This window comes from Teleopsis dalmanni, chromosome 2 (assembly GCF_002237135.1).
Source record: "Teleopsis dalmanni isolate 2A chromosome 2, ASM223713v2, whole genome shotgun sequence".
In the NCBI taxonomy this organism is placed as follows: domain Eukaryota; kingdom Metazoa; phylum Arthropoda; class Insecta; order Diptera; family Diopsidae; genus Teleopsis; species Teleopsis dalmanni.
Window position 1 is genome coordinate 164,480,617 of NC_051847.1, and position 72,089 is coordinate 164,552,705.

Genomic DNA, 72,089 nt, shown 5'->3' on the forward strand with positions numbered 1-72,089 from the left:
CTCTGATGCGGTCTAACGCGCTGTCATTGTGTTCGCATGGAAATGGACAAATTGTGGCCATGTTTCCAATGCTTTTGTTGTGTTAATTCCGTGAAAACCAAAATTAAATAGAAACTTTACATGCCAACACTAAAACAGAGCACACAAAAGATTTGCATATTCTAAAAGTCGCCACAAAATGCGAATGAGAGCTTGGCAAGCATAAGCCCAGCTTCTTTTTCACAACCCAGTTAACGCGGAAAAAAAACACTTAAACAATTAAAAAAAAAAAAAAACCTTTTCCATGTACATTTTCCACAATCAATGACCAACATTATTGTACAGTGGAGCCTTTCATCAATTCTGTGGTTATAAAAACTTTCATTGCTGCCGCGGTTGGTCAATTGAGCTCACTTAAGCCATTATCGAAAAGGCTTTCATTCTGTATGGAAATGCCATGCGAGCAGAGTATACTTCGGGTATATGAGCAGACAATCAATGACACTGTTGGAACTGACTATGGGGTTGGAGCTGGTAGTGAGGTTGGAACTGGCAGTGGGGTTGAAACTGGCAGTGGTGTTGGTTTGCTAATGCTTGCTTACAGTGTTCAGTGCAGTGTTCAGTGCTGGGTGCTGGGATGGATATAGTTATAGCTGTGCATTGCATGACACCGCAACACCAGCTGGTGTCAAACTTAAATGTGGTTTATTTAAACGGAATATTAGCCAAAATATAAACATGTACACATCTGCCATTTCTGTGTATGACCAGACTTTACATTTAAAATACGACTACGACATTTATATATTTACCTTGGTTTTGCTGAGTAATCCATGACAGGATAATGCAAGTTTTTACATAAACCACTTTACCGCTTTTGTACATATTTTCACATAACATAAATTTTTATATATTTTTTCTTAAATATAATATAAATTTAAGTTTAATATGCGCACATAATAATAATTGACGCTAAAAAATTTGAAGGGCACTCTGTTAAAAATTGGTTAAATATTTAAATAAATAATTAATATATTACATATTACATATAACATATGGCACATTAATTGAAAAATATATAATTAAATTAATTTATAAAAATTTAAATACTTTATATTCAATTATTGTGAATCACATTATTTCTACTTTAAACAATCATCAAATCAAATATTTTAAAAAAACATATAAATAAACAAATTAACAAAAAATAAATTAATAAACAACTAAAGAAATAAATACACACATATATAATTTAATAAATAAATTAATGAATAAATAATTAAATAAATTAATAAATTTACATATAAATAAATAAATTAAGAATTATTTAAATAAAAAATTAAATAAATAAAGAAAAATAAATAATTAGAAAAAAAAATTAAATCAATTAATAAATAATAAAATATTTAAATATACCATATAAATAATTAAATAAATGAATAAAGAAAAATAAATAATAAGTGAACAAATAAATAAATAAATAAATTAATAAATTTAAATATAACTAAATGAATTAAGAATTATTTAAATAAAAAATTAAATAAATAAAGAAAAATAAATAATTAGAAAAAAAAAATAAATCAATTAATAAATAATAAAATACTTAAATATATAAATAACTAAATAAATAAATAAAGAAAAATAAAAAATAAGAGAACAAATAAATAAATAAATAAATAAATAAATAAATAAATAAATAAATAAATAAATAAATAAATAAATAAATAAATAAATAAATAAATAAATAAATTAATAAATAATTAAATATTTCAGTATTTAAGTTTCCAAATAACTAAATAAATAAATAAATAAAAAATAAGACAAATAAATGAATTAATAAATAATTAAATAAACAAATTTATAAGCACATAAATAAATATATATTTATATAAATAAATAAATTAATAAATGATTGTATAAATAAATGAATAAACAAATAAATTAAAAAGTAATTAAATTACGAATAAATAAATAAATAAAATAAATTATTAAGTAAGTAAATAAATAAATAAATAATTTAATATGCGACTAAGCAAATAGATAAGTAATAAAAATAAATAAATAACATATAAATAAAAAATGAATTAATAATTAAAAATAAATAAACAAAATTTTATTAATTTTAATTATATTCAACATACTTAAAGGAATAAATAAATAAAATAAATTTTATTTATCCTTAATTATATTCAAAATTGTTAAAAGAAAAAGAAATTGTTAATAAAAAAATGATTTAATAAAAAAAAAAAATAAATACACAAAAAAACAAAAAGTGAGCGAATTAATAAATAATTAAATAAATAAGTATATAAATAAATAAATAAATGAATAAATAAATAACTAAAATAAATAAATGAAATAAAAGAATAATATAAATATAAATAAATGAAATAAAAAAGTAAAATGAATAAATAAAATAAATAAACAAAATAAATAAATAAAATAAATGAGTTAAATAAATAAATAAGATAAATAAAACTAATATAAAATAAATAAGTAAATAAGTACGGCTTTGGGTAATGAACGCTGACTCTGAGTTTCAAATTTGCCAGAGCACGATTACTTGAAGTCTCAAAAAATTATTTACAATTAATTATATATAACAAATAATTCCAACACCACTGATGATGGCTATTTGGCAGCACTTGAATAAAAGAAATTAAATACCGGAAGTCTTATCTTACTTCAGTACAGTACTCTTTCTTGAATGGTAGTTAAATTTAAGCTATGTTTTCTACTTCTTCTCTACTTGATTAAACGCGAGTTAGTATCTAAAGTACTGGTACTCCATAGTTTCTGTGTTCATTTAGAAAATCCACTGTAATAAGATCTCAGTTAAATGCTGATAATAACATAAGCTGTGTAATTACTTTTATCATGAAGTGTCAGTTTCAGTACTTAATAAAAATTAATTAATCTGTCATCAGTCGAATCAATAGTAACAAAACGAAAAACGGGATTGCCAACTAAAACTAAAAAATCTAAAGTCATTGTTTATTTAATACAAGCGAGTAGCACAATGCTCAATACTTTTTGCCAAACCCTCTAGTAATATATAAACACTTTTATATTATTTGGATTTGATGTTATTTATTTGAAGTTCAGATGAAATTGAAATAAAAATTTAGTTAAAAAAATTATTAAAATAATTTTCTTTTATAATAAAAACATGATTTATAATTTTACCTTGGCTTTTCGACTTGGAATGAATTCAAATTATTTGTTTGCATTTATACAAATTGTGAATATCTGAGGAAATTCCCAATTAGATTTCAATCGATTAACACAATAAGCAAATGGCAGTAGATCCTTTTTGTTTGACAATGGAATTTTTGAGCACATGTGCCATGGAAGGATTCATAAATTTTTGTCGAATAAAAGCTAGGAAATGTTTGCAATTAAAATGCCAAAAATGTATTTGATATGTAATAAAAGGTTTAAAATATTAGTTTCATTCAAATCAAATATTAAAACAACAAAGGACGAATATTTTTGTTAAAATATTTTAAATTTATTGGCTATCTGTTTTGTTTGGAGAATTCGAATTCATTGGAGTTAATTCCTTAGCTTCTGCAACATGTTTCTGCATATGAACGCAACATTAGAAAGAAATTTATTATCCTGACTGCATGCAATAATTTGAAATGTCCAAGGATAACAATTATTGTTCTATTAACAAGATAAGAATATTATAAAGAAATGGTAATCACTTTTGTTATTAATTTTTATTATGCTGAATTTATACTAAAGAAAATACAAGTAAATTTGCTAACATTAAGCGGATATTTCGATATTTGATCAGTGGAATTGACAGAGAACTTTCATGATTCGGTAGATAAATTATTTCTGAAGTTGAAAAAATATAATGAAGTCATAGAATGTTTTAAAGATATTAAAAATTAATATTTTTTAATATTAATTTAACCGCTAAAGTAGAATAGTTCACATCTTGCTTTAATGAATATAGGATCTATTAATCAAAATCTATTAAGCAATCAAAATATTCAAAACTGCTCAAAAAACAATTAGATCTGCTTTAACAAGTGAGGAATCTTAACTTATTACCTTAAAATTTCTATAGATGCAGAGGGATAAAGGTGGACTTGAAATTTCAATCACATATCTTTCTTTTCACAGAAACTTCTTACAGAAGCTAAACTGTTTAGACATTGAACTTAATCTCACTATACGACTGGAAAGAATTGAGAGGTAAAGATATATTAGTGCGACAGTCCATCTAGTTCACCAATTTATTAAAACCCTGCGGATCCATTGTGACAATGTTCAGGGTTTTTAAAGTGATTACCCTGAACCAATATGTACTTCTAACTGACGTATAGGTATACTGCGCCAATAATCATCCCATGGGAGCTCCAAAGAATTCTACCGATACTTGTTAAGACTACATTTATATATAGTTTTGTTCTTGGGAAGAAGAGAGGCTTATATAATACCTCTGATGTTCAAAGGGTCACTCACGTGATTGAAAATAAAATTCTGCACCGAATCAAAGTAAATGAATGAATTCTACCTACGTAAATTTGGATTTCAACCACATTCATCACGATACTCTCATTAAGGGGCCAACCTCAGGAGGGTTGAGGATGTGGGCCCAGATTGTTGTGGTACCAAATTTTTACCACCATTTAGGTGCCGCAAATGAGACTCACTCACTACCATTTATACTTCAGACAGTATTGGGTGGTGCCTGCAGGTTCTGTCACCTCGAATAATATTAATACCATACTTTAGAAATATTCTAACCCTCATTTCGAAGGACGAATCCATTGGAACAATGTTGCTTAACTTAGGATCTTAACTATACTTACTTGCGGAACAATTTCGGATTTTAATAAAGCAACTATTAACTTTTAAACTAATACTATATTCTTTTGTAGAAGAGTTAAAAACATTATTGTTTAAGAAGTTCACTTTCCTATTATTTACAGCTAAGCAAATTGATATCTTGATGACGCATAAAGTATAACTCTCAAAATATAATTACATGTTAATATATTTGATAACATATATCAATACAAAATATATATATATATATATAAATATTATATCTCACTTAACCCTAAATTAGAATAATTTACTGGCACCTCTTTTAAATGGACTTCTTAGTCACAAGCAGTAAATGTTGCCTACCAATATATTTAGATCTATAAGACGGTAATCTAGCATAAGTAGTTCGAAGCTTGAAATATTGAAAATAAATATATTTACTAAGTATATAATAATATAGTTATCACCAAATAATAATATATGGTCAATAAGAAAAAACCATTCTAAGTCTTTAGAAGAAGGTTTCATTCTAGTATAACCAAGGAAACCAAAATGTTAGTAGTAATGTAATCAGCTTGGTTGTTGCATTTGAAAATATTACACAATGTTTAGACAAAAATCCTATAAGTATTGTAAAAGCTTAATAAATCGGAAAAAGAATATTGATTAAGATCTGAATACTTCAAAACCAATTGCACTGTAAAGCTAAAAGCATACGGTTGTTTTTTAGCTGACGAATAACTTTTGTGATTAGAGTATCCAGCTTAAAATGGTCTGACTGATTAGCTAATAGTAAATTAGCAGACATTATAAAATCTATTATATTCCATATTATGGATTTCGTCTCGTCGTACAGTAAAGTGAGGTCTGTGCCTAAATCTATGTAACTAAAAAAATTATCTGATGAAGTTCGGAAAGTGCACTAAGAATCACTCTCCTTGTCAAACTGCTAATTTAAAGTACTCTGGTAATTTACGCTTCGTTTGCGATACGCGCTAATTGCTTACTTCTTATTACAAGGCAATGTAGAGCGATGCTCTATAGGCAAGCAAACCAATACGCTTAACTAACTCTTCGGGTTACAACACCAGCGCTATTAAACTAATCATTTGACTGCAGGATAGTTAAAATGAGAACTATCGCGGTAAGTGTTTTTGTTAGTATCACTTAAAAAATAAAAAAGTGTTAAAATTTTGAAACCTGAGCATTAAAAGTTAGTGCAAACTTAGTTAATTATAGGAAAACACGATTAGTCATCGCTTCTAGTTTGACAGGCACGAGTTCTAAGCCCATGAACGCAACGCACTATAAGCTAATTAAAAAGAAATTCGAATATTTCCCAAGACAACTGATGATGAATAGGTAATACTCGCAACAGCGTTGTATGTTCAACTAAAATTCAAAAAAAATTACAAAAAATTTTTGTTACTGTCTTCTCATTTCTTTTCGAATCCTTCTAACTTTTAAATAGTTTCTTTTCGTCATGCGACGCATCATTTTCGATAAAAAATAATTCACATTGAGAATTATTAAATTTATACTTGAGTAGATAATGTGGGAATACAATGGCCTGTTCGAATATCAGTACTGTAAAATTCAATCGAATAGTTATGATCCATAAAATTCTAAATTATTTTTCAAATCTTTAAATTTTGAATTGAAGAGAGGTGAAATATTTTAAACTAATTTTTTTGAATATGATTAGAAAATTTATTACGGCATTTCATCTGTATTACAAGCCACAAAGAAATAATTTATAATGAAGAAGTTATTTTATTGTTTCTTGAAGATGTTAACATTCCTAGAAATAATATGAAAAAATTATTCCCCAACCTCTGCTTCAAATTAGTTCAAATGAGCCGCATTTAAAACAATTTTCCAATATTTTTATTATTTTCACAAACCCACATTAATTGCACAATTTAGTCAGTCGTGATGCTGGTAAGGATTCTCCAATGTTAACATTGTAAAAAGTTGAAAAAGTTGGAAAAGTAAAGAAAAGTGGGAAAAACTTCCCAAAATGAAATGATTTCAGTAAAATTATGACAATTTTCAATTTTCGTTTTCCACGACGGTTAAGAAGCAACAGAGCGTGATCAGAGCAGAATAAACTTCTTCCTGGCAGAGGAATTTTCCTTAACAGCGCACGATAAGGAAGAAAAACAATAAAAGCAGCGCATAAAATAATATTGATAACAATAACAACAACTTTTATTTTCTATTCATGTCCGTGTTAGCATTCAAATACTTCGATGTGAACCAATTCACCAAATGCGTTACAATTCAATTGAAGAACACTTGAACTTGCCATGGCACCAGGCACCAGGCACCCGGCACACGGCACCAACCACTCGTGCTTCAGCACCGCCAAGAATGCGGTATGGCATGGTAAACTACGGCTACGAGCTCCCGGCGCAACACATAGAACGGGAAGAAAAGATAAATACCTTGGGGCAGTAAGGGTTGCCAAGCGAAAAAGTCAATTGCAAACGGTTGAACTGAAATTCTGTTTTTTTTTGTTATTTGTTTTTTGTTATTGTTTTTGCTTCTTCTTACTTCTTGGCAAACTTCTTTATATTTTCAGCTGGTGTTAACTGCTGTTATTGCTCCTGTTATTAGTATTGGAAAGGTGTGTGGACTGATGAGTGAGGACGCTGACGCTGTCTGCGTTTCGCAAAAGTTCTACAAAAATTTATAATTTTTTTTTCGTTTCGTTATTTATTTTGCATTATTGCCATTGACATGATAACTTTGTTGGTTTGCTCGTAGTACTCGTAGTGCTCGTAGTGCTCATAGTACTCGTAGTAGGTGGCAACGCTGCTTGCATAGGTAAGAGTTGGAAAAGTTCTTTGGGTAAGTGGAGATTTTCCGCTCGTTTTCCGGTCGCAAGTTTTGTTGTTTGCCAATGTTCGAGTAAATTTTTATTGGTGCGTGTAGACATTCCTTGTCATTGCGTGTCTTATCTTGAATTCTTAGCTTCAGTTAACCAAAGTTAAGTCGTGTTCGTGCCAAAAACTGAAAAATATCTACAATTTTGCATTTGTACCATTTGAGAAAGTTTCTTAAGTACAAGAAGCGCTACAGAAAATGATGTTCTATTAAAAGATATTTTAATTAAAATTAAATAACTTTTGAAAACTCAGTATGGAAGAGAGTAGACATTTTTATAGCACCTCATATATTTTTTACTCAGTATTAAATATTTAAAGTTAAAAGTCTTTTGGAATTAACTTGGCACATACTTTTCTTTACACATGAATATAAAAGTAAATGGTTTAAAGAAACTAATTAATTGAATGTTTGGAATACTTTTATACAGAGACAAAAATGAATAGTAATATTATCAACATTGCTTTTATTAATTAAAAGGCATACTTTTAAAATATCCAATATCATCTAACACAAACGAAAGAAACACCTAGGAGTGTATTTCATGGATCATAAGGATTCAAGACTGGGAAAGTTAGGTCCTATACTCTCTTTTATTAAAGAAATCAGACTTGGAAAAACACTCTAATCCAACAAAGGGGTACAATAGATCTTTTAGGTCGCAGGTCACGATCCCTTCTCTTAATAATAATAATAATATGTTCTAAATCACATGGTATGAGATTCAACACGATTTCGATTAACTATTCCAGCTGTTCATTTATTCAAAATTCTACTAACTAAACCGAAACAATTTTTTTCGGTAAAAGTGTCAAGATATAGATAATTTTAAAAATAGAATTACTATAATCCTCAAAGGTCAAGCTTTATCCTGGTTTCTTTACTTGATAGTTAGTAAATGAGAACTATCAGTAATGAGTTGAAGAGGAAAAATATTTGAAAATCCAGTGCGGTTTCTTTATATAACAATAAGGTATTAGGGTTAAAAGAGGTGTACTTGTGGTCAAAGCACACATAATAATTTTTTAAACACACCTGTCTTGCAATAAATTAACTCTTATTTATTCTTTAATTAGAGTATATTTCATTCAATAACAACATTTAGGTAAAATTTAGATAATTTAATGGTAGTATATCGCACTTCATCAATTGTTTCTGACAAAATAATACCAAATTTTGATAATTTTGAATAAGTTTGTGGTTAAAATAGACTAGGTATGCTTTAGCTTTTATTATGATTCGTCCTTTAAAGCAACTGTTGTTGTTGTAAGCCGCTGGGACCTACTTGTGAAGTCCTTTTGGTAGGTGTTTAACGGCACTTGGTCGTTGGCTTTCAACGAGTGGTTCCGGAATCTAGACCCGGTCATTCTTTAGGAATCTTAAGTGCATCCAGATTGAAAGACTAAACGGTATATGGGCGAAAAATGAAATAACAAATTTAGCCATATTTATTACACATAGTATAATACTTATTCATTTAAGGCCTGTTCATATAATAAAATAGATTAGTGCATCGAAAGCTCAAATAAACATGATAAACATTAAATATGAGAGCAGTGTCACTTACTTAAATAACAAATTTTAGAGGTTATAAATGTGGCTTATACGTGACTAATAGGGTCTTTGTCATTCTCCAGTTATTTCGAAGAATATCGCAATAAGATTGTAACTTTTCTGTCGGGGGCTTTGTAGATCGTTTGGAAAGCTTTAGCTCACTGCTCTTATTCTTGATTGGTGTTGCTTTGATATGATCGTAGCCAGAGACTTTTAGTATGTTCTCTCTTCTAAAATAATTTGTAAAATATAAAAACATGACGTCAAAAGATAATACTACTAAAAACTGTTAAGGTGTTGTATTTCTCTTTTGTTGTAAGAAAATTAAAGGATAATATTGAATCAGTTATGCTTTAAATTAACATAGTTTGAAGTTAACAATAATTATACTTATATATTTAAATTAGAACTATTGACAATCATTGGTAAGTCTATTTCATTGCTTTCACTAGTTTTTAAGTTATTCTATGTTATTATGACTTTAAAAATGATCTTAAAATCATTAGGCAATATTTTTAATTTCTAAATATTAAATATAGACGTTGGCGACAACTACCCCATACGAATGAACTACGAGCTGTACGAGCTTTATCACAACATTGATATAATTCAGTGAATTAACATCTAAAGGCTTTGCTGGCTTGGTCATGTCGTGAGAATGGATAAAGATGCTCCAGCGAAAAAGGTATTTGAAACAGTAGTTGGAGGAAGAAGGCGTAAAGTTAGACAGCGTCTCTGGCGGAGTGTTCAAATTGAGGGAGCACTAACTGGACTTAAATAATATAAATAAACTATTTACTAACTCCATTGTGCAGTAAATTCAAATCTTAAGAAAGTGATGTGTATTAAGAGGAATTTGACAGGTTAAACATATGCAATAGACATCAGGGACTCTAGTCACAAAGATGGGAATATTTTTGGTTTAAAGAAATATTTTACTGTATTCAATTCTTCTTAAATTTTTTATCTAAATATAAGTGGAATAAATACTACGAGTATATCTTGTGCTAAATGCAAATCTTCACAAGCTAATGTGCAATAAAAGGTCTTTTCCAGTAGAAGGTACGAGGTTTCTTTCTAAGAGGTTAAATACATTTAATGGAAATCAGTGACTTTATCTACTAAGACTTCAATCGAAAAACCACATCCGGAACACTTTTTTTTAATTTTTCCAAATATATTAATTAAGAATATGAAATCCTGTTTTCATAAGAGTAGTGTTATTATGTACGTATCTTTCTTCCAACTCTTCAACTTTCCTTACTATAGTAAAATTACCTTCCCTCATTCTATTGCCATATTTGCAACGCTTCACATATCCCTATGAATTTCTGATGAGATGATAAAGAGAAGAAAGTAAGAAAGAAAAAAGTGTGCTTTCCTATGACTGAGAATGCTTTAAAATTTCAAAATATGTTTGCTGATTTGACTGTTGCGGTGATGATTTTGGGGGATGCAGTCCATAAACCTCAACATATGCAAAATTTGACGAGCAAATTTTCTTCTTTCAATTTTGCGTTCGTTGGATTGATGAATTTTAAATATGAAATCTGTTAGCGGTGATTTGTTTGTTATGTCATGGAAGAGGATAAGGATGAGAGGATGAGTTGCAAAATGTAATCTTTGTTTTGTGAGATTTTCATTATTTACATTGTCGCTTGTTATTGTTTTTGTTATTATTTTCCTCCTTTCATTAACATTGTCATGCTCGTAGATGCAGTCAGTCATCGTCATCGTCGTTGTCGTTGTCATCGTCATCCAAATCGTCACACTCATCGTCACAGTCAGAGTCCTAGAATAATATTTATTCTTGTTAATTAAATTGTGTGAATATTACAATTTTCTATGTGACTGCATTTCAATTTGTATTGTCTCTCGATTTGTGGGTTTTAGAAAATTGGTAAAGCGTGAATATTTGCAACTTGTGGCAATATTTTTAGAAAGTTTTTTTTTTTTCGATATTATATATATATATAAATATAGAATGTTGACTTTATTTATTTAAAATAGTTCATCTATTTTCTTTCTTAACTGTATTTAAATGTCAGCAAGTGGTTAGTGACTATTTTTGGCCGCAATGGAAATATGAAAATATAGAAAATATGATATAAAATTACCCATATTTTAATAATATTAAAAATATTAACACTGCATTGTATAAAAATTATTTCAAATTTCTTAAAATTATACTGCTGAAAACAGCAATTCTTTTCTTATAGTGCAAATAATGGTGCAAGCCGGAAACCAGCGCCATATTGGCTGCCCGGCTCACATCTGTAGTATTGGAACAAAATATTAAATCGAAAAAATAGAATTTTGTCATTTTTGCATTTTATTCAAGCAAGTGCCACATAAACATTTTGCCAATGCAATAACATTTCAATATGCAATTTTGAGAATTCAAATTTTGATAACTACGTTAATTTCCCAAATGATCCAGTATTAGTCGAAGTCGAGGACGCGGTCTTAGGCACTTTGCATGTGAATGCTCAAATTCTATATTAACGGTGTGCATAGTGCGAGAAAAAGGCATTTATGCTGCACTTTCGATGTACTGTGGTTACGTCTTCCTTGCAGTGAATGTGACCCAAAGGACGACGAGTTTATATTATCTGTACAGAAACGCAGTTAGTGGTGTGTGTGTGCTGGAAAGTAACACAAATTATATATTTTTACAATATACGGAATTTATGTACTCTACATTTATGCATGAAAGTTATAATTTTGTAACGCAAAAGGAGGTCGCAGCAAATTGATCCCAACGCTAACGCAAGGAGCATTACTACGACTACGGTATGTGAATATGGGTTTGAGCAATTGTAAAACCAAACTGAAATTGAAAATTTTTCTTATTTTAGTATGGAAAATTACTTCAGTGTTGTGCTTTCTACTACGAAATTCGTTTCCAGGCATTCAGGCAACCTAATACCAAACGCAAAACAATAACAAAAACTGCTGCAGAAAGAAATTACAGAAGAAGCAGCTCAAATTGTGTAAAACAGTAAAGTCTCCAAGGACATGTGACAAGCTAATGCATCCTTGCATTTTAGATGACAATAATGCATTTCATTTTAGGGGCAACAAGCATGAATTTTTTTTCTCTTAACATTTTCTTTTATATTTTATTCAAAATATAATATTTGTTTCATTGCAAAGGCTTTGTAATTTGACAATGAAATTATTCTGTAAAGTAGAAAAGAAATTTTTACTATTACTATTTCTATTAAAAATTGGTGTGCATGAAGAGAATCTTACTAAGACATTAAAAGAAAATATCAGGACCATAGCTAGCAATTTACTTGGGATGGAACTTTCAGATAATTTCAATAATTTTAAGAAAATCCTTTAGCTTCTCAAATAATTTGTTTATTTTTTTAGGAATATTAACTTTAATTTCGAGCGCTAATTTTTTTGTATATTTTTATACATATTTCCGCAAATTCGCATTTGCCTTCATCAGGAGAATTCCTAATATTAGGAATGTAACCTTGACAAACGTAATAAGTCCTTATTACGCTTTTTTGTGTAAAGAGTTAAAATTAAAAGAAAAATGTAGCTATGACTTCTACTCTTATTATAATGAGGTGTAGATATAACAGAGAGACTTATGAAGTGCCATAATATGAAAGGGATAGTATTCACTTTTACAGTACTTACAATATAGTGAATAAAGGATATTAAAAATTAGGTTCGTCAAAGTGTGGGTATCGCATAAAAACAGATATCGTAGGGCTCATAAGATATATATGGAATAATGTCTCAATTTAAATTCTCTATTTCTGAAGACAGAAATAGAAGACAGAAAAGTACGTAGAATAATAACACCAGTTTATAGACCAAATCATACTATGGATATCCTCAGATACCCACTGTTATGTCCCATTTGATACTTAAATTAACGTAATTTTTTTTTTTTGAAAACCATTCACTGTAATCCTTTTGAAGTAAGGGTTTATTCGAAATAGTGTTCTTATAAGATGCTTGAGATATTGATCATATTTTCTCTCACAAGGCCTCTGAAGATATGGTAGTTAGTTTGTTTTCTCTGCAAGAAACATTAAGGTTATCGTTAATTTTTTTTTATAGTTTATATAGTTCAAGCGGAAGTTATAATCGCCAAGAATATTGATTTGACAATAGGGTTTGTCCTGTATTCGGGAAAAGAGCACCATATTTGCTGAAGGCTGAGATTAACTGTGGTAGTCTTGTGTTTTTTATTTAATTGGAATTTATTAAAGTTCAATATGATTACACTAAGCAAGTCTTTTTCTTTATATATTCTTCTAGTTAAGACCCAACAGCCACTTACAACTTAATAGTATTGTATAAAGTAATTTTAACTATTATTAACGCATAAATTATTGCGTTTTGGAATCGCTGTAGACTATTATATATAGACTGCTTATGCAATATAGTATTAGGTAATAAGAAAATCTACTCAAAATTCCAACTTTTAAATTGATCAAAATGTGAGCGGGAAGCGAAATTTGATATCATATAATAGATCTGTTCCACGAGCTACTCATAGTAAAACATGAGTAATACAGAAGTAAAATTTACACAAAAATACTTGAAAATTTGCTGGTGGAACGCGCTTGTGTATACACAGTGTTTACTCAAAGTTACTATGAGTAGCTCGTGGAACAGACCTAATATCAACTACAGTGAGATACTTAATGAGTTCATAAAACCTGTATATGATAATTAAATTTAGATAATTGATATAATTTATCAATAAAAAATACCTACCTTGAGGTAAGGGTCACTATATTCATCGATTTGTAGTAAACATAAATATTAAATATACTAGTGAAAAAGTTTGTTGATAAATTAGAGTACTGAACTGGGACAGGTGGAGGCAGATCGTGAGGGAGGCCAATGTTCACAGTGGACTGTACTCCCAAATAAGAAGAATAAGAAGTTTATTGATAAGTTACAAGCGAAGACTTTAACGTAACCAATATTTGATCAAAATATTAAATTTCACTCAAACAATTTATGCTAAAATATGAGCTATTCCAAATGATTATTCAGGGAAAAATCGAAGGAAAACGCAATATTGGTAGGAAACAAATTTTATGCCTTTGAAATATCAATCAATGGACCGGAATACGAGAGGTCGGTAATTTTATAAATATAGATACGAGATGATATAGATATATAGCTGTAGAAGCAGAAAACAATATTCAGAAATTGCAAAAAATTTATAATTATGTTTATTTAAAGTTAATTTAAACAATATAGTTTTATATTATATGATCAAAAACGCATTGACAAATAAATAAGATGAAAATGCATCATCAAAATTAAATATTTCTTTACTCGCAATACCAATAGAGAAAACAAGCAAAATATGTCAAAACAGTAATTCTACAAACAGTAATTCTATAAAAAGATGATTGTTGAAACCACAGATGTGTTGCCCAATATCACTTTTTTATTTAATAGTCAGCATATTGAATATAAAAAAACAGATTGTGTAATAGATTATAGCAATATGTTACATAGTATCAACACACATATAGGTTTCATATAAGATTAAAAGTTCAGTGGAGAATTATTCCTTCTTTTTCATCTTCATCTTCAATCCCTCTTTTTCATTTAAAGCGAGTGGGCAAAGAAATTATGACATCACATAATAACATCACAGATAAAAGATCTTACAAATTTTATTTATTATATTATATTTTGCAAAATATTCATATATTACTTATTTTATAAGGAATCAAATCTCTATAGAATATAATTTATTCAAAACTATTATTTGTTTTTATGCAAGTATGTTATCTTATTTATGGATAAATGCAAAAACAATGATTGGTATTACTTAATAGAAGGTAAGTGGACATTAATTATTACATGTTAATATTGTGTTAAAAAAGTACATGCTAAAGTGTAAGACCAGATTAGCCTAAATTACGAATATAGAAAAACCCTGTATTTCTAATCACCACAATATGCTAGAAAATATGTGGATTTTGAAGAGAAATTTAATAATTCATCTGGTAATACTTATTGTTGCCTAGACGCAAGACTTAAAAGACAGCCAACGCATGACGAATGCATTTAGCGATATATTTCTGTCTGTGTAGACTGTCTAGCCTATCTACTGGTAGCTTATTAACATAGTGCCAATGCATAGTGCCAATATGGTTATTTAAATACTAGTAGCTTACTTCGTATATAATGGAGGAAATGAAGTTTTACATTTTGTGGGTTCCTTTCTGTATAATCTTATTCCCATCCGATTAATTTAAAAATCAATTTAATAGTTATAGAAATTTCTTCGACGCTAAAGTGTTGTTAATGACATACTTCTCTTTGGACCCCTATCTCCGTAGTTATTATTCATGTCATTGCTTTGGAACCGCTTCAAATCTACTTAATCACAATCTTTCACATCTGCTATACTATTTTTTAGTATGCTTTCGATTCCTCAGTACTTTAGAGATGGTTCTCAATTTACTTCTGATGATTTTCTTCATTCATTCTAATAGTAAGTCCAGTCAACCATACAGTATTTTAATGTATTTGCTTATTATTAGATGTTACATTATGCACCTGTTTTCGTTGATATTAGTTTACTATATAAATTTTTTTTTTAAGAAAATATTTTTTAAAAATATAAAATTAAAAAATTAGAAATATTTAGTTATCTACATTGAATATTCGATGGTCTTTATAAATAATTACGTCTACAGTAGAGTTGGGAATGGTGCAGTATTGTGTTAATAATAAAACTAAAGCCTATAAAACTATAATAAAATTTAAATAATAACAACTATTTTTAATTTTATTATTTAATGTTGGTTAATTAACATTTTATTACGAATTTTTTTGCTATTTAAACTTAACTAAAAAACAGAAATTTAATTGCATTTAGAGCTGAGGGAACACAAGTCAATAAAAAATAATTATTCGCATATAAAAACATAAATAATTACTTTATTGAAACCATTAAAGTTTCCTTCTTGTTGAAGTTGAAAATTTACTCCTAAATAAAAGCCATTAAACAGCATTAAATGGTAGTTAAAGTTAATTCATCTGCAGTCAAAACAAAGGATGGATACTTCTAAAATAGTAGATGGAAGAAAAATTGCCTTCAGTGTATTTAACAGGAATTACGGGATTTTGTTTCACTTTTAATGATTTTTATGAAATTCGAAAGCATATGGCAAATAGAGGTAGATAACTTCTTTACCAATATCTTAAGTCGGATTATTATATAGTAAAATAAACTAAGAATTATTACTATTTGACCAGACTTCGTATATCTTCATTATTAATTGCAATAAACACTTAGAGAATAAATTGCTCTAAGTTTTCAACGAACAAAACCCCCCTTATTATTATGGTATTATAGTCTGTATAATTTAAACATTATCAGCAACATAAACAGTATGTATGACAATCTATTATAGATAGGGTCTTGATTATCTCCAAGACTCTTTTTCATCTACTACCCAGCTTCTCTCTCTCTCTCTTTTATTTGTAGTGTTTCTTAGCATTTTGGTTCCTATGGACATATACACTTAGTTTAGTTTAATGTAGTTTTTGGACCTGAATATATGTGTTGCCCACTTCAATCTAGAGAAATTTATGCAGGTTACTACAACTACATCGTTGTATAACTTATAAATTTGGTATTGTATTAAATATGCGATTCATTGTTTCGTATATTCTTAATCACATTATCATCAAATCTATATTCCATTCTCTATTTACTCTATAAATCAAAATAAACAGCTCATTTCGTTATGAAGGCACTATTGCCAGCTATGTTTAAAGTAGCCTTCGAACAAAAGCCTAAAGTAATCCAATATTGTTAGATATGGTATGTGGAACATTTGAATGGGGTTCCATTTTTTATCCGATTGCAAAATCTAAATAATAATATATGAAAAATAATTAATTTAAATGAAATAAAAATTTGATGTAAGTCTTAATCACTAGTGTGATTTATTTATATAAATAACTTTTATTATATTTTTGAAACTCCAAAATGGACGACCCTGTATCGCTCAAATCTTATAGACTGAAAGTATAGGTATTAGCTTTATTTGGGTGGATATGGCTAAAAAGCATAATTTTTCAACATTCGCTGTAATTTTTGAAAGAGGTTAGGAATGCTATAGATTTCATGTTGGAGATGCTATAGAGTACGCTGAAGAATAGAATCTCTACACGCTTAAATCTGAATAGCCATATAACCAGTCATCTAATGTTCCATCCTCAACAAATACCAGAAAGCAATTTCCCTTCCTGTTATTGTGCTACAGTTCAGTTTTATTTTAGAATTATCTTCAGCTTTTGTATTGTTCTATGGTTTAAGTCGATTTTATATCGACTAATTCATCGATGGAATCAATATTTATTGATTCAATTTTGTCAATATCTATATAAATTTATAGAATGTCTATATGTTTAAACCTGAATAGCCATATAACCATCTAATGTTCTTTCCTAAACAAAGAACAAAATGCAAGTTCTCGTCCTATTTATAATATCTTCAGAAATTGTTTTGTCTTGCAGTTTAATTTGATTCTATACCGCCTGTTTGATTTATTGAATAAATATATATAGATTTAATCATATCAAACTTGTGCAGTATTTTAAAAATCCATCCAGGTAATCCATCAAAATTTATTCGAAATTATTTGCGTAATAAAAAGGAATTAGAGGAACTCTATCAGAGACAAAAGTAATATAACGGGTTAGCAAAAAATTTATTTTAGACATAAGAAAAATTAAGTCTAGGTTATAATCTTCAGTACAACTATCTATTGTAGCCTTATTATATATCAAAGATTTACAGTGTAATCTTAAATATATAATTCTAAAACAAAAACCAATATTTGTAATATATTATGTATATGATTTAATTATTTTACGATATGAAATAATTCACACATCTAGACAACTTCATGCCAAAGTTCAAGCAAAGGGACTTCCCTTTCAATTCCTTTACTTCCCTTTACTACATTGATTTGGAACTAATCATTTGGAACTAATCGCTACTTTCAAATGATATTAGCTTTTGTTATAAATATTACATGTCACTATCAATACAAGTATTTATCGAATATATATACTATTAATTGAAGCCTTCACCAATCTTTAATGCAAATTATTTGGCGGATTCGCATGAGACACTTCGCCTTGTGACGTCTTACTTTGTCGTCTCTATTCCAGTGAACACTGGTACCCGCATTAAATATTCTTAATTTCATGTCTGGGCAGTGTCTGTCTGTCACGGAAAGGACAAATTTTAATTTTGAACTTAATTTTATTTGCGCTCTTCGCAATGGCTTTAAAATGTGGTACTTTGTTTAAGCAAATGGCAATAAAAATTTATTATATGAACGCAATTATAATTAAATTATTCCCAACGAAAGGTATTCGCAATGGAAAGGACGAAAAACATTTATAAGTTCTATGAAAAAGTAAGATATGAATTGCTATTGTCCTTATTGTTTTGAAATTAAAGCCTTTGATGTCTGGTGAAAGTGTTTGTGTACCTGAAAATATAAAATGAAACATGAAAGTCCTTTCTCAAATTAAAATATGCTGGACAATTAAGAATTTTTTTACGCAGACAGACGCGTTAATGAAAGCTTCAGATAAGATAAAAAGAACGTTTGTGGAAAAAGGATACCCCCAACGAAATCTTTAGCACCCAGCTGAGCAAAAATAATAAGGGAGAACAAAAGCAAGTGTTTACATTAAAAATCCTTATTTGCATAATTTGCTGAAGGATATAAACGCCGACTGAAGACAGTCCAGCACATAGAATTGAAATGCCAACGCAAACACTGACGATTATTTAAAGTTTCTGAAAACGCAAAAAAAGGATATATAAGGATTTTGTTTTATCTTAAAGAGTTTAAGTGCGTTCACACTTGGTGGTTTTAAATTACATATTGAAGAGGTTTTAAGTCAAACTTTAACTCAAATAAAAACAGTATTCGGCAGTTGAAGGCAACTGAGTCCTTAATAATATTTTCATTTAATATATAATAATTTCTTATTTTTCTCTGTAAAATTTTTGCATATGTTATGGTTTTAGATATAGAAATAACTAATTTGGAATTGCATTTGGTGAAATTAATTGTAATAAATTAAAATTTTCATACTGCAATGTTTTCCTTTAATTTCGTGCATTAATTAATTTGTGTAAATATCCGCAGGACACTTACGAAAAATTATAATTGAGCATGTGAAATAATAATTTGATAATAAATAGTGATTCATAACTAATGTATTCTAATGTATTTCATAACCTTTAGTTTTCATTATGAGTATTTTGTTTTCATTTGCAAGGATTTTTTTTGGAATTTCAGTTTTTATGTCGAACTTCAGCGCGTAGAAAATTGATTTTTTTTAGTTGGACTTCAAACCCTTCAGGATATAATTGTTACGAGTGCGGTTTTAAATTGAGTTTGCATTTGTATAAAGCAATACGGTAGAAGAAGCAAATATCCTCAGGGCGTACACCTTTATAGATCTTTTTGTACTGTATGAAATGTCTATTTGAGCGCAATTTCAATTGCTTCAATTGCTTCAGTTTCGCAATTTTTTTTTAATGGAAATTGTTGCGCTTCCGGAAACACGCATTTCGCAAATTTACTTTTTACAAAGTTTATAGCGAAATTGATGTTTATTATTCCACACTTTGCAATACCATTCAACAATATTGAAATAGTAGTCTTCTAGAGTACGAAAAAATTAGCTACTTTTTTTCAAATGAACAAAAATAAATTGAATTTTAAATTATGTATAACTCGTCTACTTTATGACCTTTCAAGCATATGAATTCGTGTTTTTATAAAGTGTAAGAATCAAGCATTTTATTGTGGTCAATAAGAAATTATACAATTAATATCTAATTAAAAATTATTTAGTTGTATTGAATTACACACAAATAGTAGCAAAATTAAATGCCCTTCGAAAGCACAGCCAGCTTAACTGCAAAGTATATTCACCTTCACCCAGATGAAAAGAATCTGTCTTTTCGAGTGCAAGTTCCTACATGATTGCACTAACGACAAGTGTATGCCTGATGGATGGAACTTCCTTGTCACTGTACTTCATAACACAGTCAAAATCGTCCGCATCAACGAGTACATCTTGACAGTTACCAGACGGTATCATACCTGGCTGCATACCCTCTTCCCCAACGTCGGCACCCACAGCACCTTTCATGCAATTGGGCTTCGAACATTGTGTTTCAAATCCCTCCATTACATCACGCTATTTTTCGATGAACGGGACTAGGATGATCCCATCATCCCTGTCTACAACCGTGGTTCTTGTGACTCCGGTTATAGATACTACTGCTAGCCTAATCCCCACTTTGGCGTTATAACCCCGCATCCTCTCAATCTACCTGTGCTACGCCCATGCTTTCTGGCTTAAATAATTCTAGTTCACTAGGTATTAAGCCTAGACTAGGTAGGTATTAAAAGAAAAAAACTTACTGATGCCATTTTCGATTCGTAAATCTAGCATAATATTTTTAATTGAGTGTCACTTTAAGTGTGATTTACATTTTCAAATGGAAACTATTGAGCAAATTGTATTAAGATTAATTTCAGATTAATTTATAACACTCTTAATATTTAGCCAGAGTAGCAACATTACCCTGAAATCAACAGCTGTTTTATATGACTTGACAGACAAAGTGTGTTTTAGTTCCACATATGTATTTATGAAAAATATAAATGCCTATCAACACAACAAAAATTGTTAGATTGCTCTAAAAATGTTCAATTAAGCTAGAGCATATGTCACATCGAGGGTAATTTTTAGATTTTGATGGAAAGGACTAAATAATTTATTCAATGCAATCAGACACATATTTTATTAATGTTTACTGCTGGATAACACTTATGTGTAATACAGGATCTAACGTATATAGGTATTTGAAATATTACACCACATAATAACCTTTAAAGGATAATTACTAAATATTTTTTAAAAAATAAATGACTTAGAGATTAGCTGTAATTAATATAATCTTATTCCTATCAATAAAATAGTGAGGTTAGTTTTCTTAACAAATAAAATAACAATAAATGTATTAGGTGTAGATTATTTAAACTATTGTGCTTGTAAGTTTTACGTATTTAATTGTAAAGAAAAATAATTGAATCAAGAGACTTCAATTTAGTATAGACTTAAATGAGGGTTAGGATATACCAACGGTCTCAGACTTTCGAAAGTAATCTTGAACCATTGACAGTGTCTAAAACTGGCCCAGATCCTTGAAAAAGGACTACTATTAAATATTTAATCAGCGCCGCGTTGGAATTTAGCTGTAACGAAGCAGATTTAAAGTACTTTCATCGTCTTCCTCACAACTATAACAGGAACAGGAACTAACAGGAACTATAACAGAAAGATGGAATCTTCTGGCATGGCTGTGATCCATAAACAAACCTATGACAAGACTGATATCTTTATGAAGGATTTCAATAAGGGTGCAACATTTATATCTAAAAGAGAATGTGATCAACTTATGTACAGATGTTTGAGTATCGTTTAGTCATCTTATCTTTTATAAAATTGCACAAAGCAGATAGAATTCAAAAGATATTTGCACGATGTCAACGACAAGCCCATATTTTTTTTGGAGTTCCGAAGTACTACCTAACACGCCCCGTCCGGCTTTTTTTGTCAGTCTTGCAGTTGTCGAAAAAAATCCTATGAACGTGAACCCAGAGTAAAGTAATGCTTAATTGCATCGGCATATCGTTAAGCGATGTGAAGATATATATTTTTTCCAAACATTTCTAACATCTCTTCCTAGCATTTTAATAGAACCCAAGGATTAAATAACGCATCTTAGTTTGTGCTCATATGTATGTTAGTTCATATAGTTTTTCATTTACATCTTATAGTTCAGTACTGCGTTAAAAGTTCCTTTGAGATAATGTGTAAAATATTACGACATTAATTTATAATCATGTTATAAGAATATTTCTTCCTTTATAGTCCCTATCAGTCTGAAAAATATAATATTTAAATAAGTATTTCTTTTTGTTTTTAAGATCAACATAATTTTTTATTTTTAATAAGTTTTGTTTCTTCTATTGTTTATTTCTATTGTGTCTTTAAAACTTGAAAAATTATTGTTTCAGAAATTTAAAATAATTTTATTATTTAAATGTAATTTTTCATTTAATAAATACTAAGCGATTTCACAGAATTACTAAAAATTTAAATTGTTGAAATTCAAATTACCTACTTTCACCAATCGACTCTCGTTTAGAGATTGTTTGAGTTTTGATAATGTCAAACTGTCAGTATGGACGCCGGTTCGTGACGTCAGAATAAGAACAACTTTCCCTAAATAAAACCAGCTGCTTTCGATTGTAAATTTTACACAATAGATTCACAGAATTTGTATCTCAACAGCTGTATTTGAAGACAAGAGATTCAGATACAAGAACCAAACACTAACGAGTTCATACTCCACAATTGTTGTTGTCTGGTATCGCCTTGTATCGCCTTGTATTGCCTTGTATCGTTCTTTATTGCCGAGAGTAGAACCAACTGCAAAATAGCGATACAATGCAACAACAATTTGCTGTGTGAACGATTCACTCTCACTTGGTCGCGTGCTCTCGTAACTGGAACTGTTGTGACTTGTTTATAATTTTTTCATAGCTTTCTCGCTGCTTTGCCAAGGTGCCTACATGTGGTTGTGGGCTATTGTTGTTGTGTTCAACTTGTTTATGAATAAATAGGAAGTAAACAAAATGCAGTGCCATAGTGCTTACTAAATTAAAAGGATTCAATAGAAAAATTATTAAAATTTATTTTCTTAGCATTTTCTTAATTTTTGAGAACATTTAATATACTAACAAACGCCATTTTGTTTTTTGCTTATATGCACATCTCTATTTACTTATGTATTCTGTTAAGGCAAACAAATATTTCCTTAAAAAGATTATATTATATAAAATGTTTGGTTCCACCCTTTCATGTATATAAGTTGCAAATATTTCAATTTTGTGACTCCGCCTCTGGTACGTTACATGCCATGTGCAATTCGCATCCTTCGCATTATAGGAGAGAGTTTTTACTGTCCAACACATGCTTCACATTTTACAGAAATTTTTCCCTTCTCTTGTAGTTGCAGTGTTTTTGCAGAATTTTGTTATTTGTGTGCCCTACACTTAGCAATAAAATTTAAGACACTGGATTTGTATTATTTCTTAGTTGTTTCTTTTTTAATTGAGTGCTTTATCATAACAATATTGAATTAATATATTTTCAGTAACATTTATATAATAATAATAAAAACTAACAAATTTAATTATTTAAATCAATAATAATAATTTGTTTACTTAATGTTCAAAATTTTTAATTCATTATTTTTATTATTATTAATAATAATAAAGTAATAATTAATAATAATTAATTATTAAAAGGTTAAAAATTAAATTTTATTTTTACCAATATTTCAACTATAATCTATAGTTCCTTAAGGGTGACTAAAGACTATATTCGAAATATTTGGGGGAAAAACGATATAATTTTTAAGAATAATTTAAAATGTGTTGTATTTGAAATCGCCTATTATACCATTTTAAATATAAAAAATTAAATGTAATATAAATATATATATTTTTGAATATTTGAAATAAAAAAACTTATTTGCGGATAGTGCCAAATATGGTTACTGTTTAATAATCTTTTTTTCTATAAGTAACTTTAAATAATTTATTGCTAAGCAATATTTGCAAATTTGGCTAGTGTTTTTGGATTTTATAAATTATATTAATAATAATAATTTTTATTACCAAGACTCTCACAATCTAAAATGTCTTTAGGAATTTACAACCTAAATCGCTCAAACATTGCATAGCACAATTAAAAAATAACCTACGAATTATTACGAAATTATTGACTGGTCACTGTAGATTGAATAATCACCTATCGAAGTTAGGAATTCAATCCAACTCAGACTGCAGATACTGTAGAGAAGGGAGAGTAACTGCATATCATGTGCTTGGGGAGTGCACGGCACTGATGCATAAACGGAAGAAAGACATAAGAAGATATTTCATGGATAAAAAAGATTCAAGACAAGGGAAGAAAGGGTATATACTATCTTTCATTAAAGAAATCGGACTAGGAGAAACACTCTGATCCGACTAAGGGATGCAATAGATCTTTTAGGTCGCAGTGCACGATCCCTTTTTGTGATAATAATAATAATAATTTAGTATGCATTATTTAAGATATGTAATTACAAAAAAATTATGTTCTCAAAATGTTTCAAAGAATTTTCTAAATATGTTAATAGAATTACTAAATTAATAATAAAATTTCAAAAATATTAGAGAATCTAAAACAATTATTTTCCTTTGAATAATAGCATATAATAAAACAAAAAGAAAGGATTTAATTTTCAATGCATTTACTTAAGACATGTGCATGTGTATTGCATAATGCGAAACAGCTTTCAAAAACGTGTTCACATAATTTATTCAATTTCAAAAATTGGAACAAGACTGGAACAAGATATATACAACCTATATCAGGTGATAAAAAGGTGATAAAAGCACTGCATAGAGCAAATATTATATATACATATTATACCGATTTAATATCTATGTTGCTGACTGTAAGTTTACGGCTGCAGATTTTACTCTAAGCCACCGTACACAGATTTTTCTAAAATATATATGATGTGTTATAAAATAATAATGTTTTTAAATATTATTCATTATTTTATATAACATCTTGATTACTTTAATAATTGATAACTTATTAAGTTATATAAATTATCATATAAACAAAAATTCAAATAGTGATTATCATCAAAGGAAAATTTCTATGGAAGCGCCTTAAGTCACATTTGCACTTAATCTCTGAGCAAACGTTTAGAGTTACTCGTTTTACCCTAACAAATCAGTTCGTTCATATTTCATTTCTGCATTTACCTTATCCTGCCATAACGAATAATGCTAAGGAATTCTCGTCTATGCAGGTACAGTGAGGCTTCACGTTCAAATGGTATAATAGTATAAGTGCTGATATCTGCTGGCCCTACTAGTTAAACTTCAAACAGCAGCACTACAATGTAAACTTATTCTGATGTGAAGTTGCTCTCAATTGAAGTGGGGCTCTCGTGCACTTTCCTATTCAAGCATTGAAATTAGCATATCAGTTAACGTAAGCAGAGAGTGCAGTGGTACACAAATCTGCTGCTGGTGGTGGTGGTGCAATATTCGCTTGGTGTTTGTTGTTGGCTAAGCGAGAAGTTAATATTTTTATTACTGTATATAGTTTCGCATACGCTATGGTGTCCACTTTTATTTTTTGTGTGCTTTTTGTTCTTGTTATGCCTTGTACGGTTTTGCTTTGCTTCACTTTGCTTTGCTTTGTTGAGTGGCAAAGAGGCGGCGTTTTGTGCATTGTGTGTTGAGTATGCATTATCTCTTTATCCCTCCGCTGGTCCCTTTTCACAGCAATGGGATCGTTTGTCATTGTTGTAGTTGCTCTGCTGTGTGGATTTTACCGTATGATAACGGTGTCAACCTCAGCGCCGCATTGTAGCGTTTTATTTGCCGTTGTCGCACTTCTGCTTGCATGTGACTTAATGTAAGTGTGTGTATGTGTGTGTGTGTGTGTGTGTGTGTGTGTGCGTTTGTTGCAAATATATAGAGAAGCTCTTGCATGTTTGCTTGTATGCGCACTTATATATGGGTGTGCGTGTTTACGTTTGTGTTCGAGGTAGTATTTCGGTATTTCGTGTGTGCGGAGTGTGTTGGTGCTTGTATGTCCGTTAAACCGAAATGCCATCAACTTTTTAGTATTAATTCGACAACACAAGGCGCTGTGCTCCGTTTCTTGTTTAAATTCGAGCTATTTTGTCAAGTTATTAAAAAGTTTTCTCACTAAATCTAACGAAATCGTTAATAAATAAACTCAGTTCGTGTTTAGCTCAGCGGCGTTTCAATCCTGCAACACCAAAAAAAAAAACAAAACTTCGTTAGCCTTAAGTGAGTAAAAATTCGATACAATTTGTATCGCTGTTGTATCATTGTTGCTGCTGTTGTTGTTGTTGTTCTTGTGAACCACTTTTGTGTTGAGAGTGTGAGTAATCGAGTAATCAAAGCGAAAAGAGTACACAACATGCAATTTTAACACCTTTCCAGCACTTCGGCAAAAACACAACAATGCAATTACTAAATCTTAGTACAACTAAAATAAAATAATAATAATTTAAATAAAATTAAATAATAAATTAAATTAATATATAAATAAAATGAAATAAAAAATAAATTAAAATAACTAATAAAGTAAATTAATAAAATTAAATAAATAATTTATCTAATTTGAGTTTTAACAGTGTAAACTGCTTTGTTAAGTTAAATGCGCATGTGTGCCTTCACATTTCTGCAAATACTGGATAAGTTTACAGTGTTTACACAGTGTTTACTTTATTTCTCTACTTATTAATTATTTTATGAAGATAAATTAAAACTTTTAAGTCATGTAATAAAAAAATCTACGTTCGAAGCGATCATGGTATTATTTGCGAAATTTTATATAAAAAAAATTTTGTTTTAATCAATTGAATTTTTTATTTCGGGTGTCATTAAAAACTTTTCGACATATTTTTGAATTGCAGCTAAGTGAAACTTTGTGCTAACAGACTAATTCCCAACTGATATCGAGTAGGCTCAACGTCAACGCATCAAAATACTTAAAGATCTGAACAAATTTAATATGTTACTATAACTATTGTTGTTGAATGTTGTAATAATATTAATAAAAAAACCCTTTACTTATTTGTTGCTAAAAGTGATAAACATTTCAGGACATAATTTGTAATATACTTAAGATATCACAATAAATAATACTATTAATGTATTTTATATTGAAGAAACAACATTTCATGTAAATTTTTCTCCTAAATCGATTTACAACAAATACAAAATCATATCAAAAACAAATTCCTTGCGAATATTAAGTAAACTCCTTTACTTTACTTATGCAAGCAGTCACTTCTCAACTGAGTTCTGTGTATGGAAATAAAAAAAAAGAATATGTGAAAGAAAACTACAACAAAATAGCAATTGACAAAAAAAAGAGTATTACGGCATAAAAATTTCGATAAAACAACAATCTATAAACAGTTTCATAATTTAAAATAAAAAATATTCTCAAATTTTATATTATTAACTTTGCATTGCATTTTCAGAACCTTGTTTTTAAAAACACAAATAAAACAAATTATTGTTTTAAGTCCAATGTTTCGTTGGTTCCTCTACAACTTTTTCAGTACTTAAAATTGTATATAATTAAACTATAAATTGTTATATTCTCGTATTAAGAGTGTCTTAAAAATATTATCAATAAATAAAACTCTGAATTTTATAATGCAAAATAGGGTTAAAATTATAATGTAAAATAATAATTCCTAAAATATTTTCTTTCTTTTAATAAACTCCTATTTATACAAATCAATTTAATACGTGTAAATAAATAAATATCCATCATAAAGAATATTTTACTATATATTCTACTAGAATATTTATACAAAATTTATACTAAACACCTAGACTCATATGAAAATGCTAATTTAGCCAAAAGACGCACTAGTCAGCTATAACAACTAAGGTGGAACCGGCTCAGCATCACGGTATCTGAGCTGACGAAATAGGGTAATGCGAAATTCTTATTTCATGCTATAAAACTGGGTCTACTCTATAATTACTTTTGTCGTGACTGTGGATCTGAGAATGAAGAAGTGTACGCGCTCCATTTTATGTGTCAGTGCTGGTCTTAAGCTAGGAAAAGATCAAACAGTTTATAATGCCATCGTGTATATTAGAGAATTTTCTTAATGGACGGAACTGTTAAGTTGGTGTACCTTTATCTAATGGGGGAGTCAATACATTTTTCGACGTTAGCCATATACTGACTTTTCAATTTATGTATGTACTAATGCTATTCCTGTGGCGCTGTAATGGGCCATTATTTGAGTTCAATTGGGCTTTGTAGAAACAAGACCGCCCGTCCGACCTACTTATCTCCCATATAAAAATATATTTTAATTAATTCAATTATTTTTTTTGTAAACACGGTGAAATTTAATAAAAAAACTTAAAATCAGAAAAATTTTGTTACATAATGTGATATAGAGATGTAGTCCGAGCGGGAGAAAGCTTCAGCTCTCAATCAATCGAGTCGACGCACTCTAAAGTATAAAGTGTATATTCAAGGAAAAGTATAAGATGATTAGGTGAGATAGGTTGAAGTGGCTTCCTTGTGTCTAAAATTCACGTGATAGAAAGAGAAACGAACGAATAAGAAGCGAATTACGTTAACATCCAAAACTTTTTGCCGACAACTTAAATGGTTCGGCCATATGTCAATCGAATCTTAGATACAAAGGAAGAAGACCTTCGTAGTGCTTCTGTTTAGAAGAGACTTTAGGTAACTTAATCAACTCACAACGGCATTAAAAAGTTTTGATAAAGAAAAAGAATACCGGTTTTGATTCAAAAGATACTTTAAAAATGTATTTGAAAAGTTTCATCTATGAGAAGAGTATTAACATTTTGGATGAATGCTGTTGCAAAATGTTACAGATCATAGAAATCATATACATCGTATAAGATCACTATGTGAATAACAGAATTAATTACAATTGTTCAATTGAATTTCAAGTTTTTAGAACGCTTTTTTTTTAATTTAAACTTTAATATTTTTTAACCGACAAAAATATTGTAAAAGAATATAGTTTTGCGAACTTACTTCTACTTTTTGATATAAGTGCATTGAGCTCAGTTCTCGGTTGGTTAACAAATGAGCAGCACGTTCCATGAATATGAATCAGTTTCAAGAATCAATTTTTAACGAAAAAACGTTTCTTGAACTTATAAACGCTGGTTTAGTGTTTACCTTGATCTGCACAATGTCATGTACCGAGGAGTCGATCAGGTTGACCAGGTCGATCATATAGTGACTATGATAGTCGATGCTGTAGTATATCGTAATGTTCACCTTTATGTACACAATATTCTTTATCAAACAATAGACCAAGTTTACATCCACGGAATTCTTGTAGCCTTTGTGTGATTGAACTGAAATGTAAAATGAGAGAATCCTGTTATACAGTTCATTTCATCTCACGAATATGATTGATTGTTTAGATTTGCAGAGCAATTTTTAAAACATTTTTATACTAGACATTTGCAATTGTGTAGAACCACACTCTGGGAACTCTTAGAAAGTGTAATCATCATTGTATTAGTCACCCAAGACATCACTTTAGAAACTCTAAGAAATTGTTATCATCACTGTATTAGTCACTCAAGACAACACATATTGTAATGGCTTAACTCTAGAAAGTATTCGCATATCTACATATGACTTTTTTATTAAGTAGACGTCTTTGTTACTGTTGACAATTCCTTTCTCAACAATTGGTTTTGGGTTTTTTTTGTATCTAATTTTTCTGTTAATGTTAATGGAACTTTGTTTTTCTCTAATTAGCATTCAGTTTATGCTGGTTCCTGAGTATCTTCAGGAACTAAATATCAAGTGATATATTCATATATTCCATTTCAGTATTATTAATTAATAGGATATGAATGTACCCCGGCCTAAAAGAGCTGTTGATCGCCTAAAAGAATAACTCAAACAATTCTAGACTATTTATAAATCTCGTAATTGCTATAACCTTAATTTTACCTATCTGATTTAGGACCAAGATCCCTCTTCCAAGATAGTCCAGTCTACGTCCAGTTGCCGCCGCTGCGCAGTTACATAGAATATGTTCTGTTGTTTTCTTTTATTCATGAAAGAGTCAATAGGAATCATTTTCTACCGCACCAATATTCTTCATTGAACCGCTTCAGTATCAGATTCTGTTTCCTTCAACCATCACAATACTGCATCTGTTATTTCTAGTTGTAAATTAGATAATTTTTTAGTTCATATGGCAGAAAAATCTGTTATTCCATGTAAATAATATATGTGTCACATTAATAGAATATAATATATAACAAAGTCGAGGTGAAAACTTCACTTGATAATTGTGAACTTCAGTTAAAGAAAAGACGTAACTCTATAGTATTTAACATTTCATTATTAATTACACTATATAACTTCTTACATACTTTAACAAACACATTTAGGAATTTCATAAAGTATTTTCCGTAATATTTTCCGGTATTTTGTTAAGAATATCGAAACGGCATGCCTCACAATTATTTTGTTTTAATTTTGCAATTATTAATGCAGAAAAATTAAATAAAATAGGTGAAGAGTATAAAATCTCACCACCTGCAGTTGCCACTTGAAACCTTTTAGCTTCCCCCCATTTAAAAAGTGTCAGAAACTGTTGGTCAAAATAGCGTATGGCAATTATTCAACACAATTGAAGATGAAGTGCGGTAAATGAACAACTGCAACCGTGCCATGATGAAAATCGTAAACACCCACGGCCGCTTTCTGGCTGCCATTTCGCCATGGCCACTTCAAGCTCCGGAACCTTTCCGTACGTACTCGTTTATGTTGTTTTTGCAGAAAGCAATTTTTCGGTGATAAAATATTTAAATTTAATTAAGGCCAACGGACAACATGATTCAACACCGGTTAACACATGCACCGTAGTCGATTGGACTGGGTACACTGGGTTGACTGAGTTGACTGTGTTGACTGGGTTGACTGGCATGGGGGCAGTGGTAGCTACTGTTGTTAATAAACGATTTTTGTGAAGTTAGTGAGTAGTGCCCCAGTATGAGGGCGAGTTTAAGTGGGGGAGAACTGATTGTTGTTGCTGTTGATTTTGTTGTCGACATTTAGGAATAAATTGTAGAATATTTTTCTGGCTTGCAGCAAAGAAATTCATTACAAATTTTTGCTTTGATAAAAATTCCCTTTTTTTTCTCTGTACAATATATAAATTTTTTTTTTTAATTTTTTTTATATATATTTTTTATTATTTGACAATTGGCATGAGTTTGGTTTCTTGCATAAAAATTTCGGGATCAAAAGAATTCTGTGAACCTTATGGGTTGCTATGAACGTAGTGACTTAGTAATCGGCATGAAATAAATTTTAATAAATATATTGAAAAATTTTATAAAAAGATATTTTTTAAATAAAAGTTATCCGTTGAAATAAATATACTTTGATTTACCTTTATTAGTAATCGAATTCACGATTAGAACTGACAATATAACGTAATATTACTCATATATTTGCTGATACATCGATATATCTCTCTGTAAGCCTATTTAAGCCTTCCAATTCATGTTCTGGGTTAAGTTAGGTTATATCGGCGATGCAAAGAGATCCACTTAGGCCTATTGACCCATTGTTTTACCGTTTAAAGGAAAAACCCAGAGGTTTGAAAATATCTTGAACTTTTCGCAAGGCTTTAAATGCTATTTATTGGGAGATCTTGCAGTTAAGTAAGTTAGTATGTTTTGTCTTGACTAAGGCACTCAAAAAAGAAATAGTAGTCTCTTATAGTAGATGAGAGGCACTTCATCGTCCTCTCCACAACTCCGCCATATATAATCAAGGGGAGGATTTAATCTTCTAACAATGTTTTCTAATATGCAATTTGAGATTGGTAGTAGGTTTAGTCTTGTGGTAGGTTTGGCTGTGAGTAAACCTACCACAACATTGATACTTCTATGAAACATCCCAATAGAGTATTGGATTTCTTCTGACTGGAACGTAGTCAAATTGTATGCACTCAGAAAAATAATTTGGTTGATTTAACTAGATTTTAACTACATTTCAGGGTAAAATATTCTTAGTTTTCATATCTTAGTTTTCATATCTTCTTTATCACATGCGCTTATATTTCTATAACAAAATGATCAGATCAATTTAACAAGAATGTGGTTAGAACATATTTTTCAGAGTATACATATGCCTACTTCTCGTTGAGTCTTTCCATCTTTTTATTTATAAATTAAAGTTTTTTTCACTTGTACAACCGGATTCAGAGGTTTTAATTGAATTGCCTGGGCTTCTTCTCTCAGCCATATTTTCAATTCTTTTTTCATCTTAAATTTTAAGCGGTTTGCATGAACATCGTGATATTCGGAAAAATTTTATTATATCTTATTTGCAGACTAAACTCATGATGCCGAAACCGTTAAAAAAGATACCGAAGCGATAAAAGTGCTTAGCTATCCGCGGAGTACCCTAAGCTGGCTGACCTTATTGATTACAGGACATGGAAACTTTAAGTATGACATCAAAAAGACAACTCTTGCTGAGGAAGGTACTTGCAGATTATGTCTAGAAGAAAGGAAGACAGCAGTGCATATATTGTGCCAATGTTCAGTACTGGCAAGCAGGAGGAAGACTGTCTTGGGACACCATTAGGTTGGTGATGACTTGGCAGGCAACCTCAAGCTAAATGACTTTCTTTGCTTTAATTATGCGAACGGAAGCCATTCCATCTTTAACTCAATAAATTCAAGAAAATTGAAGGACGAAAAAGGACCCTAGTCATTTCGTGATCTACTTCTGCTAATCCTTCATTTCAATAGAGCCACTTGTTGGACGGTCCGCTGTCTTTACGTCGCACAATATATATATATATAAGGACTAATTCTACAAATTATGCTGAAAAGTGCCGAGCTGGGAGCGGTATTGGCTATACCACAATATAATGCAATTTACTGATCAAAAAAGAAAAAAAATCAGGAATGGTGATGTTTGTTCTACTTTGAAATGCAGTTCCAGAAATAATATTTTTGCAAGTGCACAATATATCAATTCACTACCTGTTATCTTGTGTATAATTTTAAAGTAAAGTAATTTACATATTTTAGTTCTTATTAGAAACTTAAGAAATACATTCTGTGCCTTTTGTCTGTTTAACCTTCACTCTTCTCTCATTTCGAAGTTGTTCCTTTGAAAAATTCAAAGCACATTTTTGAGATAATCTTTCAAAAAGTAATTTTTAAGATATTTTGCAAAGTACAACAACAAAAAATTTGAACCGAAAACTTTACATTTACTGAAATTTCAAATATTTCATTACATTTTTGAAATCTTGCTTATGAATAATTTACAAAATTGTTGCCGAGAAGTCCTTTGCGAAGGGCTGGCTCTATACATTAGTACATCACGATGTTTTTGTTTCTAGTTGGTGTTATGTTCAGAGAAGGCCTACTGGGGTGAAGGGAAGCTATACATATTTTTACATTAATGTGCTCTTAATCTGCTTAATATGAACGCTACTTACCGCCGCTTCTGCTAAAATAAAAGTTTTCCCAAACTAATTATGTTCGGTTGCTTCTTCGTGTTGTTGTGAAGGACTAAGGATTATAAGGTATTTCCATTAGTTTTTGGAAAATATTTTAAAATAGCAAATATCCTGTTAAAACAGAAACTTGTCGATATTCCAATAAGTTTATAAACTATTTAATGAAATCGTAAATAATAAGCTCAACTGTATTGTAAATAATAAGCTCAACTGTATTAAACAAATATAAAAACAATCAGGTTTTTATGTGGCACATATTAATATACAGAAGATATGATCCATTTGTATGCAATATTTTATTTTTCACTGATAAATCTTAAAATAGAGAATATAAAAGTAATGTAGTAAGAAGTACAATGAAAACAAATCTTTTCAACTATTATTGTCGATGTTATAGATTTCTTATAAATAATATAGCTCTATTATACTATCGATCAATCTATTTATCCAATCAGGTAAACTAACAAAAGGGAAAATTTTCAAAAAATTACAAGTTGTAGGTGGAGTGTTTGACAAGTCAGAGTCATATAAAAGGAGTCTTCATATGAGACATAGTCTTCTTTGAGTTCTAAACACTTGATGCAATAGTGTTCCAATTTTTTTAACTAGTGAAAAGTAGGATTCTTCGAGATTTTTAAAGTAATCAAAGTAAGTTGCTGAATGTTATGTCCGAATTTGATTGAAATGCATCCAAGCAAACCATGTTTTTCAATATAAATAAGTATCATATGACACCGAATGTGGCAATCATAATGGATGTGATAGCACTTTATATATTGAATAATTCTGCTGACAATGAAAGTGTAACGATCTCTTGGGGAAACAATATTTTTTCTTTTCCGGATACAATTTTCCTTTCTCCTTAATTTTAACACACCTTTAAGAATCGCATAAAATTTCCCAATTATTGTTTTGTCTTCACGAGGTGGTCAACTGTAACTCTAAAAATGTATAGAAACCAGACGCTATAAACTTTTCTTATGATGGAACTGCATTCGTTTTTTATCAACTGACGTTCAATAATTCGACTATTTTTTCCTATCAGAAGTAAAGTAGTGTATATCTACTATACTAATATAAGTCGATGCAGAAACTCTTTCGGATTAGACAACATTATTCTGCAAATATTCATCCGAAGTGACTACACTTATTCGTTTTAGAGCCACTTTATGAAAATTTCCCACAGATCTTGCTGATAACTATTTTATAAATAATTGTTTTTATTTGAATTTTTGCAATACTCTTAATAAATTCAAGTTTTACTGCTCCATTGCAATAAGATCACTGACAGATCGGAACATTTTTTATCCCCTGATCAGTGCTAACTTTAGTTGTACGGACAAACTCAATTGATTTAAATTTTATTCACACAATTTTATTGTAGGGAGATGTGGGTGGATCATTAAATATAAGTTAACCTGAAGATACAAAATCTTCTTACTTAAAACAACTAATATATGATAGTTGTTTAAACTACTAGGTATGTGACACACGATAGTAATACGATATAGTATACAGATGTTTATAAGTGAGTTTTGGTTCCTAAACCTTTCTATGCCTCGTCTATGCTTTAATGCTTGACATTATTAAAATTAATTTTACTATTCGCAAAATCGTAAGCCAGTATTTCAGATCTTTGGCTATTTGATTTGTTTATCTGGATTCAGAATAAAGAACTGGAGAATTTCAAAATTTAAATATATATAAATTTAATTATTAATGAATGGTTGACAACTTAATTTTATCTATATTATCTATTTATTTAATGTATGGTAATAAACAAACAATAGACCCATGGGTAAAAATATAGAAATAATAATAAATATAGAATTTTCATGTTTTTGTCTTTAATATTCATATAGGGTAAGGCATCCCTGTCGGAAAAATCGATTGAAATTCAGCGAACATCACACGATACTGTTTGTAGTGCAAATAGAAGTCAGTGCATCCGATTGGAGGTGTGAATCTAGTACCACGAGGTTAGGACCTACAGTCCTTGCAAATCTAAGTTACGTGTGTAGAATGAATATGTTAATTTATTTTATTAACTATGGAGTTACATTTTCCAATCGGGTGCTGTAAACTAATAGTAGTAGATATGATAGATAGGCCTCGCTCCCTTCAAAGAACGAAACTACATCTTAAACTATAACTGTGATTGGACCCGGTGGAATTCCATGGAAAATCTATTGGAAACTCCATTCTATTATTGCATTATACTGATTATACGTAAAATAATACGTAGTGCTAATTCTTAACGGCAGGCATTCACATTTAAACACTATGAACTCTGCTGAAGATAGGATAAAATGATACCCGAAATCAACATCTGTAGATTTTTTAAAATGCAGAGTGCAACAAATGCATCTGCCCTTCAGTGGAGTCGTTTCGTAATTATAAGGAAGTGAGACTCTTTCATTCATCTGGCTTTCGTTAACTTAAAAAAGTCTGGACCTTATCTACCTTATCTAAAACCTTATCTAAACCTTATCTAAAAAATATTTTACATCTAAGAAATATCATATATTACAGTACAACATTATTTCTTATGGTAATAATAAAATTTCTTTATTTATTTAAAAATATAATAAAATTATGTCAAGTTTTCAAGGTTTACCATGCTTCACAAAATACAACAAATAATATTTAATACATTGTAAAATTGATATCATATTGTTGAATATAGTAAAATTGTTTCCTAAACATAATACCTCAGTTGTTTTTTTGTGCTAGTACCATCTCAAGCCCTTTAACATTTTAACAGTGTTGTAAAGTGTTTCAAGAAAAGTAAATAAAATCGAAATAAGTTCGAATTCGCTTGAACTGTTTCAATTGTTTTGTAAGGAGTTTTCTATTGCATGGTAGCTGTTATGTCTCACGGCTCCTCACCGTTAAACAAGGAATGAAGTCGAAAAAGGATCGGATCCACTTTAAATTAAAATGCATTCAACTGAAAAATTGGTTTCATGTTCTTGCCAAACTTTTCACTGTGAGTGCAAGTTCAATTCATTCGGCATGTCTCCTAACAAAACAGGAAGAGGAAAAAATTTTCTTTTCGATTGAAAACATTTCAGTAAAAACTAGGGACCATAACGAGTGAGCCTGGAAAGAAAACTATTTACATACAATTTCATTTCACCATAAACAATGCAAAAATTGCTTTCAATTGACTTTTGAAATAATTGCATTTGCAGTTTACTTTTGAAATTGTTTAGCATAGAATATCATATTTGTTGTTTCAAACACAAATTGAAATACAATAATATTAAATTTAATTATCAATATATATCCAAATACTAAGCCTCTTTAAGTAATAGGTTAAAGTTTATATTTACAATTGTAGCTAACAACATCAATTCAACAAAGACTTCGACTGGCCCCTTGGGGCTGGATTCAATAGGATTAATGTCATGCACGTGCAAATGTTGGCATGGATTAAAAGCACCAAACCTGACAACTGGTACCGGAACTGCACGCAGTAACACCGCACCATATGTTATAAATAAAAACAATTTGAACCCGAAACCGCCTTGTGCAGAGTGCAAACAGAAACCAGAACAACAACAATCAATGACTTGTATGTCTGCTCTGACGGGTAATCATAGCGGTAATTGTCTGTCAGCGCATTGTACGGCAACTGCTACACCAGCAGCAACACCATTTATGGCTGTTCCGGCAATCACAGTACCGCCGCCGGCACAAACTACCCAGCCGCAAATCGTTTTAGGCGGTATGACTGCTAATACAATGAATTCCACATTTTATCCAACGTTTGGAAGCACAGCACAAAATAACAATTCCATGTATTTTATACCTTTTGCATATCCAAATATCGTTCCTATGGCCACGCCTATGCCATCACCTATGCTTTCTGCAAATACTCAACAAAATTCAATTCAAGGTTGTCCTCATACAAATGCATTAAATCATTCTAGAACATCGGGCCCCACAACGACTGCAATATCGAATCGAAGACATAACGTAAACAGCGAATCGACAACGAAAAGATATGTGCCTCCATTGAAAGCTACAGTAGCAGCAGCGATATCGGAACATCAAAAAGTAAGTGCAATAATTTAGTACGAAATCCTAGTTTAAGTTGATCAAATTATTTTATTTATTTTTTTAAATTAATTGCTAAAGTATTTAAATTATTGGAAAAGATTTAGAAATTTTCTAAGGTAGTTAATAAGGTCAAACTAACCACTTAACCCGTTTCGATGTGAGATTCTATGTTTTTGGATGAAATGAGTTGAGTTGTGAATCGAGAAGAAGTTGAGTTGATTTTTTTGCGTATCATCAACAATAATATTATGAGCATAAGTTCGGTGTCTTAGTCGGACCATGGAGTATAATGAGTTTCTTAAGGGAACAGTTTGTAGATTTTATTCCAAAAACTGAATTTATTTTGACAACTGATTTTTCAACTCCTAGGGGATAATATATTTAATATCTCTTAATTGTATTTATGATATTTCGATTTCAAGGACTAGCCGAATTTTAATTCATCCAAGCAAATTACCTAACATACTTAATATGTATTACAGATGTCACAATAACTTAAAGATAAGACTCGATAAAAATTTATTGGAGCTAAGTTTACTAGTTGGATTGATAAATATCCGGCCTAAGTAATAAAAACGCAATTTTTTTTGGAAAATTATATTAAATGCTTTAAAATAGTCCCCATCTGGCTCGTTACATCGTGTCCAACGATTTTTCAACATTTGGTGCCATTTAAATAATACGATTTATATAATCTTCCAAACTTTTACTCAGTATCCCATTCTACTTCATCATTTGCTGCAAATCTCTTACCCTTAAGCCATCTTTGGAGCCAAATCTGGAGAATACGGTTGGTGAGAAACCAATTCGTGCCTGCTGTATAGTCAGGCAATTATCAATCCACCTAGTCAACGTTTTCTTTTTAGCTCCTTATGAAACATATCCTTTTGGAATGTTTAATTAAATGCTGAACTGTAGTTGGTAAAAAATTTAGGACTCGTCATCTGTGATATAAGGAAATATTTGTAAATTTCATAAGTCCATATATAATTGTTGGTCAGCAAGTGTCAGACTTTGTACTCTGAAATGGTCAAATTTGAAGCAGATGCCTAAAGCGTTTTTGTGTTTTAATATCGATGAAATTTATTATTAAACAGTTACTAATTTAATAATATATTTTTAAGCTAATCTCAACATTTATTTTTATCAAACTTATAGTAATGACACAGAACATATGTTTATCTATCGTGACACAATTACATTAATAAAACACATCTCAAATAAGTTTTATTGTCATTGACAATTTATATATTGTACTCTCAAAAACAGCTACAAAATAGCATTTTTATGATTCACATATGGCACTAGTAGTTGTAGTCCACACACATCTATCAAGCATATTACATGAAAGTAATAACGAAAAAGTGAAGGGGATTGTTTAGGATGCTTTAAACTAAACTCAATCAGGGATAAAACGGAAAAGCTTCACCACTTTAATGCGGTGGGTCCAAAGTCTAACTGAACTCAAGTTAGTATGTGCATTGGGACATATGTACAGATGGGAGATCTCATTGGGCTTGGAAATAACTGTAGCTGAGACACATATTGCAAATTGACGCATGTGCGACAAGTAACTGTTTAACAAATGACTATATCCCGATCCCGACCTTGAAGACGTTGTTCTTCCCGGGAGATATTCGATGGGATGGCATGGCGGTATCGAATTGAACACCGTCAGAAGAACTGTTATTTCGACCTTACTCATGTAAGCTACATTGCAGTAGCTGTTTACTTTAAAGGGAAGGCTGGGTATTCATTGAGTATTCATTTGTGTGGAACGCACAAAATATTTCTTAGATAGCTATGATCTTTCCATGTTCATGTTCATAATACCTATTAAGTTCTCTCTTACGGCTGTATAAAGTATCACTGCTTTCAATGAGGTAAATATTTCAAATGAAGCAACAAGTTTTCAACTTCAATTTGGAATTGTGTCTTTGAATCATCCACAATAATAGAATTCTTAAAAACAGATTAAAAATTTAAAACGCGTTCAAATATTTCTTTTAAGTTATACTTTATTTATTAAATGTTTTCCAGGATAAAAGTGAAATAATAATTACAAGGTGTAACGTATAATATTCTCACATGAGTGAATCAAACTAGCTCCTTACAAAAAAGGATACTAAATATTTATTAAAATGTCTTCTGCACTTCAATCTGCATAAATGGAAATGGCAAATGCAGAGCTATCTTCCACAGCGTCATTTGAATGTGGATGGTTGATGGTGTGTGCTTCAACCAAGAGGAAGTGCATGAGTGCATGAGTGAGTGAATAAGTGAGCTGTAAAAAAGCCAATGCATATCCTAGCGATATAATCAACACGAAATTTTACAGCAACTACAAATAAGTAAACAAACTAACAGCACGGAATCCTGTACATAAGCCGGCCAAGGATGTGCTTGCTATTTTGATGTGCTTCTTCTTCTCTAGTTTAAACTACATTTTTGCCTTTATTTTCTTTTTCTTCAATTCAATGACGTTTGCATTTGATATGAGAGCACGAGGCACAAAATGTACCTCAAATAACAAACAACACAAAAAAAAATGCGAGGACTATGTGAAATGAAAAAAACCTTGCAAAAAGTAAACATCCTCGATGAAATCTTTTTCCTTAAATTACAACGTGTAAGGTATATTTCACTTTTCTAATTTTTGTTGTTGTGTTTGTTCTTGATGTTGTTGTTGTTGTTGTTGGGGATTTTTTTTCTCTGCTGTAAGTTGAGCAGTGGCTACCTCTGCCGTGTGTTGTGCCGTGTCCTGACGTTCAGTGTCCATTCATTCGTTTATTTGACAGCGATGCTGTGCATAACAGATAAGGCTGTCCTGATTAAGGATCTACAGCACAACAGCAGCAAAGATGAAAAAGTTTCGAGGAAAAAAAATTAAAAATTGTTAACAACAAAACATAAAGTACAAAGTTACAATCGGCAATAAATAAGCTGTTGTGCGCTATATTTTTTACTTAGTCAACCTACATTAATAATGAACCATAATGCTACACAATTTTTAAACCAATCCTTAAGAGGAACATTCTTGTTGCTTGAATGGATTTACTTTAAGATAGAGATTTTGTAAGCATTTGTCGTCAAAATACTGTAAGTTAATCTGGCATCCAAACCTTGATTTTATCAGAGTAGGGATTGTCTATACAAGAACAGTGCAGGCGAAAGGCACTATTGTACATACTTTCTTAAATAGCTTTTAAAGGATAACCAAATTTTTTTAATTAATAATTGCATCTTTTTGAAATATTTTTATTTTAATTATATACACATTATATATATGTATTGTATATATTAACCTATGTACTCGTAACACACTCTAACATTATACTATGTATATAGTAAAAGTTACTTCTCTGAAATTAAATGGAGAGACTAAAAGTGTCTGATAATCGATTAAGCCGTAGGCCGATGAGTTGATATAGAAAATCAGTTCAGGAACTTAATGAGCTAAGGATTGAATATATTATCAGAAAGAAAAGAAAGACTGAGCTGATGGAATCAAGAATCGATTCTTTTTATAAAACATTGGCAATATAGTACAGTTATGGTAGCGATGTTTTTCGGGTCGTTGACATATTAAAAATCAAATGTGGCTGCATCGTATATACGAATTGATCTATATTACTGTATGCAAAGACGATTTATGTGTGTTATTGTGAACCAAAATTATTATATAATGGATGACTATTTTAATAGAAATCACTTAGGCAGTTCAAATCAAAAATTCATTAAATTTTCATAGTGTTAATAAGTCCATAATACTAGATGGATGTTAGTTAGTTTTTTTTGTTGGAAGTGAAAGAAATTATTTATAAAACAGAAGGGTTCGAACAGTAATGAAGAAACAACAACATAAATTTTAGTTAATTTATTGAAATTTAGCTGACCATATAACGCCAAGTACTCATCATCAGTGATTTTAAAAAAGTATTCGAATTTTTATTTAATTAGTTTATAATCCGTATATAATTTGTTTGGACTGCGAGTTCAGGGCTTAGAACTAGTGTCTGTCAAAATACAAACCATAACTGTTTGTGTTTTTCGACAAGCTGCCTAGGCTGCACAAACTAATAATGTTCAAGTTCTAAGTTTTTTGTCACTTTATTTGTTGGTGACATTAACCGAAAGCAAGCCAGGTTGCTTTTTAAATTAGAACGATCTTATAAACTACAGCTTTATTTGGAGACACAAGTTAATTACAATGTTTTTTTAATTAATAATTTAATCATTAATGTTCTATATTTCAATATCTATAGCTTAGTTGACTAAATAATTTACGATAAATTGAAGTATTAGACCCACTTTCTTGTCAACTATGTTTTTTTCTCTTAAGGGCACCTAAATCTTAAATTTTTGTTAAGCTTCATTTATTCTTCACTGTTAAACGTACAAACAAAGGATGCAATTTCTTCCACTTGTAGCATTTAGAGAAGTGTTCTTAAAAAAGATAAAATATATTATCATAATAAAAATAAATATATCACTTTCCAGTTGTTATTTCAATATATTTTCCAAAACTTGCACTACTGTTTGCTTCTTAAATAAACATACGAATATCCTTTGTGCTCATTCACATGAGCTTAAGTAGTTTTATTTATCAAAACTTTTTCTGCACATTTGAATGTTAAATATTTCATGAAATACCTTTTTTGTTCCGTTTAGAGCGCGTACACTCAAAGATCTACCAAAATCAAGCATAAACAGAAGCACATCCACATCCACATCCACTCGTATCTGATGTACGAACTGCAAGGATTTGTGTATGCACGTGTATTTCTTGTGGTCCCTGCAGGCCACATTATATTCGAGTGTCCTTATAACTTAACAATGCGTTGTTTTTCTTGTGGTTTTGTCTACTTTTTTATTGGAAGCCACAATGAAACCAAATCCATACAAAATGTGGATTTCATTCTTATTGTTATGATGGACCCGAGCAATCGTTTGGGGGCAATGAGTGAAGAAACACTCTGTGTCCAGTAACTGTGAAAAAAAGTTTCAGTTTATGAAGGAAAGTTAGAATAATAATGCATATATTTATAGCGCTAACCCACAAATTCGTTTATATTTATATACATACAGATATATATATATATATATAAATACACGAGGAAATTAAAATAAAACAGATTGGCGTATATTCAGAGTTAGAAGTATATCCATAAACATATTAATAAAAAGTAAATTGAGAGATTCTAACAATTTAAAAAAGGATAAAAATTGTTTCAGGTTTTCCTATGTGGGGGACGAACCCATTAGTGTGCACTTTAAGGTAAATTCAAATTTCTTGTTTTTTAAGACTTTTATTTATGGAGTAGAGTTTGGCTTTGAGGATATTTCTGAAATATAATACTCTTAATTATAACTACATATTTTAACTCTTAGTTTGACGTTTCATGAGCTTATTCATAAATTTAATCTGTTATTTATAGTTAATTTACTTATTCGATTAGGAAGTGCCATCGAATAATACAAATGAAGAAGCAGAAGATTGGGTTAGGTTATACCAGCGATTCTTAGGGAATTCACTTAGGCCTATTGACCCGTTGTGTTACCATGGAAATAAAAACTAGTTCTCTCTTTGCATACAAACAATTTTTGTTAGTCCTAAGTTAATTTTTTTTGAAAAAGCGCTGCACCATAGTGCAGTGTGATTTAAGACAGCACTTAAAATAATTGCAAGGTGTATATATGTACATTTCTGACTTAATGGTTAAGTGAGTCATACATGACAAGGAATAATATTAAATAAAATAAAATATCTAAGATTTTTGGTTTGACTGGTGTATTATAATCGAATTAGTTTATTTCATTTAATACAACTAAAATAATTGCATTTCATTGAAGATGATACAATGCAAAGTGATTATGAATTACTGCTGCTACAGCTATATAAGCTTTATAACCAAATCGTGTTAATATTTGATAATAGAGTTAGAACGAGTTTAACTAAAACTGGTGATATTAAGAGATCTTTAGAAGTTGTTGTTTGATGTTTGTATTTAAGTGAGTTTAAATGATGGCTACTTTCTACTCTAAACATTGCATTCAAAATATTTTGTTAGTGCAAAATTTTATTTTATTGGTGAAATTTTAATTTCATTAGAATCTTAAATAACTGCGAAAAAGATTCTGTTCCGATATTTATAATATATAGCTGCTTTTAATTACAGCAGATTGTTTTTGTACAGCCCCATGAGTATATCAAGTCTTTTCTTTAGAATTCCTCATGCCAAAAGTCATTAATAGAACTTAAAATCATTCTATTCTACAGTTGGTTGATGATTTTTTATTTATATAATACAAAAAGTGAACTCGTTAATAAACTTTCACAGCATATTAAAAAAACTTCAGTTGACTAATGAGCACCGACTCCGAGCTTCAAATTTGGTAGGGTACGAGTGCAACCCTTTGTGCTTGCAGTCTCAAAAAACTATTTATAGATAATTAAATAAAAGAAATAATTCCAAGACTATTGATAAGAAATATTTGGCTATACTCGAAACAACGGTATGGTCAATCAAAAATTCAATTAATTAAATAATAAAAAAAAAATGTGTCTTGTTATAATTTACTACTCTTCAAAAATACTTCACTATTAAAATAATAGTTTCTATAAAGAAACATGGTTTATTTCATCATAATTGATTTTAAAAATCAAATTTAAAATCATTACAGCTTAGTTGATATAGAAGCAGCATTGCTAGAACATTATCTCAGAGTATATATAGATATATGAACATATATATATATAAATATATATATATATATATATATGTATTATCTTATTCTACTTATTTAGGCACAAATACCCTATAAATATTTCATTATAATCATCATCTTCTTGCAATTAGTGTTTATTTAGGCACATACAACGCAACAAATGTTTCATTATGGTTATCATCTGAGTGTAAATTAGTATTCATTTAGATGCACCACAAATACCATCATAAAATCTATATATGTGTTTATTTTTTATATATTAATAGATTTAAATAAACATACTTAATAAAATCTGTATATAAATTCAAAAGATAGACTAAGTAAATCAGTGCTTTGCAACTAATCAACTTGTATAATATCATTCTATAAACACTGTAATTTGAAATTGATTCATTGATAGAAACATATACACAATTAAACAAATATCTAATATCTTTGCTTTACAATAAATCATTAAATTCATATTTTTTTCATTAATCTAACTTCATTCTAACTTATTTGTATTATTTTGTCCAATATCCAAATGCACTGTTTTTTTCGTTTTGAACAAACATTCGTTAATCGCCTTGGGGTCCGATGTTACTGGAACATATTGTGAACATGATATGGAAAATATGAAAAAAATCTGAATTGGAATATCTAAAATATTTTAAGTGTCAGACTCAGTCCAAATTGACCCTAACACAAATTTTAGTGACTAAAACATGGACGCTTTTTCTATTTAGATTTCAGTTTTTCTTGTTCAATCGCCGGTAAAAATAGAGAAGACAAATGCCAAAAAATGATATAAGAAATATAAGAAATATGTGTCCAACTGAAACTCACTTAAGTGCAGCATAAATAATAAGCAACCATACAAAAACTGAGCCAGTCACCGAAGTACTGGTGACTGGTGGCTGTTGGCGATGAAGGTGGCAGCACTGGCTCAGTCGAGTTCAGCTTAGCTTGACATTAACAAAAAAACGCATTCCGTGTGTGTATTGATGTGGGGCGCTTGTACTTTGGTTTACGTTGTTATTTTTGGTTCATTCCGATTGCAACAGCACATGGATATGAAAATCTTTTAGATCCCCTCATTTTGGTTGGTATTACCCTAGTGCTTGTCACTCGATGGCCTTGGGGCATAGTGATTCGTAAGTGAATTCATATTTCATATTCAGTTTGCGTGTGTGGCGAAGTGTGCGATTCGCAGTGCACGAGTGTGTTTACTTTTTCTATTTTTAAGTTTCTTTTAAAGGATGAGACTTTTAGAGATTCACAAAGGGAATGCATACTAAAGGGTACTCATAGCCTCATTGCTTGTGTCGCGATGCATTGCTGTCATATATTTGTATCTCATGAGGTTAGTTTCCTTTTTCCAATACCAACGGACTCAAACAAGGGTTGACTTGTTTATTAGTTAAAGCCAAAGTAAGTAGTGGAAGATTTCTCTGTACGACGTTGTTGAATGCTTTAGCGTTTAAGGTGCAGAAAAGGTTAAAATCGGTAGGTAGCTACATCTGAACTGAGTTAATAGTGCAGCACATGCTATATGACTGCAAGTAAAAAATAATTTAATTAAAAACTTAGCACATGATTATCCTTCGTAATTATGTGCAATGCCATAAACATATTTTCATGAGCTCTGTGTACATTTTTGCCTGAGTATTAATAAGTAGACAACATTTTCCTGCTTAACAATTTGGAAATGTCTTCTATTTCATAATTTTGCTTCTTAGTTATTTATGTGACTTCTTATGGCAACGAAAAAGTGAAAACCTGAAAAAGTGAAAAAGTGCACAAAAACATAAGCAGAAAGATACTCTGAAATAAATTCACTTTGATTCCTAAGGGGATTAATTCACTTTTAGATTTTTCCAACGTAAAATCCACAGCGACAGATTTTGTTTTGTGTCCATTTCAGTGTCTTAAGAAGTTAATGCAGGAGTAAAATATTAAAAGGAAAATACTCGGTTTCTTGATGGACACAGAAATCAAAGTAAAATCCTTTTGCACATTTTTTCTTGACTTTTTAAAATAAATTTAATATTTACGTCAAAGGATAATATTTCATAAAGAAATAAATTGAGCAGTCCTTAGTATGAACATAACATTATTTATATCTGAAAAACAAATAAAATGATTAAATCAAAGGTAAATTGTATTACGTATAAAAAAATCAGGATAAAAATCCTGAACACGTGCTCAGTGACATACACAAATCAAAGTAAATTAATTGAAATTCCAAATTCCTGCGAAATATTTTTCGTCCTTAAACGCAATGATTTTAAGTGGAGCTATCCTTTGTGTGTGCATACGCTTGAACTACAAGAATTCTGCTATAATTCGCACTTCGGCTGCTTTGTCACCATACACCATTTGTGCTGCTGCTGCTGTTATCCTCGCCATCGTGGTGACTTCGAGCAGCTCAGCTGCGAACCATTTTGGCCGCCATTTTTGGCACCAATATTGGCATTCATAGTCCTTTGCTCGCATCGTCTCAAGGGCTTTGCATTGTTCTTTTCTTTTGTGAACAGTGTTAATGATGATTTGATTTGAGATTTGTACGAAAGATGGCGCTTCCTGTGGAGGTGATGTTGAAAATCGAATTCTTAACAATGGTGCAATGGCGTTAAAAGTAATTGTGTTGGTGTTCATTTTTATTTCCACGCTAAGGATGCAGATGCAAAAAAATACAGAACGTTTCGAAGCAGTTAAGTTGATATGAGCCGCTTAGCTTAATCAAATTTTTATTAGCTCAAAACTTAAAAGTATATTTTCATACACATAAGTACTTACGTTTAATATTAACAATTTTGTCATATTCTTTATAAAACATCAAGATCGTACGTCTTAAAATATATGGACTTTGTTTTTCTTAAGGCTATATAATAAACTTCGTTTTTGGAAACAATCCTGAAACTCTCTATGAAAGATTTCGATGAACATCCGTTAAGTTATGGCCGTGCAATAGCCAGCTAAGTACCGATAAGTGTTCGAAAATAACCTCAAAAGCATCCAGTGCTGTAAGATCTTCCGTCAAAAAGGTTGAATTGATGTATTTCACATTTATTGACGAGGTCCTTATAAATATAAAAAAGATTAGTTAATGTGTTTTATTCTTGTTTAGTTTGAAAACTATAAAATGGAAAACCCTCTATATATAATTAATTTGATGTAAATCGAGCTTCGCAATATGCTCTTTATCAATTTTCATTATCTACAAATAAGTGGTCGAATGCAACATGAATATAATCTCAGTTAAAATAGCTATGTACGAGTTGTTGCTATTGTCGAGAGTTCAAAATATTGTTTTATAAAGCCCGCTGGTCACTCAGGCAAACATTGAAAATATACAAAAAAACACAATATCCATAATGAAGAGCATAGTCCTTTTAGCTAAACGAATCTCAAAAGGTTTTCAAGAAACAAAAGAATAACATACTCGTAAATCAATTTTTGGAGATGACTAAGAAAAACCGTGTCTCATTTCAGAATAGGAATTATTGGGATAGATGCTCCAGCTAATCAGACTAAACTTGTGGATTTGATTTGGTTTTATCTGGTACAGGTTATTGCAACATAAATTATTTTCGAAGTTGTGCTGTGTCGGACATTGAACTTTATTGACATAGAATATCAAAAGCTTAAAGCATAGTATTTGTAAATTGTCTGCTCTCGCAAGACACAGATTGGTTTATTTATTTATCGTGTCCAAAACTTTAGTTATTCAACTGGAGATTAACTCATTTAACTGGAAATCAGATCAGCTGAAGCTTTGTCACTGTCATGGCTTCTCAGCCTTTTACATGGTTACAAACCCATGCCTTCAGTATATTGTCCAATGACAATACATGGACATAGCAGTGGGTAAGCACTGGACATTTTTGCACCAAAAAAACATTCCACTGAATCCTACCAATTACATATATGATGGTAAATCTTATCCGCATACAATAAAATAAGGTAAATAACATAATCCAATTAATAAAACAAAAATAAAATTTAAAATTAAATAAAATTAAATTAATAAAATAAAATATAAAATAAATATAAAATAAAATATAAAATAAAATATAAAATGAAGTAAAATAATATTATCAAATTTAAATAAATTGATTAAATAGTTAAATCAATTAAATAATTAAGATAATTAAATAATAAAACAATTAAATAGTTTAAATAATTAAATAGTTAAAAAAATTAAATACTTAATATAATTATATAGTTAAAACAAATAGCTAAAATAATTAAATGGTTAAAATAAGTAATTAAATAGATGAAAAAAATAAATATATAATTAAGTAGATAAAAATTGACAAAATTGTAAAAAAATGGAGATCATATTTATAATATATATAAAGTTGTCATTTTTAACAGCCTATAGTTCTGAAACTTTAGAAGAAATATTGGTTTAATATTATAAAAACTAAGTGTTAATAAAAAAGTTATTAAAAAATTTAATTTCAAAAACTTAATATAACTATATTAAAAAATAGTATTTTTTTTCTAATGGGATATCTGTTTCTTACTTTCTTTTTTTAAGGAATTTACAGCTTGCTTTAATTTTAATTTCTTTTTAATATTTTTTCACAACTGTTTATTTTCCATTGACGTACTAGAAAGGTCAACACTAATATATTAGATCTTGAAAATAATAACAAACCTGATCAGAAAAAAAATTTTTTTCATGTCCACGCTATATATTAGACGATTGGAATGTAATATTTAAATGAAATTTAATAACGAGGTTTTTCGAACAGTAGTGAATTACAACAACAAAAATTCATTTTATATTAGTTTAATTAATTGAATTTTTGGCTGACCATACAGCTGTTTCGACTATTGTTAAATACCCATCATAAGTGGTCTTGAAAATAATTCTTATATTTAATTATTGGTAATTAATTTTTTGGAGACTGCAAGTACCAGGAATCGAACTCGTGTCCTGCCAAATTTGAATCTTAGAGTCAGCGCAGCTTAATCAACTGACCCAAGGCCGTACTTAAATTTAATATAACACTCAGAATATGTCAGAAGAGTTCCTATTACTTTCAAAGAATTTTTTTATATTTATTAACCTTTTTAATATTCATTATTGAGTTTTTGATGTAATTTTATTGAAGTTGTGTTATTAAATTTAAAAATTTTCGATAAATTAAAATTCACAACTCGGAATATGTTTTAATCTTTACTCCATTATTATCTAATTATAACTGAAAACCGATTAAGACTATTTTTCCATATTCATCTACTAAATTAAGGGTCGATTTACCAGAACATAATTTGTTTTTTAAGGTGCATTATATTTATGACTGTATGTTTTCTAGAACCCACCATCATTATTAATTAAAAGAAATATACTATAGTAATTCACAACTCAGAATATGTTTTAATCCTTACTCAATTATTATCTATTTATAACTGAAAAACCATTTAGACTATTTTTCCATATTCATCTACTAAATTGAGGATCCTACAGAAGTTACCTCGTTAAACGGATTTTGATTTACCAGAACGTAATTCGTTTTTTAAGGTGCATTATAACTGCACGTTTTCTAGAACCCACCATCATTATTAATTAAAAAAAATATACTATAGTTACTCATATAAATTTCAGTAGCAATTACCTTTGGCAAATATACTTCTAAGCTTTGTTGCAATTTAAATGATAAATATTTAATAGTTGTGATAATTATTTGTGGTGAAATGCAATGGTAAAATAAAAAAAATGGGAAAACCTATTGCATTTCAAATTGGGTATTAAATGTTAATTACAGAAAGACAAGGACAAAGGTAGCTACCATGAGGGCAACTCATAGCTAGAGCAGTGTTAAACGGAAAACGGAATAAGAAAAAAATTATTTTTATGTTAATTACATAAAATATGAAACAGTTTCATTACTCAAGTGGAATCAGTGTACCTTAAGTGTGCAAACAACAAATGAAAGCAGCTGTTCACATACGTTCAACTTGGTCTACGGATTGGGAATAAGTGCACATGCAGCAGTGGAGAGGACATGGCAAATCGTAACAGATCTAAAGGGTTACACGCACTGACAGCATTACACGCAACATGCACTCATACACACGCACTCAGTAATGTTAACGTAATGTTAAGCAACCAAGTAATAATGCATTTACATATGCAAGGGTTTCATTTTTCTGATTGTATCATATGTTTATTTGTGTGTGTGTGTGTGTGTATGATTGCAGATATAAATAAGCAGAACATTGCAACTGTACAGAACAATGACACATACACACACATTCAATTTCGCATGCATTTAAATAAGACACGAATGTACAAACTATTAGGGATACTGCACAGAAAAGGTAGCAGAATAATGGGGTAAATAGACCAATATATCCTTTAGCAATAATAATCCAAGATGTACTACTACATAAACATAAAAGCATATAAATACATTTATAAATACACCCACACGAAGGTACTAACATAAGCTGAAGATGCTTGATACGAGAGCATGAAGCAATTGCAGCAGTAGCTTTTGTTGTTGTTGTTGTTGTTGTTGTTGTTATGGTTGTTGTTGTTGTTTTTCTTCTGAACGTCCAATGCTTCGAATGTTGCATATTGTGTGTTTATGTGTTGTGTGTTTTTGTGTGGTCGTATTTGTTGTTTGTTGTTTTATTTGCGGCTTACCAAAGTGCACTCAAGTAAATTGATTGAATGGGGCAGAATATATTTAATAATTTTGATGGGTTAGTTGGTTTCAAGTTGCCCGACTTGTATTAAAATTATTTATATTTTTATTTTATGTTAGTTGTTAGTTGTTGGTTGTTGGTTGTTGGCTGGATCTCAACTTATCCACAGTTCAGTGTATTCGATATGCAATTCCATTATGCATTGCATATTTAACGAACGGAGAAAAGCAAAGATAATACTTATAATAGAAATGTTCTGAATATTTAAATTTAATAATTTAAACAAACATCAAAATTTATTTTGATCAATTTATATAAACAACACAGAATTGATTTAATGAAAAATTATGAAGACACTGCTATACACTAATATTAATTTTTTTTTATTTATCTTTAAATTATTTTTTTTTTGTATAAATTCCTGTACTATAAATATCTAAGTTGATATTTAAATAATATTGTGATTTTAATTAAATTTTCCCTGGTTTAAGTAATTGATGACATTTTTATTGTACGAACATGATTCAGCTAAATGCGTAGAAAATGTGATGACTATGATATATTTTGCTAGTTTTATTCAGGAAAAAATAAAATAATTACATTAAATTAAAAGAAAACTCGTTTCCAACAGCATCTGACGGAATTATAATAAAATTTATTTGCTGCCTTGCTTGTTATTTGATAATGAAGCTTTATCAAGTAATTTTGAGATATCGCTTTATATATATAATCGAAACAAAGTTTATGTATTGTATTTTAACATGACGTATGAGTGACGTAATTAACAATTGATAGTCCGGTAGTACGAAATTTTCTGAAATTGGTTGTTATGTCAAAAACAAATATTTTTATTGATAAATAGAGAAAACAATGGTAATCTTCCATATGACGAAGTGTTTCTTTAAGCATAATCTAGACCTTCATTTAAACCTTAACAGCTTCGCGAAATAACTGACTTAACCAAGTACAGTATTATAAAGAAACAACTAATATACATCCCAGAAACAGCTGGCTTTAGATCATTAGTGTACCTTCACGCTCTCGTTTATTTCTAGCTTATAATTTAAATAATAAAAATGTAAATTAAACCACATAGGAAATATTAAAACAATTTATTTGGTTTGTTTTGGTTTTCAAAATATGGTATAATTATCACTACAGTATCACAACAGTAGACACACTACATTGTTTCGGTGTCCTATTTGCTTTGTTTACTGCTAGGCGAGATCTCTCTACATTTTCAAACGTTCATTAAGTTGCTCATTAAACTGATAATTTAATTTTACTATATATAACTCATAATTTTATTTTGTAATAATACTTTAGTTTCTCTAGATAAAAAAATGTTAAAAATGTGTATTGCAAATTAAGTAAGAACAACAAGTTTAACAATTTTTGGCGGAACCGTTTCTTATAAAAACAATATTTTTTCATACTAAATAAATTTTAAATATAATCCATAAATTTAGTTTCCAATCTATCTATTCAATTTAAAGAATTTTTTATACCTTGTTTAAAAATACTGTAACCCTTATTTGTAATAACGCTGAAAATGAAACGAAATATCTGCTAAATAAATATATACATAAGTTATTAACTGGGTTTTTTTTTATTTAATCTTCAGTTTAATATAAGTTAGTATATAAAAATATAGTTCTTCAAAACATGGCATAAAGCCCGACATATTGATTACGACTCTAATATAAACATTCTATTTGTCTTAATTTAATTACAATAATTTCTTTTTATGCTAATATAATACAAGAATAATAACTGAACAATGTTAAAATATATATATTTTGCATTACGAAATGCTGCTTCAAAGTGATATACTAACTAATAGATTCCAAAAATAGTATTTCAATAAAAATGTAATGCCACGAAAAAATGATTGATAAAATCATAATTGTGTTATATTTCATCACTTTTTTTATAATATAGTTTACTAATTTAATATATAAGCTAACATACGCTTGTATATTAAATTGTAGAAATGGATGTTCTATGTATAAGCTTTTCATATAGTATTTTAAATTGAAAAAGTTCGAGTTCTTGACTTCAAAAATACAGAACTCTTCCTCTGCTTGGGCCAACGATGTTAAAATAGATTGGCAAAGAGATTCATAGCTTAGTATTCTTCAAAATTGATTGTTTCATTCGTACAAAAGCGACAGTGATAAATAAATAATAAATATAAATTAATAATATAGTGAAAAACGGTTTAAAAACTTAATAGAAATCATTCTCAGATCAAACCTAAGATAAAAATTTAATATTTGATTTTCCGAAAACGCAAAAGTTATTTTTTTCCGACGAGAGAGGTTACGTTCCTTTTAAATCAAAAGCTGTACTTCACATAAACAAAATATCAAACCCTGACGCTGAGAATGCGCCATAATCTAAAGCCCTAAGCTTTTTAACAGCCAAGCAAAACAAATTCTGTTCATTTAGACCAACCCAACACCATAGATCGACATTTTGGAATGCCGCACAAAGCACTGGGTGTTGTGAAAAGAGGATTGAAAATCTGCAGAGTTCGGAATGCGAAAGGAATAAGCCACTGCCAAAATATTCCGACTGCAGCGAAACGCAAAGAACGCTAATAATAACAACAATAATAACCACCGAAAAAGAAACGCAAAAACGCATAAAGCCGCTTATATGCCAAGTGCATTGGTGTTACCAATGACAGCGACGCGTTTGATATGCGAATGGAAGGTTTGCGTTTCGTTGCGGTGGCATTGCCAACTCGAAACATCGAGAAACCAGGCATGGCTTCCATTTTTATTGCGTTGGAAGATGCTCAAAAATGCTTTTAGGAATTTTTATCTTTTCACATATTTTTCTGTTTCCAACGCGCAAATGTTATTTCGTGTTTTTTTTTTCCGTTTTTATTTCCTGTTTGTTTTTGGATTTGCCTTAGTCTTTCGGATTTTTGTTATTTGCTGCGAACTTTCTTAATTTGACAGCAGTTCTGGTATGTTTTGGTAAATATATATAATTTTTTCTAGAATTTCTCTAATTTTTTACTATATCGGGATTTGGTTTGACAGTTTGGTTGAAATTGCATCTGCCAATTGCATTTAGGAAGCGCAGCTCTGAAATTTGACGTTTCGACCTTGTATAGATAAAATTTAAGGACGAAAAACTAATTTCAGTTTTTCAATGAAATTTGAAAAGTTTTTTTCTTATAAAATTTTTGTAGTGTTACAAATTTTTTGGGAAAAATTTATTAAATAAAAATCAAAGAATGAATCTTGTGAGACCTCACTTTTATATTAAAGCTAAATGAAATAAATCTTATTTTTTTGTTTATTGTTTAAAGGGTATAAATACAAACTTTTATAATAATAATTGCTTATATTGTTCTTATATTTATTTTTAATTATTAAGTCCTTTTCTATATGAAGTTGCCAACAATTCTAAGTTTTTTGACTTCTTCATCAGGACTCTTGTATAAAGACTTTTCTATTTTAAAAGTTTACACTACTATTCATTCACTAATGATATATCTCTCTCTCTCAGTAGGTCAATCTATTTATGTTTTAACCTTAAAAGTTCGAAATTTTAATTCTTACCAAAGTTTTTATACTTTCCGCTTATTTTTGGAATATATCTATATTACTTATTAACTGAAATCTAATACAAGCACAAAAATTACAATAATTTATTGAAATTTAACTGACCATACAACACTGTTTTAAATATTTGAGTATTTAATCGAAACAGCGTTATATGGTCAACCAAATTTCAATAAATTAATCAAATTTTGGTAGTTGTTGTTTCTTCATTACTGTTCGAACCCTTCTAGTTTTCTTTTCGTCATAATGCAGGTCAAATTCGACAAAAAAAAAATCTACTTTATAAATCTGATGCTTTGAATAGGAGTAAGTAACGAAGGTAAGTCGGTCTATAAAAACTATACTAAGGCATGATTTGTGCATAGAGAATTTCGAAGGTTCCGTCACAATACAAGCAGCATTGTTTTTCGGTCTTTTAAGAATCTGCTTGGTCAAACTTCGATTGCATTTTTGTATTTCTATCAATATGATCAGTTAAAGTCTACAGATAAGTCCTGGGTACTCTCTTTTGTCTATTATACAGAACTGTCTTTATTTTGGTGTGGAATAAAGTTCTGTAATAATGAATATATGACTGAAGATCCATAATATTTTTAGCTGGGTAAAAGTACTCTAGTGACTAAAGTGACTTCCGCTTTCGTTTATGTGATTCTGCCTATATTCAATGAAGGGACAATAGTCTTTATTGACCACTATCGGTACTAAGACAACCAGTTCCGATCTCTGTCTGTAATTAAAGTGTTAAACATTACACAAATCATCTATAATATCGATAGTTTCCACTATTCTTTATGGTAATGTAGCTTCAGTTCACTGAGATTGCTTTGGTCATGAGAAAACCAGTACTGATATCTTTCCGTAATAGAAGCACGATGCATATACAAAGCATCTGTAGTCTTGATGTTGTCCTATCTACTTTAAGTGATACATTGAGAAAAACCGATGGATTTGTTTCGAAACCGGATGTTAAGGTTTGTGACAGGAGAGTGGAAACTTTTTCAGCAGACTAAAGAATTAGAGACCAATATGCAATTATTCAAAAAAACAAACTTATGGCCATTTTGTTTTAAGCTTTTAAGCAACATTTATGATCATCTCAACGACTCTGTAGTTCAACTGAGAAGATATCAAAAAATGAAAAGAGGATCTGACGATATTCATACAGCCGTGATTTAAAGCACAAGGGTTTCACAAAAAAGATGATATAAATTGCATATTCATACAGTGTATATCAAGTGGGTCGTAAATCCAGTGTTAATCAGAGAATGCAGTAAAAGTGCTAGCTGTTACTGAAAGTCATATTAAATTTCATCTGAAATGAAATACAATTACTCAATAGTAATCTCACCTTAACTACTTTTAAATGTTTAGTGGAATAAATAATAACTAAATTGCATTTATTTCACTTAATCTATTTTATAAAGGATGTTGTTAACTCATCCTATCCCGAACCTATGTATTCGTGTTCATCTTAAACTTTTTTTTTAAGAGTAAAAAAAATAAGAAAATGAAATAAAAGTTTTTTTCTCATTTTGGAAAGAATGTTGTATTTTTCTCACCACAAAGAAGCCCATGGAACTCAAAACTAATAAATATTCTCTAATAAGTTATTTGGGAATTTTGTTTATTGTACAAGAACGTGAAGGTCTTTATTTTCAATAACAAGACGTGAAATACGCTCACCAAATAAATTCAGTCCGCAATGACAACGGAATGCCTCCAACAAGGAAACAAACTCAAACGCGAGTCACAAACAAATTTTACCACTCCTCCACTTAGAGCGATGATGAAGGAAAAATCCTGCTCCACTTGGTCCTTACGTTTGAATTTGTTTCTTGCAAAAGCATTTCCGGCGCTTCTCTACATTTAATTGGGCGTGTAATTGATTGGACTTCTTGGACATGTTTTCAAAAAATTTCTATTGATTTTGTGTTTAGTTTCCAAAGGCTTTTTCTCAACGCAATCGACAAGAACTTCTACTCCGAATGCCATGAGACATGTTCATAGGCTATAAGCGAACCAAATTTCTTGCAAAATGCTTCTTCTACTTTCCTAATGCTCTGGTTGTATTGTGCCCTGCTTTCAGTTGATTTTGATAATTAATTATATTTGCCAGTGCGGCTCGGTGAAAAGTGGCATGAATGGCGTTGGAAGTGTGTGTCTACAGGTTGTTTGACATTAATTGATTTATTTGCTCCTTTTAATGAATAAACCATAATTGTTTTATGTGTTATCAAAAATACTACGGCGGTACTTTGGAGCATTTGTTGCTGCTCGTGACTCTTTGGTTCAGTTTAGTTAATGTAATTGAAGTTGTTTATGTTAATTAAGTAGGAAAAAGTTAAGCCACAGGTTGGTGTAATTTTTGCAGTGTTTTTGATTCATTAAACTTATTACCACAGCAGTAAATGACATAATAAATGCTGAGACTTATTTAAATTTTTTTATGGGAAAACCAGAAGTTTTATTAGGTATTCCATAAATGAAAAGTTTTATTTTATTTTGCTAAGATTCTATTCCTATTACTATATGGAATGTTATTATTATTACCATTGACGGATTTTGTATTCATTAAATTAAATGCACATACATTTATACTGTCGCCAATAAGAAAGCAATTGTTTTTTTCGCGCCTTAAATTCAATGAAAAATTTTTCAGTTGATTGTTAACATATTTATTCCTTCTGGTCCATAATTTCACAGTTTCTTCTGCCTTGATTTCATTTCATGATGCATTTTATATCACCATTTGGAGTGCGGAACTTGTGTTTTGACAAACGTAGTTTTTTAACCAGTATATCGTTTTGAATAAGTCCTTGGTTTTTAATTCTTTATAAGCACTAATTTTTAAAATTTTTCTGATAATATCCATAAAATAATGCAAACTGGATACTTACTTAGTTACTTTCTTAATTGGCCAAAACAACGCTTTACTGGCTTTCGACCTAGCGCAATACTTCTTTCCAGGCATGCGCAACTCTGGCAGGATCACAGTGTCCAGTAACATAGTTAGCGTTACCTCAAGTTGATCACTTCACTGGAAACATGATCTTTATTTACCCTTTTTTCTTCCAAGTTAGAGCATTAAGGAAAGAATGATTATTTCAAAAATGCTTTTTAAGTACCGCACAGAAAAACTAATGTACTGAAGGAAAGATTTGCCTGTATCGCCATATCTACCAAAAAAGAGGTTGCCTAATAAAAGAAAATTGCAAGATTCTTCCACTGTGGATCAATTGGAGTAACTTAGAAGAAGGTGCTAGCTATTACCAACTTCATAAATTCATAATTCACAAAAACAATATGTTCCAGAAGCCCTACTACGGTTCTTCATTCATATCCATAAACTCTAAGTCTGTTTCAAAGTAAAAAACTTAGTAATACTTATAATAATACTTAATAAAACTTATTTATAGTTTATTTTCATGACTTAGAGTAATTCATAATGATCCCTATTGTGGCTTTAGCATAGTATATTATCCGTGCTTGCAATTAGATACTGCTAGCTAGTACCTAGTAATCCTAGCTGCATTGTTGATTACTTGGTGAACCTTATACCATATTTCCACTTGCATTATTTACGCAGTTTTGCTTATGAATGCCGCTAATGAGGATAATTTACTACACAAGAAGCTTTCATATAAATGAGCTCATTATAAATAAATTAACTGATTTAAGGTGAAAAATGTCAAATGCAACTCTTAAAATAATTTTTCCACAAGGGAAATTACAAAAATTTGAAATATTTGTTAATTTTTTTACATGTTAAACATAAATAAACTAGCTATTCCACACATAGCTCATGCAAATGAAAAGGGTCAAATTTTAATTGGTTTAACATAAATAGTTTCAGTTGCAATAGAAACATGATATTAGAATAAAATAATCAAATAATAGATATGTAAGAATTGCAGTCAGGTCTAAGGTACTTATACCCCACTTAGACGTTAATAAAGTAGAGCCATTGTAATATTTCAGAAGCACATTTGACTCTCTAAATAATTAAATAAATATTCAGTCAAAAATGAAAAATTTATTAACCAAGCTTATAGAGCAAAAATTTTATAAACAATATTTTAAGAGTCTAATTCACAATTCTGAATAATTTCTATTAAGTAAATTGCAATTTAAATAAGAAAATGTAAGCAATATTTCATATGCTGCTTACGACGATAAGGGAATGAAAAAGATGATATTAAAGGTTATTTAAGGAATTCATAAATTTCATTCGCTGATGAATGTTCTCGGAAAATTTACATAATTCAACCTTAAATGGAATGTGTCCCCAGTGATCGCTTAAGCAGTATATGAACAAGAAAAATGACGGCAACTTTGCTTCCTACCTAACAGGACACAAAATGGAAAATGTAGTTGCAGATCAATGCAAACAGCTTAGCAAATGAAATGAAAATATACTATAATCTATACCGACGTGCATCAACATAGATACTGAAGCAAATTTGCATACACACAACAGCAATAAAAGTGAATATTTAACAAATCATAATGCAAAAAGTTAACAACTTCAATCCCTATAAAATAATAGAACAACAATAAAACAGAAAATATGAAATAAGACGAGAAACAATTAAAATAAGAAATGCTTTATTTCTTATTGCAGTTTGTATATATGAGATACAAACTACAATGCGAATGTAGGTATATGCATATATGTTATGTGTCTGAGATAGTCCTTTCGAAATGATTGTTAGGTTTGAGTTGAATTCTTCTTAGCTGCAGCTCTAAACTATAAAGTTAGAGTACGTATGGCAGTTCTTCTAAAACTAAAACGCATTGTCATTTGCTTATTTCATTTGGCATACCCAGGCGATTCATAAAAGTGAACCGATAGCAACAGACACTATGTCGAACTAATAAATTCATTGCAATTGATATAAGAAAAATGCAACTGAAAGTTTTACGATGCAATAAAACAGCACGTATAAATTTCAAATAAACTAAACAAAGCTCAACTGAGCAGTGAAAAAAGGATATGAATGAACAAGTGACAACATAGACGAAATAAAGCGACCATCAGGCAGTGGTTCATGCAAGGATATGTGGATATGTGGATATGTGAACATTGCGACTTTGAGCTGAGCTCTGCGAACGTTAATATGCAGCAGAATGCATAAGCGAAGTATGCTTGTATGGAGTCGGCAACCCAAGCAACTGCAGTCAGTGTGTTTGGTATGTTCAGTGTATTCGGTGTGTAGCTTTAGTGCGTTAGTCGTAAATAACAAAACACAAACTTCACTCGATTCGCGTTTTCGCAAACAAATTATTACTCCGGTAACACGTAAAGGTGTTTGCATACTTTCTGCGACAGCAGCCATTTTGGATGAGTTATTCGGGCTGATACGCTGGAATGCAGCATCTGCTTGTTCCACCTTTTGTAGTTAATGTTTGCAAATTTTTCAGTTGTTGAAAAGGACATGCTAGAGACTTCTCGGAATGCACATTTGCAATTCGGACAAACGAGAACCAAATTAAAATTACACAGGAAAAATAAAAATTCGGCTTTTAATTAATGATCATCCGTGTCTTTTCCATCTTTCAGTTGATGTTGCGTATGACATAGAGAGACATCATTATAATTGGTTATGAAGAAAAAATTATATGATTTTAGTAGTAATTGATAACCACTTTTTTTGAAATAAAACAATAATTTATATATTAAAATGTAGTTACCTTTCTTGATTTACTGGTGGTAATAATTATTTTGTGGTTTAAAGCTGATCGAGGATGCTTTACCATCCACTTGTAAAACAAATTTTATCCTGTAAGACAACAGACTTGGTACCAATCTTACAATACCATTAGAGTATTATAACTTGGGTGCAAAAAAATTTCCAGATACGGATACAATAATGTTGCCACACCATGATAGACAATCAGAGATCGGAGTATACATTGTATTAATCTTACGTTACCATGTTCCGATAAACAAGAGAAATTTCTGAGGTATGGTCTTTTAATATTTGTGACATTATGAAAAACATTTGAAGTCTATCCGATCAAATCCAATCCAATCACAGAACGTGATATATGCTGTATTAATCCTACAGTACGATGCTAGAACAATCAAGAGGTATTTGATTGATTTAGTACGATGAAGTAATACAACATTCTTTTGCATAAATTAATTGTTTTTTTTTTATTCAATTAATAATGATTGTATAATCTAGATCAAGTTTTTTTGCATTTCCTTTTTGTGGAATGAATTGTCAGCACCGATACTATAGTTGGTTCCACCGAGGTTGAGGAACCTGCGAATTAAAATGAGACCAGGTGAATCTATTGACTAGATAAGAATCTTTAGGTTTGCTTAAAAATATTTTTATGGAAATTTAGGGAATATATGTTGTAAAAATGATCGTTTTTAACATATGTCATTAAGTTTTCGCCTTGTTAAGGGCTATCTCTTAATTTTTTCTTCTTTTGCTTTTTATAACTGACAACCAAACAGTATTGCTTTGTTTCGCTGTCACTGTTAGGGTAACCCTTTAACGATATAGTAAAATAAAGTCCCACAAAAACAAAAGTTTATAAATAATTTTGCTTGACAAATATTAGAGATAACTTCTGCCCTGCTCTTCTCCAATTCATTAACCCTAAAATTTGCATACAATTCAATTCGGTGAACACCTTTTTTCTCTAGAACTCAATAGTTGTCATAATGTAACACACTCTCTTTGGCGATTATCTTAATGAGTTTCTTTTGGATTTGAGATACAGTTCAACTGAGTGTCATTACCTTAATAACCCATTATAATCTCTTACTTTTATTTAAATAAGTCATTAAACGCTCATTGAAGTCTTTTATCCTTGCTTTTGAGAACTACGTCGAAGGTTCGGTTGCATTTCACTTAATCTTAGCCTTTCTTCAACCATTTTGTTCTCCAATCATTGTTCTTTTCCATGTATTCAAATTGTTGTCAAAGCTTATTTCGCTCGCTCAATATTGAGTCCATCGCACTTCGCTATTAACCCCTTTAAAGAAATGCTGCGTTGCATTGGCCTAATATGAACTGGTGGTAATAATCTTTTCTTAATTCTGTAATATCAGTGAAGCGAAGTCTCACAAAGATGCATTTCCATGTATTAAAAATAAAAAGAGAATTAAATATCAATGAATGTATGCTAACATAGGTGAGTACCTTTCAAAACATTCCAAATAATTGGGAATACCAGAACAAAAACATTTTCATACATTGTGTATCATATTCAAATTCAAAGGAATATAATCTCCTCAATGCAAACATTATTCAATCACAACAATTTTGTGTGATTTTGAATTTTATTTGCTTTTAATGCAAATAAAAATCTTGTCCTCGTCCAAGTACGAAAGAAAGCAATGCAGAGTAAAGGGTTTGAACATTGTTTTAATGATGACTTGAACGTAACCTTATTAAAATCTAACAACTTTTGCTCTATCAAATCTTCTTACGGCGAAACGAGCAACAAACTCAACTAAATAAGATGAACACGGATTGTGTTGTGTTCTGACTCTGCTGACGGTAGAAAAAGTACACAGTATCTTCGGTGTAATCATTATGATGGCAATGTAATCGGTGCATAACAGTGAGGGAATCCATCAGTTTGTATATGTCAGTATGTAAGTTTTCCATGTAAGATGAAACACATGTGCCTCCTGGCCAAAAAAGGTTGTCAAAAGCTGCTGCGCTTGTACACGAGCGCACTCCCAGGCAGACTGGGGTACTCAAACTAAGTTCAACATCAGCACAAGCACCAAGAAAAACTGGAGCTGCAGCTTATCAAAGAGCAGCTCTCATGTACACCCAGGAAGTAAAATTAATAAAAAAAAATATTGGAATTACATTTTAAACACTTCAGTCTCATTTGGCAGGATACATTTGCTTAGCTTCAGTTTTGTTTTCCGATGCTTGTTCACTTTAGTTATCCTTTGTTGTTATTATTGTTGTTGGATTTGTGTACGGATGCGTTATATTTTCCTGAAACTTAATGAAGCAATTCCATTGGCCGTAGGCAGTACATGGCAATTGGCCAAAAGAGGTTGTACTTGTACTTGTTACTATCATTGACTTGGGTTTTCGGTTGTTGCAGTTTTAGTCCTTGTTGTTATTTTCCTTTCATCATACTTATTTGCCATTCCTTGCCGTTCATTTGTGTTCTAAAATTTATGTTTCGCATACAATTTTGCAATTACTTGTCCTCTTCGGGAGCATATTGTGCAGTTTTAACTGAATTCTTAGTAATTTTTTAATTCCATATGAGAATGAGTATTAATTTAAATACTAACGCTCTTCTGTGAACTGGAAAAATTATTTCAACAAAAGTTTTATATAAATTTTGGATTACATCCATAAATTTTCTAACTTCTAATATAAGGAACATCAGTAATTAAATTATAATAAATATGCTTAATATGTAAAAAATTGTCAAATTCATTTCCATATCCCTAATATTTTTCCGAAGAATTTGAATTCAAGTCTATCGCTCAAAAAACTAAGTTCTGTTTTGGCAATGTCTCGGTATCTTAATATTATATTGCAAATTGCTTAAATGGATGATCGGGGAAAGCTCGATAAATATATGGGGTAGATATGTACTATAATACCATCCCTTAATTTTTGGATAATTTTTTAATCTAGTGAAATAGTCTTCAAAATAATGAAATTGGAAACCTGTTAGAAAAGTTCAGCCCTGGGAAAAATAATATCTTCTTAAAAGTTAGAAGGGTTCGAATGGAAATGAAAAGACAACAACAAAAATTTTGGTTAATTTATTGAACTATGGGTGTTTTGAGTATTGTCAAGTTCTCAACATTCGCAAAGAAACATACTTATATACAAAACTTGAATACAGAATCTAATGAAATGAAATGTAATAGCCATTGCAACTGGCCTCAATACTAGCTCCTGAGTTCTTTGCACTCTCTTTTAGGGTGGTAAGTTTCCCATTAATCGCTTTGTTTTGACAGTGTTGCTTGCATATATATGTATAATTACTCGGATAAGCTCGAAAGTCCTTTTTGTTTGAAGTTCAGCTAAGAATTTAAGGTAAACTACAACACGAACTGATAAGTGAGACCAGTTTTGACTCTTTCTTGCGTCCTTATTCTATTACGATTAAATCTGAGCTGACACTGATGTGGTCTCTTTCACATTGCCTTCTTTCTTTGATTTCAATTATGATTAATATAAATTTATAGTTTCAATTATTGTTATGTATATATAATATACGATTACTCTAATAGTAATGTAAAACAAACATTGTATAGTATATTTACATAGGTTTCTGTTGCATTTTAATAATGAATGCATAAATTTTATTAAAGACACTTTTTTTTCTTACAAAAAACTTTAATATAATATATAGAAGAGTCGGCAAAACATTTTGAATCATAAACGTAAGCGGAAATACGCATGAGAACACGCAAAATGCGTTCTAGAAAATTGTTAATTAAAAAACCGAGGTTTTGCTATTAATAACAGAAAATTCCAAACACAGGGACGGTTTCTGTAAAGGAGCTATAAAAAGGGACTATTTACTAACATTAATGCGGTTAAAATACTTACAATACTAGTTCTTCTACTGGTTTTCATATTATAAGGTTTATATATTTAACATCGCAACTCTTGACGGAAGCACTTATGTTATGAGCTGGTATCTAGTAGGTGTTCTCAAGCTGTAAAACATTGTCGCATATTAGGGTTCACATATATCTTGACTTTCTACTTTGAACAGTTTTTTATTTTATATATAATATAACTAAAATTCGGTACTTCAATTCTCATAGTCCTTGAAAGGCTTTAGCCTGTCAATATAACCAATGACTTCACCAGTTGTATATATCAAAATTTATTTCTTCTAAAAATATTTCACCATATTTATGGCATAACGCTACTGGCCTCGATTAACTCGCACTTTCACTCCGAGGTTTTATGGCATTCCATTATATGGGAACCCTAATTTATGGTTCTTGTATTTTAAAGCGAGCCTAATTGCTATTCATATTCTGTGTATTTTAAAAATTATATCAGATTATAATGAAATGCATTTATGCCTGAGTGCATATTAAAACATGAGTGCATGCGTGTAAATGTAAGTCAGTGTGTGCCTGATGATGCAGTCTAGCCTCCACTGTTGCTCGAAATACTGCAATAGCAGAACTGCCATTGCATTAGTAGCCTTAGTAGCCTACAACCATAAATCATGCATTTTTTACTACAATTATTGTAAATGGATACGCATTCACAGTCGTTTCTGTGCACTTATTAAACCATATATACAAGCCATTTACATATTTACAAAATAATCCAAAACAATGTAATGTAATAAAAACCTTTAGATGTGGTTAATGATTAAAGTACATTGTGGAACGTGTACTATCGTATTATATATACCTGGGTAATTTGAAAAAGCAATAATTTCATTTAGAAAACATGGACATAAAATATTATTTTACTGTATAGTATTTTACCTATTGGTTGATATATAGAGAAAAACTTTTGACTTTAAGTAATCGATTTAGGGTCGATTATTATTTACCAGTATTTACTCTTATTAAGTTACTTAATAACATTGTAGTGATTAATACCTAGTTAGAGTTAGATTTAGATTTAAAGTTAAATTATAGTGTAAAGTTGGAGACCTAATTAATAGATTAAAATAAACTTGCTTATTATGGTGATACTAGTGTTCTACACACGTAGACCTAATGACCCATTATGCGATAATGGGTAAATAAAAAAAATAAATAAAAATGAAAAGTAGGTGAGCCATTTTGGAAACTATTTGCAACTAAATAGTGCTAGGTTAAATAAAAATTTACGGGATGATCCTTATATCGTCTTGTGTGTATTTGTCAACAAGAACCCACAATCAATACAATGATATATTGTTGGACAGCAAAAAGCTTTCGGAATTAGTCTACTATAAACTGTTTCATGTCAAATTTTACGAAATTTGTAAAATAAAATCCATAAAAATAGCCTACATAATATTCTTATTTTTATAGGGGTTCGTTTTTATTAGCTGGTGCAATTCATTACAATTTTTAAAATTTTTTCTTTCCGGTATATATGTTATAAAGCTCAGACATCATGTTATCTACGACGTTCTCTCGATTTTCTAATCACATTTGTGCGAATTATATACTAGTGATGGCGACATAGTACTGTTCCTGAACTATTATCTGTCTTTAAGGGTTTAAATATTTTTAATTTTATTTACTTCATTCTAACACAGAGTTCCAATTTACATCTCTCTGATCTGACCTTTTGCTATATCAAAAATGGCCACCTTTATGTATGATCTGCTCATTCGCCCGACGAATGAAAACCAAGAATTGTAACTGCTTGATATTTAACACATACCTTAATAGCAGCGCAACCAGTACATAAAATATGAGGACTCGATTTTTGTTGTTTTATAATTTCATCCCGCGTATAAAACCATACAAAAAACACGACTGGACTCGATAAAGATGATGGTGTCTAATTTTCAAATTCTCGCTACTTTTCGATCACACCCCACATACAAAACTATTACACAAAAGTCGCAGCGTATGCTAAGAATTGTCACAGCTTTATAATTAATAAACATGGTACATTAATCGCAATGCAACCAGTACATAAAATGTTAGCCAGTTTCAGTAACGTTTCAATTCTTATTGTTTTCTGATGACTCGCCTTAGTTTATAGTATGGATCGACTTGAATGATACAATACAGCGCAACCAATTATCAAACTATACACAATATATATGAATCCACTTGATAAACACAACACAGTTGGATTAATTTTTAAATTCCCGTTACTTTTTGATCACTCTAATTGATAAATAGGGCATAGTGTGAACATTATTAATATTGCCGTTATTATTTAATCACATCACGTTTTGAAAATGTCAATGCGTGACCTGCTATACATATATCTACCTAATTCAATAGCAATAAGAGCGACTCATATGTATATGAGTTAGGAAAGGTACATCCAATATATTTTTTGAATAGGTAAAATCTATATACTTTATTGTTATTTGCCATCTCGCTTACAAGTCTTGGTAATCATATATAGCAATATTCCGTTGATAACAGTTAAAAGTTCTCAATTACCTCCTCTGTTTCTGGTCATATTTATACGTTTTCCAATATTATTTTTTCTTCTCAAAAGTTGAATGTATTAAATCCATATATTTTGTTCTCGTCCATGCGCGTCCGTTATGGTCTTATGGTAGGACAAATAAATTTCATAAGTGGAACTATAACCGATTCTTATTATAATATGTTTATTATTGTTATTACAATTTAATTATAGTGATTTCATTAAACTTACTACTCGATTGCTGACAATTGATTTAGTATTTGGTTACACATTCTAAACATTTTTTGTTTGTATGTTTGTGACTATATCATAGTTAGGGCTTAGAAATAGGTCCATGTATAATACCTCAAAAAATGCTGTCTCTCATCCCAGTCAATCTCAAAGCACAAAGTCGCCGGAATTCTCATTTGTATGGAAAAAGAACATATAATTTAAATGAATATTACATTAAAAGAGAAAAAAGTACAGGGGAGTCTCTAATAAATTTCGTAAATTGGTACTTAAGTGTTTACCTTTCAGAATGGAAATGATTTTTTGAAATCAGATAATTGTAGAGGACAGGACTTGTATGCAGATCGGAAAGTATTTTTGCATATTAAATGCTATTGCAATCATTTCGAATTGCTGTGACCTATCAAAAATTTAAATTTCGTTTTAATGGCGTGTGCTAGCGAAGGGAAGGGCGGGGAGGCTTTTTTATATTGGCTATTAGCAGGTTATTTGCATTATTTTGCCATTAATGTGAAAGACTATTAAAATGTGACATGACGGCCTGCACTGGCTTGGTTCACAGCATTCCAAAAAAGGAAAATGCTAGCCAACAAACATCAAAGTTAAATAAATATAAAAAATTATGTATTTTGCATAATATCAATTGAGCGTACATGTGTACTTTTCTCACATGTATTCAGAAACCATTCGATTCCCGCTACTACAGTTCGGCACCTTTCACAATATGCAAGTGCGTCGTCTCCTGCCAGTGCCAATGTTGCCACTGCCTAGCGGCAAGCGGCCATATGAGTGGATGTGCGTTTGAGTTCATATCTGCCATAAACAATTATGACCATTTTATATATAATATATATATATATATGTATATATATTTTTTTTTGGCAAAATCATGCGAGCAACGTATAAGGACATATCTGATTTGGCATATATAAAATCGCAGGAAAATGGAAATTTTGTGTTTATTCGAGCACTTAAATTGCACCAAAAAGGGTGCGTGTAATTATCATTAAAGTTAATGTTGTAGGCGTTGCGCTGCTCAAAAAGCAAATAGCACATAACATGCATTTGAGCATTTTCCCATCAAATTATATCTTTTTCATTTTTCCACTTTTTCACTTCAAGTTTTTTTGTTCTCTTTGGACATTTTTTGGAAATTATAAATTTGTCCATATGCACAGTAGTATACCCAGATACGCGTTCCAACAATATTTTCTAAGCCCATTACTTCTTCAATGAGTGGCAATGGCATTGGCTTGTTTTCCACTCTCCCACAAATGTGCGTGTATGAAGCACTTTTTTATGACACGGCGCGACTTTCGGGATTTTGTGGAAAATTATATTAAATTTTATGCGTGTGCCATGTAATGCAAGTCTATTTCGTTTTATGTATTACACAGAATAATAAAAGATGAAATAATATAAAGCATTTGCAATGATACCGCTGTATGTCTGCTGGACATATTCCTGTAATTACTTCATAATATTGCGCACCGAGCGCTACTTACTGCCTTGGAACATCGATGCCTGTTGCTGTTCCAAGGATTATAATCTGGAATAATACACGTAATAAAAACAAAATAATAACGTAATATCACATAAATACATTTTCTTGTCATTTGTGCCACAGGGATGCCAGTTGACTTCTGCATTCCGTAAGAAATGTGAAAAATTAAAAGACCAAAAAACAAAAGGAACACTAAATTAAATTTGAAATTTTTCGGTAAACCCTAAAACCAAAACCACACGGCATTTTTGACAACAACAGATTAAAATTTTCGGCTTGTTTCCATGGCAAAAGCTGAACTGCTAGGATCCAATTTCTCCTTTTTTTTCGTTTAAATATTATTTTGTAGGAATATTATTGTAACAATCGAAAATAATATTTAATAAAAATAAATATGAAATGTTAGTTCATTTATTTTTATTTTATTTTCTGTTACTTCGAAAAGGATAAGACCATGGCTCAAGGCTTAATTTTACATTAAATAAATGCAGTTTAAAATTTAAATACACAAGAAATCTTTTAGAACAATTAAAGTTTAAATAGAACATTTCATCGACAGCTTCCAACGTGGGAGGTCCTTTCACACGAAAATCAACAGCATGCTCTCGTTGGTCCTATAGAAGTATATAGAAGCAGGGGTTCCTCAGGGATCGCCACTTTTCCCCACGCTCTGCAACATTTATCCGTCTGATATCTCAATGTCAGGTCCTTTGACTCTAGCGTTATATGTTGACGATACGTGTGTGCTATAATCGGATAAATGTGCTCTCAACATAACCAACACACTTCAAGAGCATATAAACCTCATCCTAGAATATTTCCAGAAATGGAAAATAAAAATCAATAATGAAAACACTAAGGCTCATAAGTCTTAGACGTAAATAAGTCTTTACGCGTAAGTAAAGACAGAACCCCTCGAGAACATTTTTTAGACGAATTTTTTTGGTTTAGTATAGAAACTGCTGAAAAATTTCAATTTTATCTTATTTATTGTTAAAAATGTTCAGTTCTCAGTATTTGTTCGAGTTCGTCAAGTAGAAAATATTTAGAGAGTGTCATATTTAAAATAAAATATAACTGTTTGACGAACGGAAAGGTTATCAGTAATTTCACAATGAACCCTGCTGAACTTCAAAATTGCTTTGGATGCCTCTTTTGATATTGCTATTTCTTTAGCATGCTTTGTAATAGTAATTTTTGATTAGCCAATAGAAACTGTGTTATGTTTTTCTATGTTTTTGTTATAGATGAATGTGTCTGGACGCCAAGATCTTAAGCCTTTTTAATAAAGATAATGCTTCAATCTTTTTTAAAAAGTTTATAGTATTCATACATTTGTGGTGGTGATCCTGAGTTGAGTTTCTTCGCAAAAGCCTATACTAGTCTACTTAGTTTTACTGCGATTGAAAGTTAAAAGGTTTAATCAAGAAAGACTTTTCTGACTCGGTGGTTCGTTGTTTATCATTTCTGTTGTCTTTATGGTTACCCAATATTACCGACTACTAACGCCGCTACTATATGCTTCTATTCCACACTCCCTGCAGACTTGACTATCTTCTTTTAGTGATGTCCAAGATTTTTTTTTTATTCTCCGAGAACAAATTTGTTTAAGAAAAAGTAAAACTATGGGTTGATTTCCTAAATCTAAAATAATAGCAATGATTCTACATATAAATCTACTTATTGGTCATTCAAATCAAATTATTTATAACTTTTCTCTAAAATTTCCTCGATAGAGTAATTAAAGTGACCCTGTTGACCCCATTATTGAGTACAAATTCCTTGGCTAATTTCGTTCCAATACCAAAACTACTCATCAAAACACAAAATTTATAGGAAATCTTTTGTTCCTTCAAAGGAAACATAACAAATAATTACAATTTATTTCGGTTTCCTTGTTTTTCTTGCTGCAAAACAAAATTGTTTATGTTTTTTTAGTTTGTTTCTGCTTTATTGCGTAGAAATTTGCATCGAAACATTAAGTACGCAATTTCGACTACATCCTAGGTTGACATACCTAACGGCAAGGATAAGAAAACTTGTGTTCTGCTTCTTTTCATATTTCATCGAAACCATTTTCATTTGCTTAATTTTCGTACGAAAATTGTGGTAGACCACATTTCATGTCTCTCCCAAGGTAACACTATCCGCCCCAACCCTTAATTGTGCACTTTTTTGCTATAAAATTCTACCGAAATGACCATCACGCCTTTTAATATAGTCGAGTAATGCGAACATTAACAAAATTCATTTCGGTGCTGTGACAAACAAATTTATTGCTGGTTAAATTGGATTGTTTTTATTCCCTGCTTTCTTTCTTGCTTTCCCTTCGGTTGCTTTCCTTTCGTCCTATTGAAGAGCAAAGATGAATCCTAGTTTGTGGAGAAACAACAAAGACATAGAGAAAACAAGTAAAACTGAAAAAAAAACAAAAAATACAGATTATACACCCTTTGGAATTTGTATTTATTTTAGGGCTTATTTCTCGCAATCCTTTCCAGGAATTCGTATTATATTATTATACGGGGCCACAATAAAAGAACCAGAGAATACATGTTGAATTGTCTATGGATGCGTGCTACAGTTAGTTAGTTAGTTTGTTTGTTGGATGTTAGTTACTGGTTAGTTTCTTGTTATTGTCTAAACTAACGCTGAACAATACTCATGATGACCGTAATGAAGTTTAATGTCTCTATTAGTAAAAACGAAAGTCTCCCCTGTTGTTAAGTGCAATCGCTTGGATGCATGAATCACATTTACTATTTATGAGCGGAGCATGAAAGTTTGTTTAACCTTGTTTAATAGTTTCAATAAAATAGTAAATAATATTTATTAGATGCTTAATTCTGATTATAAATATTTTATTACAGAATGGCAAGTTACCTGCAGATATTCCACTACAAGAACTGGAGGAGTCATTGGATGAGATGAAAGACTTGACAACAGATGGAGAAATTAGTAAGTGCAACAGTTGAAGATTTTTCTTAAATGAAAATTAAATTTAAGTTAAATGAACGGTTCTTACATATACACTATAATCTATTTAAAATATCTAATTCGATTTTTAATTAAATTTTATTATAATAGAGAAATTAATTTTTCGTACTAGCTTGAAAAATGTTCATTTTTAATGACTGGTGGACAGAACAAACCAGCCTCATATGAAACCCCCTATAATCAAGAAAAATCCACAAAAAACAGACCCACTTTTAAGTTTCAGAAGTATAAATCTGTAGACGTAGGACATTTCACTTAGCAGAGGTCATTGCCTGATAAGTATGCAGGCGACAAGATTGGATGACCTCAGTACAGAAATTGTCAGAACGAGAGCAGGAAAGAAATAGTTGAACAGATATTAGGTTACCGCTGCGTCCTTCTCAGGTAAAGGAATAACTTCTTAGGATATTTCTAATTTGAGGAAGTGGCATAATTCACCATTTTAAAGATTTCAATTTAAGAAAAAGTATAAAACTGTTGACGTCAGTCGTTACAGGTCATTGTCTGATAATCACGTATTTCACAATATTAGATGACCTAATTACAAACTTTTTCCGAAGTTGTCAAGACGAGAGCAAGAGAGAAACAGTTAAACAGAAAAGTCTCAATCCTTTTTAGGTGGATATTTGACTACTTTGATTCGTACATTAATTCTTTGTGGAAAATTCTTTTATTGTAGTGTATAAGAGTTTACTATTCTCCAAGGATATAAAGGAATGTATCTTCGATTTCCCTTCATAGTCTACATTTGTCGATTTCTAATAGTTTAA